General features: G+C 35.0%; 2 protein-coding genes and 1 long non-coding RNA gene across 3 annotated transcripts in view; all 3 read right to left on the minus strand.

Annotated features, from left to right (window-relative positions):
- The window catches only part of LOC132746292 (uncharacterized), a 6035-nt gene extending 4730 nt beyond the window's left edge, over positions 1 to 1305 (minus strand). Inside the window, exons 1-3 of the mRNA XM_060735396.1 lie at positions 1198 to 1305; positions 848 to 892; positions 552 to 637 (exon numbers count right to left, since the gene is read on the minus strand). Coding sequence (XP_060591379.1) covers positions 552 to 637; positions 848 to 892; positions 1198 to 1204 — 138 coding nt within the window. The 5' untranslated portion in view covers positions 1205 to 1305. The remainder of the gene's footprint in view (positions 1 to 551; positions 638 to 847; positions 893 to 1197) is intronic.
- A 24661-nt stretch (positions 1306 to 25966) lies between these two features.
- Positions 25967 to 27116, minus strand: LOC132746287 (uncharacterized). Its single transcript, XR_009627972.1, has 3 exons — positions 26897 to 27116; positions 26239 to 26615; positions 25967 to 26079 (listed from the first exon to the last, which is right to left on the minus strand). It is a non-coding gene; the product is annotated as an uncharacterized LOC132746287 (long non-coding RNA).
- A 6274-nt stretch (positions 27117 to 33390) lies between these two features.
- On the minus strand, positions 33391 to 56713 carry LOC132746289 (uncharacterized). The gene is made up of 7 exons (XM_060735392.1): positions 56606 to 56713; positions 42969 to 43196; positions 41987 to 42127; positions 41602 to 41646; positions 40979 to 41135; positions 34566 to 34688; positions 33391 to 33632 (listed from the first exon to the last, which is right to left on the minus strand). The coding sequence occupies exons 2-7, from the start codon at positions 43169 to 43171 to the stop codon at positions 33603 to 33605; spliced, it is 699 nt and encodes a 232-aa protein (XP_060591375.1). The 5' UTR covers positions 43172 to 43196; positions 56606 to 56713; the 3' UTR covers positions 33391 to 33602.
- Between the last annotated feature and the right edge of the window lie 5047 nt (positions 56714 to 61760).

Genomic DNA, 61760 nt, shown 5'->3' on the forward strand with positions numbered 1-61760 from the left:
TATTCCTACATGAACGGATTATTTTTAAATGTATCAGTAGACTTTGAATTCGATAGCGAGGAAATGAACTCCATGTGTCATTTAAAATTGGCTGTCAGTTCTCATAGAAATGAAAGATGGTCCGTTGATTTACAATCAACGACATGAGCATCGCACCGCCATTAGTTAAATGATTCTCACAAAATGTCTCACCGCTGAACCAGACATCATGTGGGAGAAGTGGTCAGTCATTTGAAGAAAAATTGTTAACTACTGGCTAGTTATGCAGCCGATCAAGACCGCCGAGATATGACCAAACGGCGTAAAACAACATATCGATTCGTATGATTGAAAACATTTTCAATACATGTGTCGTCGGTAACTCTTTTTACTTAAAATCATAACAATACAGCATCACTTATTTTCTCAGTCCTATAGTCACAAACAGTTTATAGGAACATTTAACGTGTCGATACGTGTGCATAATTAAAATGGCATAGATGGTCAGTGTTATTCAAAAAGATTGCAATGATTAAACGGCATGGCAGGCACAATGAAATAATGTCCAATACCTCTCCATCCGGACAAATAGTGGTGTTGAAACACTCCTCGTTGCTTTTTAAATCACTGCATGAATAGCACACCAAAGAATGGACGCCTGATAAAAAGGTGAACAATGAAATTATATGCAGCTTTTTATTTTGACCTCCGACTTACTGAGTTTTTATTATTAACATATATAAACTTGATTTGTTATACTATTTAATGAGCTGAGACAAATACATGTATTAATAAAATCAACATTTTCATAAAAGTGTTTGTCGTTGGAATAGATGTCACTTATTTCAAACGAAAACAAAATACTTACAGCTAAAAGAGCTGATTAATAGTATTGTATCCAGAAATGACGAAACTGAAAAAGTGCAATAAATAGTGCTATACTTCAATCTTACGGTTGGTATGTTTAAACATTTATATAGTTTATATAAATGTCTTTTGTAAATGATTTATTTTAATACGTGAACAGACCATTCAAGTGCTCGTTTTACTAAATGTATATCAATGTACTGATATAGCTATATAAGATTACTTTATGCAAAATTAGTAAATCACTTTTGATATATACATGTACGTTTAGTATAACTAGTGTAGTGTAATTAAATCATGTGCTCATACATGCTTGTTTATTATGTCATATTTCAAATATCTATACATTACCAAGCATCTTTCCAATAAAAGCAAAATATTAAAATATATATGAAAAGTAAATTTAAATGTAAACTTTATTGTAAAACTCAACGTTTACTTAACTATTCATGGTAAGATTTAACTAACTTAATGTAACGTTATCAAACATATACATGTACTAGATAATGTTTGGGTTTAAATGTACAAATAGTTTCCTTGATCCTTATCTCATTTCAACGAATGAAGACATAATTATATTTATCTAAATTATAACCTTGTTCATATATTATTCCAACTGAAATGCTAAAACGATGGGAAAACATTTGTAAATCATCAACACTTAAAATGTTCATTAGAGTATTAAACTTTCTTAATGGAAAGCGATCATTTTATGATATGATAAAAAATAATGAAAAGTTATAAGAAAAGTGTCTCGTATAGAAAAATAGAAAAAAACAGTGTTGTTATATCGTCATCATATAATATGTTCCAATTAATAATTCTGACAAACTGCCATTTTGTTTCTGCTATGATTTTGATACTCAATTGTTCGATGTAGATACAAAATTTTGAACCGGTGGAAGGAAATTAATTGAACTGCAGGGAAGAAATGTTGCCCATAATGAGGCGATGTGCAGAGCGCAGCTTTGAACTTTCTCAGGTCAAGGTCAGGGTCACGGACGAACGGACATGCCGGACTGTCATTTTGTGTCAATATCAAAATTTTGTGTTCGCTCTGTATCTTTTGAACCGATAGAAAGAAATTATTTTTTTAAGCAAAATAAAAGTAAAATTGTTTAGCAAAATATTACTTATATGGAGTCGGTGTGCAGAACACAAGTTCGGATTTCCTAATATCAAAATTGGATTAATTGATTTATATAGGCTTCCAGGAGTTTTCGTGTCCGGTCTATATCTTTCTAACCGGTGAAATGAAATTGAAACTACTTGCAGAAGTGTTAACCATAATGAGACGATGTGCCGAGCGCAGGTTTGATCCTTCTCAGGTCAAGGTCACACTTAGTCATTTTGTATCGATATTAAAACCTGCTAACAGACGGACGGACATGCCAACATTTGGGGTTTATGTGTTGTTTTTTCTTTGATATTTATGTGGCCCTTTTCCACATAAACCAGTCGGTTTATGGGATTTATTTCTTTTTAACTAAGGTTATGGACGAAATGAAGCTCACAGAACATTGGCTGTTGCCCGGACGGACGGACAACCAGGTGCATCGCATAACAATTTACACGGCGTATAAAAAAGAAAATAAAGTAATCTACAATTTTTGGTTGTTCATAATGTGGCAAAGAACAAATAATACTGGAACGCTACTTTCGTCCATTATGTTTTATAAAAATGTACTTGATTTGATGGGACAGATAAACAAAGAGGCCTATTTGTATCCGTATTTCTGAACATTTCACCAGTAAACATAAGCCTATTTTACAGGTCTTTCTTGATCAATATAACGGCATATTTCGTGTCTCTAGAACAAGAACAATATATTTTTTGTAAGCCTCAGGTGTCATAATTTTCTTTTTTCCTCATATAAATCTGCATTGAGGGTAGACAATATATAGTACAGTTATGTCGTTGAAGTTGTGGGAAATATGTTGGTTCACTTTGTGATTAGGCCACAAAATGGTAAGACCGTGTTTCAAGAATTATTTTATTCTTTTTCATACCAACCCTATTTGAAAAAGAATTATCCTCTATTTGTTTATACAAACCTTTATTTGAACTTTCCTATGAAGTGATGCGGCGTTTATCAAACTAATGGCAATCTACCTAAAATCCATTCAATGTACGATATTCAACAGAGAAACACGTGTATATATTTTAATACGTTTGATATATAATAAAACATGTTTATGATATTCTTTATTTAAATTTATTAGAACTAATTGGATAGTAAAGCTCTTTGAAGTTTTTTTTAATTATAACTCTGAGTTAGTATGTCTCCAACCGGTTTCTTCCAATGTGCATAATGATTTAGACAAACTGCCATAATGAACAGAATGTAGAAACATTTATCAAAATGAATATAAATTAATTTAATTATCTTGAAATCAACACACAGGTATCTCACGTTTGAAACAAAGAACCGTGACTTACCCCACTTAGAACTATGATTTACATGTATTAATGTATGTAATAAAACCAATAAAAGTTCTTTGTGATGTCTTTTGTCAATACATTTCGGTAAGCAAAATATTAAAATTTCATAAAAATGTGAAAATTGATACCTTGCTAAAACAGCATCTTACTTGGAAAATTTAGATTATTTTAGCAAGTTTGCTGGAAAAATTCATATTTTAGTACCAAGGTGTTATACATCGTGATTAATGATTCTGGAACAAATAAAGATGAAAACAATGGGAGGGCGAACAGGAATGACGAGTTGATTTGACTGTTTAATAATGTATACATCATGAATAAAGAAAAGAATGGAGACACCTCTCTTGTTTTAAAAGAAAATGTCACCGCAGGATATTTTTTATTAACCATCGTAATAGCATGTCTGCAGTTGGTGCGAAAATTATTTGAACACATTTATTATCCATTTATTGTCAAAATATTCAGGTGTTTGATTAAGTACTTACAGATAATATAGTACAGTGTATATGTGACATCTATCCTTAATGTGCCGGGATGGCAGAAGCGTTCCTACCGAGATGATGTGGTGTGGGCAGCACCGCTTGTGAGCCGGTGAGAGAGAGAATTGTAAGGGCGGGTTTGACTGAGGGGAATGGAGATAGTGATGTACGTGGGTTTGGAAATGAAGAGCTTATCATAGGAACACGAGAGCTGGCTTGTATAACTGGAACGAACAGTATAGATCAGAAGGGGTCGAGGAGTAGAATAGTTGTGAGGGGTAGGTAGGACTAAGGATGGCAAGGGTGACGCGCACCCTACAGTGGTGCGGTGGAGATGCGGGCGTGTGTGTCGGGTGTAGTGTGGCGAAGTGGAGGTACGCAATCAGGAGAGCAGGAGGAAGTGCGGTGTTGACGAATAGAAGGTCTTAGATGTCGAGTCAGGAAGGGAGGTTAACCGTGGGAGTGAATTTATTGTAGCTGTTATTTTCAGCCTAGGTAAAGCCGATATATGATCGGTAGGGTGTGAAAATCGCATGGGTGTCTTCAAATTTGTTTGCTTTCGCGCTGCAACTAATGAGTCTGTTGAATCTCGGTGGATGTCATTTGCTGAAGTATCGTCTCTTTAATTCTGGTGGCAGTAAATGAAATGCCGACTCGTCGTAGATTCAGCTGGTAGGCGCTGTGCGAGGAAACATTTGTACCTGCGGTAATAAAAATGGTGAAATGCTAGTATCAATAGGGTCTAGAGAGGTAGGGTTAAAAGCCTGTTAAGAGAGACAAGAAACTTCAAAAGAGCCAAATCTGTACTAGTTATTATGTGGGGCGCATCGCGGCAATGCGCCCCAATGGGGGATAACGACAATTCAGGCGGTTACATGTGGTGAACGACGAATTATGCAAGCGTGAGCGCCGACGCTACGCAAAATAGTTCAACTTGGGGGGGCGGCGGAGAACTCCAAATATTGAGTTCGGCGCGATCTAGGGGTGTTGAGGAAGGTTGGATGCGAAATTTGCGTACTGAGGAGAGTTTTGCAATCTCTTGAAAGTGGTGTGTGGGGTAGTGTTGGCGTGTGTAGGCGAGGTGTGGTGGGTGTGGTGAGCGTACGCCAGGCGGGGTCGAGCTTTAGCGCAAGTACTTGCATAAATATAGTACAAAATACTTGTAGTCACAAGTAATTAAGTGTATAGAACTCAAATTAGCAGAAATGGAAATACGGGAGTTCAGATGCAGCGTAAGCTGTGAAGGGCTGTATGAGGCCGTGAATGGCGTGTCAGTAGAGGGGTGGTAAATGTTAAGAAGAAAAAGCTTTGCAGTGCGTAGGAATGACGAACTATTTTCGGCGGCTTAGCGTCTTTTGCGCCGGGCAATCGCCCTTGTTTAAAAAGTTTATCCGTGAAGAGATTGCAGGAAGTTTTGCTTTGAATAGGTAGGAGTTCCAGCGGTGTTAAAACGGTGGGTAAGTGTTATATTACGAGAAGAGAACGCGGTGTGAGTCTGCGCGTTGTTACGTGAGAGCGGTTGAATAACTTGCTTGTTTTTGCAATTTATCCAGTGGCGAAATCGTCTGTCAAAAATCGTGTTGGTGTGCAGGAGACATATTACAGCGTTCTGGCTGGGCGTTACAGAGATGAAAGGTGACAACGGTGGTAGTTCAAGAGGAGTGCGTGGGATGGGTTCGGATGTGTGTTAGTTTTCATAACTGTTTATATTTAAGTTGCAATCAAAAGCTGTATTTTTTACAAATGTTTCTTCACAATCGGCCATTATCGGGTAAAGCTTTTTTGACTACTGAATTGACCTATATCAAATTTTAAGGGAATGGTGTGGCGAGTTCGCTTCCGCGTGCAGAGAGCGCGGAGGTGTTGGCTGCGGCCAGACAGTGTTGTCGAGCAGAGTGTGTGAGTAGTAGTAGTGTTTTGTGTGAGGGTTGAGTTGTGTGACGAGGTCTAGGGGTAGGGGTAGCATATTGTTGGGATGGCTTACCTGAGCGGCGGCTTTGTTGTAGAGTGAAGAGTGATGACAATCGAGTTAAATGAGTGGCTGAGTTAGGAGTTTGTCTGGCGAGAGAGATGAACTGGGTCCGTCGGTGGCGAGTGGATCGCAGGTATGCGGTAGCCGTCTTTGCGAAATCTGCTTGAAACGGACCCTATTTGCAACATGCAGAGGTCATTCACTGCTTAAAACAAAACCAGCGATGGGATAACACATGTAAAAATTCATTGTAATAAGAAAAAGAAGGTATGAACACTTAGAAACAGGTAAACCACGGAACACTAGATTGTTTTTATTATGCTGCGGATTCATCATGTGCCTGTGTTTTTCATGTACTGCAACTTCATAAATACAGCCGACAAAAAAATCGACATGTCTTGCCTGTCCCATCACCTCGACATACTTTTCGGCTGCAATGTGAAGCGCGGTGGGTGGCGTGATTAGTAGGTTGATGCGGAGTGGGTATAGATAGTGTGTGAGGTATGTTGCAGTTGTACATATCATCTGTCGGAGGCAGGGGAATGGCGGATGATTGTCGAAAGAAGTGAAAAGTGGGAAAAGGTTCGTGTTAAGAAACACGGGCCTACTTTCCGGGGGGTTTTACAGGGCACGTGGTGGGCTACCTGCTCTTTCAATGTTGAAGTTTGCATATTAAACAGACGGCCGTGGTATGAGTTGGTTTTGGTAAGGAGCAGCGAGTAGTTGGGCGGGTGAGTCGCACGGGGATTAGGTTAGGCTCACTTTTTACAATGTTAGCAGATGCGATATGCTGCGACATGCAACATGGTCGAGCTTACCATGGTAATTATGCCTTGTAAAGAAGGACTGTTCGCTTATAGGAATACTTGTCATTATTTAAAGAAATCTGCCCAATTTTCTTTACAGTTATGTGGTGAGTGAGGCTAATGCTTAGGAGAACTGGTGAAAGATGATGGCATGAAAAGTGGATAGGATTACATGAAGGGAAATAGCCGAGAGGATGAAATGCGTGAGCAGTGTAGCGTGTTAGTTCGAGTAGTGTTGCTTAATGGGTGTCAGGAGTTGAAGGTATGTAAGTGAGAGATGTAGAAGAGAGAATATTGTATTATTAGGAAAAGGTTTTATTTCAGGTGTGTAGATTAAAGCTGTTTGTTAGTTTCAACTTGTGGCACAGTTGGTTGTTTGGCTGAGAAGCTGTGAAAAATTAATTATACAGGCCATTAAGGTAAAACATGTTAGCTTGTTTCTGACAATGATGAGTAGGGAGGATATGATATATATATGGTAGTGTAGTGAGGTAAGTAGTATTGGGTGAGTATGAGGTGAGGTATATTATATATCCATCTTACCGTAGCCAGAACAAAAGAGAACCAAGAATCATTCCATAACAATAGGGAATATGGGGCCATGGCCTCTAATAAACAAAAGGAAAAACATAGTAATGGTCCTTTATCCCTTTTCGTCACACGGGCAACATTTGTGCGTGTCCAGAGGTGAGCGCGATGAGAGTGGTATCTATGGTGTGAAAGGTGAGAGAGAGAGAAATGTCGGGAGTTCTGGTGGTACAGTGTAGAATTTTGAGCCAAGCGTTTCGTGCAAAGAATTGTAGTGGTGACAGGTGAAGGCTGAGCGATTGAGATGTAGTGGCAGTTATGTTTGCGTGAGGTTAGTGGCGTTGGGTCCGAGGAGGTTGGGTGTCGGAGATGAGTGAATGTGGGTGTAAGGAGGAGCCCGGCGGAGTTTGAGAATGCTTTGGTGAGATGGATCGGAAGAGAGGGGTAAGTCGTGTAAGATGGTGGATACTGTCTCGAGTGGTGTGGGAGTGAAGCCTGTGGAAGGTAGGAAGCGATGAGGCAGGAGAGTGTGTGGTGTGTGCAAGGTAGTGGGCAGTATAGAGTGAGAGAGTGAGATGGATGAGTGTGTGTGAAGGGCGGTTTGTGGCGCGTAGAGTAGGAGGAGCTGTGCGTGAAAGTTGTGTGGACGATGTGTGAAGGGCGAGAGCAGCAGGACTCGAGGTTGAGTGTGGAGAAGATGCGGTGAAGTGTGGCACATAAGAGCCAAAGTGTGTAGTTAGGATGGTAGGTGGCGGAAGGTATCGATGTTCGATGTGAGTGCGGGAAGTCGTGGGGTGGGGTAATTGAGGAAGCAAGAGAAGTCGGATGGAGCGGAAAGAGCATGGTGTGCGCGTGTCATGACGAGAGGAGCGCGAGGAGCAAAGTGTGGTTGCGGGGAGCTGGAGGGCGGTGGGAGTGCGAGGAGGCGCGGCGTGGAGGCGAGGAGTCCGCGCAGTCTGATCAGGATCCACTGTGTCGCTATCAGATTTCTCTACTTGTATAGGGTTTGGAAGCGAACAGCATGGATCCTGATCAGACTGCGCGGACACGCAATGTTTGGTCTGGATCCATGCATGTCGCAAACCCTTATGTGGTTGGGGTTGGTCAGTGAGAGCAGCGGGGTGCTCAGTTAGCGGGACATGTAATCACTAATGGGATATTGTGTGAAAGTGTCAGTGGTGGCATGTGCGGCTGTTCACGGTGCAAGGAGCATGGTGACAGTTGAAGTTAGTGACGTTGAGTAGTAAGCATTCAGTAAATTCTATCATCTCATCTGACTTAGCTGTAATACATTTATAATTATCAGAATCACTCACATTACAATTTATTGACTTTTGAAAAGTTTGTTGTTTACTAAAGCAAATAAATTAGATTTAATTGGGGTGGACCTAGTCAAAGTAATGTACCTAAACCACTTATCCTTTTAAGATATACTATGCTCATCAGTAAAATATTTTAATCAATGAAAATATTGAATTCTATGCATTCTTTGTGAATATGTCTAAATGTGATGAATTAACTGATGCATTGGGAAAGCATGGTCCTTCTTACGAGACAAAAAATTTTTAATTGTTGGTCGGGCTTCGGTGTGAGAGGGAAAAGGGAGCTGTCGAGGTGTGCGGTGAGAGCAACGGTGTGGTGTGTGTGAGTGTGGGGCGCGAGGGCGTATGAGCGTGGTGGTTGGTTAAGCATTTACATAGCACGGTTTAGTAAACACAAAAAACGGATGCTGTGAGTTTGTATGGGTTGTACGAGAGAGGTGTGTGTAGCAATATCCCAATGTTCTATTTATATTAATTATGGATTTTTAATGTGAGAAAGCAATCCAGCTAGGCTTTAAAAAAAAGGCGGTAGGTTCTACTCAGACGCTCGTTATGTTGAAATCTGCACGAGAGGGGGTTTGGCTCTGGTTGTGGCGCAGTGTGTTGGGTTTGGGGGGTAGCGGCTTTATAGAATCAGATAGTTCTAACGCGAGAAAGAGAAGCTGAGAGGAGAAGTGAGTGGACAGTTATGGCATATCTCGGTCAGCAATAAACTTTCAAAAACTCATTTCAGAAAACAGAGATGTTGTTTGACAGTACAGTAATAGTAGGAGTTGATGAGGGAAGATAGATTGCAGTTAGATAACTACATGAGACGACGTTATCACCAGACATGAGATGAGTTTCAATGTGTGTTGGCAATGTGTGTTGAAACACCCATTTTAAATAAATACAGCTCAGAGTGAATTTTTCAAATAATTAATTCTGTTTCAAAAGTTTTTATTTAGATGTTAGTTGAGTTGTCAAGTACTTTATTTTTTTAGGATGGCCACCAAATACGTAAAATCCATACTGCGAGTTACTCGGTCGATTTCAGCGTCGAGTAGTGCGGTTCTCGGATGATTTCCGAATGATCGTTTAAAGTTGGTTGGTGCAACATATCAACACAGTGCTGCATGCACTTCGAGTTTTCTATGTTTAGATTCATTGAATGTTGTAGCTATAATAGGAGTGCAAGAAATAGTTTAATAAATTTAAAATAAGAAATGTCAATGACAGCATTTTTATATACCTATTTAAATTGTCTTCCCTAAAACACAGGATAATCTTGGAGCGCAGTGAGGGCCTTCACGGAGTAGAGAAAATTCTGTATATGTTAGAACAAAATACCAGTACCATATATGAAAGACTGACTATTTTTATGCTTCCCGAAAATTTCGGGGCATATAGGCGCCGCTTGTCGTCCTGTCCCTTTTCTTGTCCGGGACATAACTTTGAGGGAAGGAACGAGGAGGTGAGGGTGCGCGAGTGGAGAGGTGTGGTGTGAGGTGAGTGGGAGCTGGTCGGAGTGTGGGTGAGGGGTGCGAGCGGAGAGAGCGGGAGCGTGGGGCGCGTTGGCGCTAATGTGTGGAGTGGGATTCCTCTTTTTATTGTGACGAGCTGTGGGAACTGTGTGTCGCGACGATAAGAGCTGGCTGAAGAACTGAGGTGAGAGGAGTGATCAGACATGAAAGCTTGTGGAGGTAGATAGGATCCGCGTGAGAGGGGGTTGTGCAGGGCAACATGACGGAACCTCTGTTTTCTTTTTTTTTTTAAATTTTTTTTGGGGGGGGGGAAAATTTTTTTCCCCCCCCTTTGTTTTTACTGTTTACCTTTGAACTTTGTATGGGACATAACTCTAAAGCATAAAGGTATCAACATGAAACTTTGGTAGGTAATAGATTCTCATTCGAGTTAAGTGTGCAGTGCTTAAGAACCGTACTCTGCCTTTTTCCTTAATTTTTGAATTCACCCGTTGTTTATTATACACTTTGAAATTTGTTCCGGGACATACTCTAAACTGTAAGAGGTATCAACATGAAACTTTAGTAGGTTAGATAGATTCATTGAGTAGAGTGTGCAGTGCAAAGAACCGGTAACTCTGCCTTGCTAATTTTTTTGAATTATCCCCTTGTTTATTTTACATTTGAAACTTTGTCCAGACATAACTCAATAAACTATTAATAGGTTATCAACATGAAACTTTGTAGGTAATAGATCTCATTGAGTAGTGATGCAGGAACAAAATGAACCTTAACCTGCCTTGCCTACTTTGGGGTGGGGGTGGTGATCCCCCTGTGGTGGGTGGGGGGGGTGGTGGGGGTTTGGATTTTGTACGCTTTTAAAGGCGTGTTGCCGGGACGGTGAGCGTGCTGAGGAGAGGTGGTAAGAGAGGATGCGCGAGCATGAGGGCGTGTGTTAGTGGAGGTAGATCTCAGGGTGTTGAGTGAGGTGTGGCGAGTGAGCGAGGTGAGCGGTGAGACGATGGCTGCGCGTGATGTTGAGGAGTGTGCGCTGGGGTGTGTGGCGTGTGTGTGAGCAGAGCTGTTGGAACTGTTGGTCGGGGGCGGCGGGGGGAGCAAGTTTACTCGTGAGAGATATCAGGAGAGTGGTGCGCGAGCGAGTGGAGGAGCGTGGAGTAGAGTATAGTGGGGGTGCGTGGGTGTGAGTGCGAGTGGGTTGAAGAATCATGTAGCTGCGTGCGCGGTGCGGCGTGGATTTGAGGAGTGAAGTGCGCGCGTTGGAGTGTTTAGCTGTTGAGCGTGTGTGGGCGAGACAGGTAACGTTGGGTGAGAGAGCGTGAGTGTGAGGTGGTGCAACAGTGAGAGACTGTTGGAGGTGGGCGTAGAGTAGTAGAGTGGAAGTGAAGCGTGCGCGCGCGTGCTGGTACGGGAGGGTGGAACCTGGAAGAGCGAGAGGCGCTGTGTCTAGAGAGTGTTGTGAGTTATTTACCCCTAGTGCGGGTGTGGTGTAGCTTGAGTGTGTGGAGTCGCCGGAGAAAGGCTCGGGGATTTGATGCAGTGAAAAGGAGCTGAATGTGTAGAGTAGGAGTGCTAGAGTGAATAGGAGAGGTGGGCGGGAGGGTGCGAGGAGAAGAGAGAATGGAGCGTGGCGCGCTGTGGTGCGCTAATTTGAGTTTTGGCCCTTGTGTTCATTTTTGGTGAATGACGGTGGTTGCGTGTGTGCCAGAGAAGTTCTGCGGGGCGTCACGCGGGCGCGGTTCAACCGGGGGGGGTGTGCGTGTGGGTTGACGGGTTGGGTTTGTGATCGTGTAGCTGGTGGGGTAGGTGTGAGGGTGGAGGGTAGGTGATGGAGACGGCGAGGACGCAAAGATGAGATAAAAGTGTGGCTGGTTTTGCACAAATACGTCAGTCAGTCTGTCGAGTGAGATTTAGTTGGTCGTTGACAGCGTAGCAGATGCTCTGTGTTGCGTGAGAATTGTCGGTGAGGTGGAGTGAAGGTGTGGTAGTAGATGGAAGAATGGTTGGTAGTGGAAGCTGTGCAGAACGAAGAAAGTAGTGATGGTTAAGAGGAGGAGATGTTGTAGTAGTTTTGCGTGAGGTAGTGGCATTTGCTACTTGCAATGTTGGAAGGAATGATGAGTGCGTGGCGTCGCGGCTTTGGCGTGGCGAGAGGTATTGCAATTTGCAGCGCTGCTGTCGGCGTTGAGAAGAGATAGCGAAGGACCGCGAGAGCTAGGAGCAGACAGTAGATATTCTGGTAGGGGGTAGGTGATATTTGTTTATAGATTAACAAGTTTGGGCAGGTCCTTGAATTTGTTTGGTAGTGTTAGGATCGGAAGGTGTGAAGTTTGTGTGGTAAAGGGATGTTATATGAATGATGCAGCTGGTGGAGAATAGTGGGTTAGCTGGGATGGTATATTGCGGAGCAATTTCAAATGAGCTCTTCGAAAAAATCATTTGAGCAAAAATTATATAGGCAGAAGTGATACCCCGTTCTGTCATCATCAGTTTTTTTGTTTTCTGGATGGTTTTATTTAAGAAATATTTTGTTCCAGTTATTTACAGATGTTGTTATGATTATTGGAATAAATACAGTGGAAGGTTTACACTGAGTGCGGGTGGGGTGCAGCGTACAATCCATGGGTAACATCTTGGGGGAATGTTTCCATGATAGGTAGGTACGAGTATAGGATGTGAGTGATATGGGAATAACTATATGGTCGCAACCATGCTTGGGTGGGTTGTGCGTGCGAGCGTATTTGAAAAAGTATGAGAGGCTATGTGTAGTAACCCAGCGTCGCGCGTTCTGGCGGTTGGGTTGGAAGTTTATTGTAAGTGCAGAGGAGTGATCTCGATGATTGCGTGTGGAGTATTCGAATGGGTGAAAAGCTGTACAATGGTGGTATTGTATAGTAAACAATGTGCATGGGGCAGGAGTTGACCAGAGTTGGGGAGTAACGCTGCCTACAAGTTATTAGAAGACTTCGACATGCGGATTTAGGGTCGATAGAGGTGTAAGGTAGGGTACTGGACAGGATCCGATTTATCTAGCATTTAGGCTGAGTTTTCGTCCCTTTTTCAACTTAGATTAGTTGTAAGGAGTTTTGCTTGTAAGCATGGTTATCTCCATGACTAGCTGAAGGCGTGTGTGTGCGCTTTTTGGACATGTTAGCATCGGTAGTGAGAGTGAAGCAGTGATTTTAGGTTGAGTGAAAACGATCTTAAGCCAAGGCCTGTGTGTACGCTTGGTTCGGTCGAGGTGGTTGTTGTTTGGATGGTGTATTCGAGTAGGTTAAGCAGTTTTATACTCGATAAACATCGCTTGGTGACAACTGGGTTTGTCGAATTAGTCGAGCTTACTGTGCCCGCGTGAGCAGTGTGTTGTGGGTTAGTATAAGAATAAGGTGAAACAGGAGAAGTTTGAGGAGTGTGGAGGAGTGTGCGACGAAGTAGCAGAACAATGAGGCTGGGGAGGGGTTGGGGTAGGACAGCACAGCTAGGGCGGTAAGAGTGCTAGGTGCTGAACCAATGGCAAGACCTGTAGTGGAGAGGAGACGGATTTTAAGTTCACAAAAGGACCAACATATTCTTTAAACCCATCTAAGATATAGATTGGAGAGAGTCCTAGGCTTGTTGCTCGCAAAAAGAGTGGTTAAAATTTCGAATTTATTTGCAAAGCGCAGCGATGTCTATGAATACGGAAAATATCGGTGAAGCCATGGGGACAAGTCTGTGGTAGACGATATGGATGCCTGATCGGGATCGAAGCCTGGTGCAAGTTCCAATGCCATATGTCAATGGGACTTGGTAAAAATGAGGTGATAGACTCGCACGTTCAGATACTTAGGATATGTCTACTATTCTTATCGAATAAGTCGAGTAAGAAAGTGTGACTTCTGCTTGAAAGTAGGAAATGGCATCGTCATTCTGTAACAATAGACCACATACAATCAACTAATTGCGCCGCCCAGCAGTGGCGTTAGCGCTATTGATTTTTCAAGTAAGCTTGGAAGGTCGAGATGGTTCCGATATGTTTCTTAAGTTTTGCACTGGCAGATAACGAGGACAAAATGGATTTGTCTAAAATAGATTTGGATTCTGTTTGAAGCACGTTCTGTACAGAAATTCATCCCCTTAATAGTTATTTTTAGCACCATTAGCAGATTATGTTTGAACTAATACAAAATTACAAAATAACTTTGAGGTCGTTTCTACCATATGAAAACAACTAAAATATTTTATTAGGACAGCTGGGGTCGAAGTTTCCCTGAGGTAGGCCTCCTGTCACACGCTTTCCCGCCCGCCAAATCTGTTTTTATCCAAAAATTAATTTAATGTTTATGATTTAGCAGTTTAAATTCTGCTCTGGCACCCAGGGTTGGAGAAAAATACAATTTGAACAGGAATTTTCAAATTAATGTTGTTTTCCCCTTGAACAGGTTATATTTTAAAATGTTTTCTATGTTTTACAGTAGTTTGGGATTTTGTCCACTTTTCTTCCTTTTTTTTTTTTTTTTTTTTTCTGACTATTGACTATTTATTATATATATATAAATATATATATATATATTATATTTATATATATAATATTATATTATATATTATATACATATATTTATATATATTTATTCCATCTTACTGTAGCGAACAAAGTGGAAAAAAATTAGAGAAATTTCATTTCCATAACAATGCAATATGGGGCCACCCCCTCTAATAAAACAAAAGGAAAAAAACAAAGTAATAATGGATCCTTTATCCCTTTTTCCGATCACCACGGGCCAGCAAAACATTTTCTTTCAAGTAAGACCATACCCCATTATATTATAGTTTAGAAAGTTAAAAAGCGAAATGTTCCCAATTGTTATATATATATTATTTTGGTTTTGAAAATCTTTTGGGTTACATTTAATTTTTGACCAAATAGTTTCTCAAAAGTTATTTTTTTGGACATTAACTGAATAATTAGTGGCATATTTTTCTAACTTTTTTTTTTCCAGGGGGTTTTTTTTTCAGATTGATGATGTAAAATTAAGAGGCCCCATTTTGAGAAGGGCTTTTTTTAAAAGGAACAGAGAGATAAAGCCCAAAAATGGTTACTGCCCAATTTGTACAAACTTAAAGGGTTAAACAGATGACAAATTTTTTTTTTCCAATTGAGGGGCATTTTAATAAGGGGAATGTTTTTCAAAAAAAACTTTCTAAGGGTTTTAATGTTTAAAAAGGGCCAAACGGCCCTCAATGTTTTTTTTAAAATCAGAAACCCTTGGCCAAAAAGACCAAATGTAAAATTAAATTTTATTTCAATATCTTTTCATTATGAAATTCTGTTTTAATTTGGAACAAAAGTTCAATAGCAAAAACTTTTTAGCCTTTTCTTTGCCCAAAACCCAACATAAGGGGTTTTTGCGACCAGCTGGACCCAAACCCGGGGCCCCCCACTACGGGATCCATATGTTCGTTTATCATTTTTCTCTACTTGAAATTTTAGGGTTTGAGGCGAAAAGCGGGGTTTCCTGATCAATGCGCGGACCGAAAGTGGTTTTGGTTTCCTGTGGTCGAAAAAGGTTTTTTGTCATAAACCCCGGCCTGTTTTGGGGCATGAAATTTTCCCCTTAAAATTTTGTTTTTTGAAAATTCAAGTTTTCTTTCCCTTTTCCCTCAAGGCTTTTGAATTGAAATAGTGACTTTTTGAGTAAGCGTCGGGAAAAAATCAATTTATCTCATTTTTGATTTAGCTGTAATACATTTTAGTTTATCAAAATCCTCCTTTTAAAAATTTATATGACTTTAAAAAAGTTTGTTACAAAGGCAAATAATAGTTTTTAATTTGGGGGGTTGACCTAGTCAAAGTAATGTCCCAAAAACCCCTTCCCTTTTAAGATATACTATGTTTCATCAGAAAAATTTTTTTAACCCATAAAAATTTTTTAAATTCTATGAAATTTTTTTTAAATATGTCTAATTTAAGGGAATTAACTATGCATTGGGAAGCCATTTTTCCTTTTTCCCGGAAAAAAAAATTTTTTGGCCCCTTTTTAAAAAAAACTTTTCAGTTTCCCTAAAAAATTTTTTTTGGCCCACCTATAGCTGGGGGTTTTTTAAACTTTAAACATAGCTTTTTAAAAAAACATGCTTATTTTATGTTTACAAGGGGGACGGGTTGGCAATTATAAATGTTCTTATTATTTTTAATTATGGATTCTTTAATGTGGGGAAAGAAACCCGCTGCTTTAAAAAAAATTTTACTTCTCGCGCTCGTTTTTTAATCTCCCCAGGGGGGTTGGGCTCTGGCATTGGTCCGAAATTTTTTTGGTTTTTAATTTATAACCCAGAGTAATTCTAAAGAAAAAAGCTGAAAAAATTTAAACATACTTTTATGGAATATCTCGGCCCAGAAATTTAAAACTTTTTCAAAATCTATTTCGGGAAAACGAGGTGCTTTTTGGGAACAAGATACTTTAAATGTAGGAGTTATGGGGGAAGATAGATTGCAGTGAAAACTATTTTTGGAGGCCCACTTTCACCAGAACTTTGGGGATGTTTCAATGTTTTCAATGGGGTTTGAACCCCCTTTTTTTAAAAAATTTTACCCCTCAGGGGTTAAATTTTTCAAAAAAATTTAAATTCTGTTTTCAAAGTTTTTTTTTAAGGGTTAGTTGTTTCTTTTTTCAAAAACCTTTTTTTTTTTTAGGGTTTGGAAACAAATACTAAAATCAATATCGAGAAACTCGGTCTTTTTCCAGATCGAGAAATTCGGTTACTGGGATGATTCCAAATTTGATTTTTTAAATTTTTTTATCACACAATATCAACACATTCGGGCTGCTCCCTTTCTTTTTCTTTTTTTATTGGGAATTTGTGGGCTTTTAAATAGGTTTGGGCAAGAAACAAAATAAATATAAACATAAGAAATGTAAATGACAGCTTTATTATATCCCTTTAAAAATTTTTTTCCAAAAACCACGGGAAACTTGAAGCGCAAAAGGGTTTTCCGGGTAAAAAATTCTGTTTTTTATTTTAGGGGACAAATACGTACCCATAAAAAAAGGATTTGGGACTTTTTTTATGCCCCCCCAAAAAATTTGGGGGGGAGCATATTCGGGCCTTGTCCGCCCGCCCCCTTTTTGTCCGGGGAAAAAATTTAAAGAAAGAGGTATCAACTTAAAAACTTTTGAGGTAGATGTTTCCCCTTGGTAGGGTTTCCCAGGGGCCAAAAAACCGTAACTCGGGCCTTTCCCCAAATTTTTGAATTTTTCCCTCTTTGTTTTTTTTTACACTTGAACTTTTTTCCGGGGAATTTTAACTCTAAAATTAAGAAGTTAAAATAAAATTTTTGGGGGGTTTAGATAGTTTTTCTTTGAGAAGTTGGGCATTTGAAACTTTGACGGTAATCTGTTTTCCCTTTTTTTTTAAATTTACCCCCCTTTGTTTTTTTTTCCCATTTGAACTTTTGTGGGGAAATAACTCAAAAAGCAAGAGGTTAAACTTTAAAACTTTGTAGGTGATAGTCTCATTGAGTAGGGGGCAGTGCTTAAACCAAACTTCCCTTTTTCCAATTTTGGGAATTTTTCCCCGTTTTTATTTTAACTTTAAAATTTTGTCGGACAAAAACTCTAAATGAAAAGAGTTTTAAAAATGAAATTTGAAAGGTAGATAGTTCTCATTGAGAAAGGGTTTCGTGATAAAAACCCGTAACTTTTGGCCTTTCCCAAATTTTTTTAATTACCCCCCCTTTTGTTTCTATTTACACTTTGAAATTTTGGGCCCAAAATAACTCAAAAACAAAAAAGGTATAAACCCATAAAACTTTGTGGTAGATAGTTTCTAAATTGAGTAGGTTTGAAATTTTGGAACAAAAACCCTTAACTCGGGCCTTGCCAAATTTTTTTAAATTACCCCCCTTTGTTTTTTTTTAAACATTTTGGGAACTTTGTCCGGGACTAACTCAAATTTGTAAAAGAGATTAAAAATGAAATTTTGTAGGTAGATAGATCTCTTTGGGAAGTTTCCCAAGTGACAAGAACTGAAACCCCTGTCTTGCCTATTTTTTTGGGTTTTTCCCCCTTTTTGATCATTTTCCCCTTTAAAACTTTCCCCAACTTTTACTCAAAATTATCAGGAGATATCAAACATGAAACTTTGTAGATAGATACGGGCTTGGGGGTGGAAGGAAGTGCAGTGCCCTTAAAGGGGAATCATTTACTCTGCCTTGCCTTTTTATTTTGAGGTACTTGCCCCATTTTGTTTTTTTTTTACTTTTTTTGACTTTTGGTCCGAGCATAACTTTAAAAACTTTAGAGATATTCAACATGAAACTTTGTAGGTAGTAGATATAATGGATTAGAACTGCCAATGCTTTAAAAACCTTAAACAAAGCCTTTGGTCCTTAATTTTTGGAGTTATTACCCTAAGTTCATTTTTACCACTTTTGAATTTTACCGGGACTTAACTTGATATCATCAGGAAAACTTAATGATAGATAGATCTAAATTGAATAGAAAGGCGGTTGGGCAAAAAAAATAACTCCGGGCTTTGCCTTTAATTTTTTGGAGTTTTTGCCCTTTATTGTTCATTTTTTTTTACTTTCCTGTTCCAGAATCCTTCTCAGGGCAACCAATCTACCGGTTCAACCGGTTTTTGGGTTGAGTTGGTTCTGGATCTTAGCGTGTATAAACGGTAAGAAACGTTCAACCAAAAAATAAAAGTGGGCTGGTTTTTGCCAAACGTACTTTCATCTGTCAGTTCATAATTTATTTTCTTGACAGTACATTTTTTTTTCTGAAATTTCTTATATAAGTTGTAGATATAATGAAAATCATTTATACTTCAAACGAAAAGGTTTATATTATAAAGGGGGAAAATTTATGTTGTAGTAAGCTTCTGGGCTATGCATTTTTCTACTTGCAATGTTGGAAAATTGATATCTAGCTCGCCCTTTGGTTCTCGGCAAGATATCAAATTTCCCACCGCTGCTCTTAGCAAAATACAAAGCCTCGGAGACGCTTACTACAACATTTTTTAAATTAATTTTCCTGTACTATATATTTTTTTATAATTAACAAGTTTGGGTATCTTGATTTTTTTTTTATTTAATCAAGTTTTGAATTTTTTTTTAAATATATTTATTATGAATGCATGCCAGCTTTGAAATAGATTTTTACCTATGTATATTTGGCAGCAATTTCACATGTGCTGTCTTCGAAAAAAAAATCATTTGAACAAAAAAATTATATAGGCATAAAGTTGATACCGTTCTGTTCATCATCAGTTTTTTGGTTTTTTTTGGATGGTTTTTTATTTAAGAAATATTTTGTTCCAGTTAAATTTAACAAGATGTTTGTATGATTATTGGAAAATAAATACAGTTAAAAGTACACTGATTTTCGTGTTTACACTTTACCAATCCTAATTGTAAATCATTTAAATGTTTTCCATGATATAAAACATTATATATTTATATATGGAATAAACTATTAATGGTCTCAACCATGACTTGGTGGTTTTTAGCTCGACTATTTGAAAATATGAGAGCTATTGGTAGTAACCCAGCGTCGCTTCTGCGTTGGTGAAGTTTATTTTTAAAGTCAAATATTCTAAATTATTGCTTGAGATATTCGTTGAAACTTACAATGGTTATTTTATAGTAACAATGTACATCAGATTTGACAAGTTGGATAAACTCTGCCTACAATATCTAAAACTTCACATGCATTTTAGGGTCATAATTGTACATGTAGGTTACTGACCAAGATCCATTAATTTTATCTAGCATTTAGGCTTGATTTTTCTCCCCTTTTTAACTTCAGAAATTAATGGTAAAGTTTTGCTTGTAAGCATGTTATCTCCATAACTACTGAAGGGGTTTGTGCCTTTTTTTGGGACAATTTTATGCATTCATGATAATAAAGCAGTGATTTACTTGATAAAACATCTTAATCCAAAGGCCTTTGTACCTTTTTCGGTCAGTTTTATGTATTCATTCATAGGTAAAGTTTTTATAACTCGATAAACACCCTTTGTTGACAACTTTTTTGAATAGTCGAGCCTTTTACTGTCCCCTGGACAGTTTTTGTGGTTAGTATAATAATAACCCTGAAAAAAAGTTTAAGGGTTATATTTCACAAGGTATGCAAACAATAGCTGTTGGTAGGAAGCCAACTCAACTATATGCTTGTGTTGACAATAGAAGAACATTGGTTTTTTTAAACATTTAAAAAGTTCACAAAAGGCGACCAACCCAATTTTCTTTAAAAACCCATTCTAAAGATTAAGGGCATTGGAGAGAGTCCTGCTTGTATGCTCGCAAAAGAATGTATAAAAATTTCAATTTTTATTTCAAAGCCAGATGTCTTATGGAATACGAAATTATTTTGAAGCCATAGGCAATCTTTTACACTATGGGTTGGCCACTGATCGGGATTCAAGTGTGCAAAGTTTCAATGCCATATGTCAATGGACTTTGGGAAAATTTTGAGGGTGATAGACGCCGACGTTTCAGATGACTAGGATAATTCTACTTATTCTTATCGAATAATCGAGTGTAAAAATGTTGACTTTGCTTTGAAGTTAGGAATGACATCTGCTCTTGTAACAATAGACCACTATACAATCAACATAATGTTGCCCCAGCAGTGCTTTCAGTGCTTTGATTTTTTTCAAGTAACTTGAATCGAGAGTGGTTCCGATTATGTTTCTTAAAGTTTTCACTGCAATAACGAGACAAAATGGATTTGTTAAAATTAGATTGGATTCATGTTTTAACACTTCTGTCAGAGTTAATAATCATGAGATGTTTGATGAAAATTTCTTATTAGGGTACCACTTATAATGGTTTTAGTGTTAAAAAACTCGCGGAATTTATAGTAGTTATGAAACCTGTTCAGTAAAACTGAATATTTCACAAGAAATTCCAATATTCAAAACTTTTTTAAATATAGATTCCAGAATTATAAACCTTGTCATATATTGAATATGATGTGATTATAAAATAAATTATTCTTGATTTAGAAAAAAAGATGAAAAGTTATTAAGAAGTTTTATTATTAACATATCCATTTTTTATTATAGATTAGAATGCAGTTCTTCGAATCATTGTGAACTTCAAATTGTTATTGTGTTAATATTTGTTAGAGCTCATTTATATTTTCTCCAAAAATATGATTGGCTGAATATAGTATTTTATAAAAGGATTGATATAAATCATCAATATGATTATTGCTACGGTAGTAGCAAATGAAATTTTGCAATAACAACACTCCTCTGAATTCATTAATTTACAGTTCATAAGATGAAGCGTGCAAAGCAAATACGAAATGAAACAAAATATTGAATTTTATTTTGAGCTGTATTCAAACACCACGCCCTTGGTGATAAAAATCAATAACTTATTCAATGGAACACGTGATGTAATTTTGATAAAATATGTACTTGACTAACCTTTTGTTGACGAAAATAACTAGTCTGGAAAAATTTAATACGACCAAACCCTAAAGATATTAATGTTCGATACAGCATTTTATTCTTTTAGTAATTTATGCAAATGAGGAAGCTTAAATTGTGCAGATTTTAGAGTGTTGTAAGGGGTTAACATTTCTAGTGAATCCACAAACATTCATAAAAACTGTTTTAATTTTGGTTTTTCAAACCATTCCCCCCGTGTGAACATAAAACGACTATTCGACCAAATTATGAAACCAGTCACTCAAATTTAATTTATATGAATGAGTACTATTATTCTTGTGAGTAAATATCTACATATTATTATGTCTACATGTTACCACGCAGTCTTCACGTTTATGTCAAAATCCCATGTTTTTAATTATCCGGGGTATTAAACTTTTTTCAACACGACACTCAAAAAATGGCTATGGTAGGACTCCCGGTAGTCCTTTTTAAATTTAAGTTTACTCACGATTTAATGCCAGATGTATTATATACTGCATTTTTTGGTAATAAATGCATCAACACGAAATGTGTTAAACATAATTTTCAGACATTATTAAATTATTAACATACAGTACTTAAATCTTCTTCTCTCTTCCCCACGGTACATGCTGGTTCGTAGAGAAAGCAATGAAGGATAATTTTGGGTTTGCCGGTAATTTTTTTTCAGCAAGGACATGATAGCTTGTGAAGATCCGAGCGCTGTTTTTTATACAAATAGGAAAGATCCCAGGAGACTAATCTACTTCTTTGTCGCCGGGAAGTTAAGTTCTATCGCACTGTACGATTTAGCTATCGATGTCCTAACTAAAGCGCGCGGGAATGGGCCCTAAAATGTGACAGGGATGACAAGGAAGATACTACGGTGCGTGAGCTCCTAGAACGAAGAAACGATTTTGAACGGCGGCGCCCTTTTGCTGGCAACAAACAGCTCTACACGGCTAACCGTCTTCATTAGTGTCAGTGGGGTTTAAGTACATTTCGATGCTCATTGATCGCTGTACAGTGATCTCCCCGGATCAGAATTAGTTTCTTTTCGCTTCTTACCTTTGTAAATTGCACGGACCACTTTGGCCTTTCAGTTCATGAATGGTGACACGTCCGGGGTCTGTACTCGACAGTGAAGCTGCTGGTTGCCTTGACGGGCAGGATAGAACCCTCATTAAGCATTAGGACTACATACCATACGTGCGTACGTACGGTACGCACGTACGTAGCCGTACATACTTACATACATACATTATGTTCAATTGTGTTCAAACGAAAATGCATTATTTTTAAGTTTTGAACCATGAGCCAATTAAAATTTTTTGTTTTTAATCTTTACTTAGTTTTGGATGGCGTGCATTTCTGTTCGAAACATCAATATAGTTTATTATTTATACTCATTTTTACAATGCTCCTGTGCGTTATAAATTTTCGATTAATTATAAGGGTTAATGACGTTTTTTCCGCGTCATAACGTCTGCAGAGTCCCGAGGAACGGTTTGGTGCCCGAGCCCGGTAGGGCGAGGGCTCCAACAGTTCTGAGAGAACTTGCACACTTTTATAACACGAAATAAACGTGCGTTGACGCTATTATAGCATAAAATTTTAAAACAGATTCGTGATGTATAGTTAATACAAAAACACAATTACATTAAATTATTGTGCTTGGACGGTAATTATCCAATTCTACATGTTTTACGTATGCGTTTTATTTTTCGGGGGCTAACAACTTGGAAAATTCTCGCCAAGAAACCGAACGAAATTTTGAATTTTAATTGATTTAACAAAGCTTTTGACATTGGGAGATTTATTATCTCAAGAAAAAAAACAACGTTACATTACTCTATCCTCTACCCAAGACAAAATATGACCCTCAGAAATTCTTAGAATGATTTCAGATTGACGGAAAAAAAAAAAGATCAGTGACATCAGAATACGGTTACCTGAATTTTCTCATATTCATTTTGTGTTATCTAGTTTTGTAAGTTAATCGGGTGTTAAACTGAATGACAGGTACTGTATTTGTTTACATTGACAACTGTCCGTTTCTTAGAAAGGGCGACAACCAAGATTAGCAGCGATGTCTATACGCCGTATTTCCGGTATAGTTACTTGATTTTGCTGCATTGTCGTTATGCGATTTTTGGCCCTCGAATCAATATTTCAATAATATAACAAGAGCGCATGACTCTTTGGCAAACAGGCCAAATCGTCAATTTTTTTTGTTTGTTTACTGGGCCCTGTATGTATTGCGCATAGGTGAAACGGGGCTATAACAAAAGCGCGTGAATATGTTAACACATGGTTTTGGTCCCGTTATAAATGGGGGGCAAAAAGGGGAAAAAAGCCCATTTTATGCTATTTTAAAATTCTACTATTAAATTTTTCCCAAAAAAGTTTAAAAAAGGCCGGGCTAAAATTTTAAATAGTTTCTTTGGGTTTTTATGTTTTTGGGAATTGACTTCCAGTTTAGTTTTAATTTATGATATAAAAGATTTAAAATTTTTTTTTCATCCCTTTTTTTTAATAATAAACAATTTTAAAAGGTTTTTTAACGTAATAGTAATTGAGGAAAAAATTTTTTTTAATATAATATTAAGATAAAAATTCCCCAAAATTTTTTTCATTTGGACCCCAAGTTGGTAATTTTTCTTCAAAAATTAAAAAATAATAAAAAAGACAACCCCGAAGCAAAATACTAAACGGCAAAATACGATTTGCATTAATTTTTTACATTTGGTATTTAAAAAATACGTTCTTTCATTGGCTTTGTTTGATAAAAAAGGCAAAAACCTTTTTAAACCTTCTTCTTCCCAAGGGGCACTTTTTGTTTAAAAAAGTTTTTTTTAAATGTTTTTTTTTTCAAAATTTTTAACGTATTTTTTCTTTTTCAAAAAAAAAAATTAAAAGATGTAAGAACCCGATCTAAAAATTTCCCAAAAAACTTTTCAAAAAAGATCTTACTTTAATCTTTCTTTTTTTCATAATTTTACATCAAAGAAAAAACATTTTATACCCTCTCGTTTTTGCCTTTTCCCTTTTTTGAAACAAAGAAAAAACTGAAAAGATTTTTTCAATTTTTAAAAATCCTGGATGTTTTTTTTGAATTGGGTATTTTTACTGTGTGTTTTTTACTGACTGACTAAAATTAATTTGCTTTAAAGGGGGTTTTCCGCCCCTTAAAGGGGGCAAAAAAACAGTTTGCTGGGGGGATTTCGGACCGGAAATGTCACCAGTCATGCCTTAAAGAGTTAATTTTGAAGCACAAAGTGGTGATAATTTACCTCCATGCAATTTCCACGGAGTATTAGCCAAAGATATGAATTTTTGAGCTAAAAGAAGGTCACTGCACGGCTGTCAATGAGAACCTGAATGTACAGTAAGAAAGGGTGTATATCACACTTGCAAAAAAAAATTTTATGTTTATACTTATGCAAATAAAACAATTTTCAAACATCAAAGAATATGTAAAATGTGTACTGCAAATATTTTTGCACATTATATTTAATCAATGAATTATATGCATTCAATTCTTATTGGAAATTTTGACTGATAATTTATAGAAAATTAATTTCTAATTACCTCCCTTTATTAACATGAAATGTTTAATTCGGTAATATTTTTTTTATATATATTAATGCTTTTGGAAACTTCACACAATTATTGACAATCTTAATTTCGGGCTATCTAATTTTTAAAAAACCATGAAAAATTGTTACAGGATCTTTTAAAAAATATCATGATAACTTATCTGTTTGCAATTTATTTTTATGTTCCTTGTGTTCTTATGACTGGTTGATGTTTCGCATTTATATTTCGCTTAACAAGAAGGAACAATTCCCAAAGCAACGTTTTGTAAAGATTTCAACCGTAAGTAATACTGAGGCCCCCATATTACAAACCCCATAGCATCTCACCAATATCAGAATGATTAAAAACCCGAACCTGTGTTGTACAAAGGGTTTTCTATATTGTTTCATAATTTCAGGTCCTCGGGGAAGTAGCAATAGAATGTGAAAGCTAGGGAAGTTGGGCGGCAAGTTTCGTCGTAATTTCCCATCTTACGGCACTTTTTTTTTTTTCACATTTTTTAAATACTTCTTATAAAAATTGTTTCGTTTATTTTCGTGATCGGCAAATTTCTTCTTTAAATTGACACTTTTCAAGTATTCCTTGTGTAGGGCCAGTGCCTACTAGAAAATGTCGTTGAAAACGAATCTTCGTTACAACGTATTGGGCGAAGTCGCATTTGAGGTATTTCCGCCGTTTATGTCATTTCAATTATTTTTTTTTAACACAACTCTTGTCCTCGGTCATATTCACAAAACCGTAGTTGTTTCACTTCCAACTTATAGGGTAATGACGACAGCGAGCTTACAGTTGCACATCGACTGAAAATATTCAGGTCTCACAAATAGTGTAAACCAGATTTGAAAACTGTGTATTCTATTTTGTATTCATTTTGAACTCATGGACCATCTGTACAGTCGCCAAATTTTCCCACACCAAGTCGCACTACGCGTTTAAGGGCGTTTTAATCCAATTGTGTTTTTCAAATTGCGAGCTAAGAGTAAATCCTTAAACTTTTTGGAAGTGGAAAAGTTCCCTCGATCGGGGTTAAAGACCTGGGGGAAAATTCCTTATGAAAAGGATTTTTACCCAAATATTCACTTTTTCAATATTGAATACTATATACAAACTATTTTTATGACCGCTTCCTCTGGCAATTAATTTATCTTTGTCGAGTGTATAACAGTTACCATACACACGTGACTGCACTTTTTCAAAGATGGACAGTTTCATACGGTTACCTGAAAGAGTATTTACTATGTAATGAGATATTTTTAAAATGTGATATTTTGAAACAATTAAGAAACAATGTCGGCAAATGTTATTAACCTAAATGCAAAGTTTAATTGTTCATCTGCTAAATGAGAAAAAATAATTAAAAAATAATTTGTTGAATTTACCTGAAAATACCACACTATGAATAAAGTCTTCTTTCTGATGCCCTACATTTGATTTGTTTTCAGCCGAAAGTTTTCTATACTCGGTCTGAAATCTACTTTTCCATGCATGAAACTTGTCTCGGGCATAGGCATAATCCTGTATAAAGTTTTCGTTATCAATATTTTCTCTGATGTCTTCTAAAATCTTTCCAAAAATAACATTCTTTATATTGTCGTATCTAAACAATTGACTCCTTCTCATCGGATTCATGTTGCAAAAACGTTAGTGCTGGAAAAGCCAGTGGTTTGAAATCGAGTCGAACTGATGTCTTTCGTTGGAAAGGAGTAAAACTCCTCAAATAATCCATGGAGCTGAATAGCAAAGGCTGTCATTGTTCCTTTAAGAAATGTTTAAGCATAATAATATTCTTTTACACAAAAATTATTTTGTGCGATTCACTAAAAATAAAAACAATTTTCTTAGATATTTAAATGAAAAATAAGGTGAAAAGATATAATTACAAACATTTTTTCCTTTAAATAGGTTCTGTCATCACGATATGTAATGGTTGAAAAGTTGAAATATATTCTGTTGTATACCAATATTAACAAAATATATCAGACAAAATTTTCGGTGTCATACTATAGCTCATTTGCAAAGAAAATATACTTATCTTACCAAGGAGTAACAAGCACCATAATGCTTTAACAACGATTTGCTTCGAAGAAACAATTTTTGGGATACCATGAAGAGAACTCGTCTCTCCCAAGTCTTTGAAGAGCGCCTTCATATTAGTATCTTCTGACATTGCTTCTGATTTATAAAATCATAATTCACCAAAAATTGTATCCTGTTTCATTTACAAATAATTATATTAAATTACTTTACAAAAGCTACAATCATAATGAACGCCATAAAAATGAGAAATAAAATAAGACTAGTTTGGCTGACAAGTTTTAAAGTTTAGTTAGCTTTTCTAATCAATATGTTACACATGACTTGAAGATCACGCAACAGCTATGACAAAATACAGGTAATTCATCCATTGATCTGTTCAACCGATTAGAGTAGAATTGTGGCTGATACTATTTATAACACAAATAAACAAACAGCACTTTATTGACGAACGTGTACTCTACGTCTTTTAACTCTTTGTCATGTATTACCGACATGGTTCATGAGAAAAAGGACAATGCACCATTTTTAATATGAGATTTATTGAACTATATATTGTTTATTTTATATTTTTAGAGTTAGTTATTGTTTGTTTCAAAGTAACACATTATTCTTGAATGTTATCAATTACTAATGACTAATTTTTAATATGCTGTCTTAAAGAAATTTTATGCTCCTATGCTTGAGTAGAAAAAAATAAATTAATCATTGCAATATATTGAAATATATAAAACTCTTACTGAATATGTCTAACTTGAATAAAAGAATGAATATACTACGAGGGTTGTATGGAAAGTTCGTAGACACCTGCTTCAATACGAGTATTTCGCATCAGAATTTTTGAAACTTTCTCCAATCGCTCACAAATGTGCTTTGATTGATGCTACAAAAATGTCAAAACTATCCGTTCTTAAACAATGAAACTGCACGGGTTTATGTAAAGGGATGTACAGGTGTGCGGAGCACGCCATGACGTTACGTCGTGAATGTACTTACTAAAATGTGACGTCGAAATTGAAGCGCCGTTATTCTTTCTAAAATATTCACCGTTGCATCCCACACATTTCCTCTGTCTAACAACCCATTTGTCATACACCTTTGCATACTAGTCACTCTAAATGCCAGAAATAATGCGTAGTGCTGCTGTTTTTAGTTTTTAGTTCAGTGAAATTCCTTAATTTTATACCTCTGAGTTGCGACTTTATCAATGGGAACACGGCGAAATAAATCGGCGCTAAATCCAGACTGTATGGTGCATGCAGCAGAGTCTCAAACCCCAATAATTGAATTTCTTGCGAAGTAGTGGCAGCCGTATGCGCAGGGGCATTGTCCTGAGGAAGTATTACATTCTCCAAATTCTCTGAAAGTGTGGGTCTTTTCTTCCGTAGAGCATGAATAAGGTCTCCCCTTAGCACATGAAAATAGCATTTTAAACCTAATTGTGTCTTTAAATATTAAGTCATTACACACGTGGAGTTAATATCAAAATATTTAATTTATAATAATTATTATATGTATGCTCACGTTTAATTAAGGTAATAAAAACCACAATTACCTTTGAGTAGTAGTCTGCATTAACAGTGATCCCATGGGGTACAGCGTGGGTGAGGATCATACTGTGTCTATCCATAAATAGAATAAACATGGGCTTTCCCATTGACTTCATCACTTTGGCTTTCTTTGGTGGCGGGTAGTCTTTATGCTTCCATACGCTAGACTGCTGTTTGCTCTCGGGCTCAAAATAGTGAAACCATGATTCATCAGATGTGATAATTCTGTCCAGAAATGCATCACCGCCCCTTTTCCCTTTTTCGAAGAAATGATTTTTACTGCTATAACACGCGCCTCTTTTTTATCACTAGAAAGTAACCTGGGGACCCAACGTGCACAAACACGCTCCATTCCAAAGTTTTTTTTCAGTGAGAATTTTATGCACAGTTGTCTTTGAAATATCACATTGTTCAGAAATATCTCTTACAGTAAGTCGCCGTCATCATTAATGACGTTCCTAACTAACGTTCAAGATTTCTCATTAATAATGCTTGGTCTTCCTGAACGTAAATCGTCTGATGTTTCAACTCTTCCATCGTGAAATCGCTTGTACCATTTATATACAAGAGGGCGAGAAACACTTGGCCTGTTACTGTTTGAATTAATAAATTCCATCGTCTCTCCAGGCGTTTTTTTCCAAGCTCCATGCAGAATTTTATTAGCACACGCTGCTCCGCCCAAACGTCCGACGTCGTCATTTCTGGCGTGTTTTCTTCCATGGCTATATTGACAATATTTCTCCTCACTTTTTTATTTCTAACCGACGATAACGTTCAAATTTGCATAACAAATTTTTTTTTTTTTGTTACGTTTCAGCGTGTAACGTCACGTCATTAGGGTTTATATCATAACGTTACCCGCGATTTTACCAGATAAAATACCCAAAAAAAAAGGAGGCGCATGAGACCAGGTAAATATCTCTAGTTTTTGACGTGCTCCGGGTACCCCCGGAGCAAGGTTGCCACGGAACGATCACACTAGTGCCGGTTAACAATTTCATGTTTTTATCGTAATCAAGGGTATGCGAATTATAATCAAGGGTGCTCACAACATAAACAAAATGGTTTTGAAAAATAGAATTATTTATAAAATATCGGTTGTCTACGGATTTTTCTAACAGGGGCCTTCATGGGTAGCTTCAAATTCCCTTTACGGATTCAAGTGGGAAGTGAGGTTGAAGTCTTTTCCCCTTTAAAAAAAAACTTCTATCCTTTTTTTTTAATGACGCTTTAGTTTCCCATATATTTGACAGGAATTTTAAACATGACATCTACTTTATATAAAGTTAAATCGTGTTTAGTTCATATTTAACAACAGACTGTGTAGCATGTATCAATATTTCCAAATATCAAATTTGAGCATAGATACCATATCTTTAATCATTATCGAAAGGGATACTTTTTACTAATCCCTTATCTATTAGACTAAAATTGTTTTCGTCATATCGTAATATTCTTTATAAGACAAACAGAAAATGATTTGTCGTACTAATTTAAATCAATACATGTATATGTTTATTCGATGGGTTAATTCACTTCAAAAACCATGGACTCAATCGGAAATATTTATTTTAGTCAAGAAAACTGGCCTGCAATTGATCATCAATTTAAAATGAAAATACTTTCAGTTGCTTATTTCTCAATGCTTAATATTCTCCTATCAATTAATTAACGTTTGTTCTCGTTTGTTATAGACAATACACGTACAAATTTGCATGTAACCAATCTGCATAATACATAACATATAACGTAACATAACATAATACAAAAGTCGTCAATCGCCAAACAGCAGTAAACATCTATTGATAATAGGTGATCAATAAAGTATATTGTCTATGTTCATGAAATAATTATAAATATTATTATGTTACTCTTAACGGTTTTATGATTTTATCATTTGATCATACCATTGTATAATCTTTGTTTTCATGCTTGAAGACTTCAGAAAATAGTTTGTTAAAGCAAATACCTGTAGAGTAATGATCATTGAAAATATGATATAATGAATTTGTGATTTTACACACTTTTAAAGCGTATGATTTGAGCAGTATATCGTAGCCAAGTATAGGTTATATATCACAAGCAGCCATTAGAAATTTATAAACACGTAATGCTTTCCGAATATCTCAGAGTAATTATGCATTTCTAAATACATCTGCGTAATTATAATCTGCAGGTTGCATTAACGATCATCTGGCATCATCATAACCAGGATGTGCGGCCGCTGACTTAGTACATTCTTTTATAATCAAACATTTAAGCTTTGGTGTATTGCTCCAGCAATTTCTCAATTTATACAAAAGGTTCGTGTGATTGTGGTTGCCTATAGCCCACTGAAATGTGAATAAGGTCTTAGATCAATTGTGAACGTAAATATAATACCAAGTAGACTACGATTAAGCAAACTACAGACTTTCAATGTGTGTTGGTGAAGAGAATTTATATGAAAGACAGTCTAAAAACAGGCTTTGTTCATGCCTGTTGATGGCGACAGAACATGTATATAAAAGAACATCCAAATATACATGTTATCCCTAACCAGTGTTTTACACAGGTTTTTTTCTTCAATGTGTATATTGATAGAATCACGAGTTATGATAAAATTAAAATTGCATACAAAATTTGCAATTTTAATCGACATTAAGGATTCAGTCAGGTTTGGAAAAGAAAAGAAAATCTTAGATTAGGTTCTAGTTTAGATGCTCTCTCAAATATTTGTTTTATTTAGAAAACTGCATATTTTCCATTTCCTATTTGACCCCCTCATATTTCTGAATCAGGTGACACATAAACTGGTATACAGAAAGTCTGTACCTGTCACAAACCAAACTCAAATGGATGACCCTACATTGTGCTTTCTCGAAGTTTAAAACTGTTAAATGATATGAAAATGAAGAAGTCTACAAAATGTCTGTAAGTCTATAGTATCACTCCATCAGCATATCACGTGATCATTTTCAGAGGAGCACAATGTCCGGTTGCCGACTATATGAAATGTTGGCGGGAAAATGTTACGGTCACAGTTTCGCCAATATGTCAGTTTATACGAAACACTGGTTTTAATCTAGTTTGTTTGTTTGTTTGTTTGTTTTGTTTGTTTGTTTCATTTAACGCCTTTTCCCAACAGTATTTCAGTCATATAGGCGGGTAGTTTCCTTACCATCGTTCCTGGAGAGTTACACCAGTACTAGACTACCATCATACGCGCTAAACTATCGAGGATCGAACCCACGCCAAAGAGGTAACTGGATTAGAAATCATCGACTCTAACCCCTCGACCACGAAGGCGGTAGAACATTAATTAACCAACAATATTTCAGAAAGTTTCTGCACCAACATTCAATGTAAAGCAAAAGTTTCATCAAGTTATAAAATTATATTTTTTATCTATCAGATTTAGCAAGAAGATAAACACTGAAATATTACCATCTGTATACAGGTTTTAAATTAATATAAAATTGTGCAGAGTATCAATGAATTTTCATATTATATCTGATAACTAGTACTTAATACATTAATAATTATTATATTGGTGGTTCTTTCCTCCTACTAACTAATCTAACTAATACGCTAAATGATTGTCATACATGTACGCATCACTAGTGTAAATTTGACAATACTAAGCATGCATTTAAAGAAAAAGCAGCACAAAAAGAAAGTTAAGGTATTAACAACATTCGAGATGAGATAAAAGATTTTTTTTTTTTTTTTGCTTCTTTTTTTGGGGGGGGAGGAGGGGTGTTGTTGTTTTTTACACAAACATAGAAATATTTAGATATGACTGTGTAGAGAATCAGTTAAACAGGTTTGGAACATAAGATATACACGGCATGAAGAGTTAAATGACGACAATGACGTTGATATTTAAAAAGCAAATAGTTCTCAAAACGAGTATATCAAAGTCGAGATTCCTTTATTTTTGTAATAAGAAATATCAATAAAATGAAACATAGAATTAGTATATATATAAAAACGTGGTACATGTAATAAAAAGAGATGTCTATTTCTATAATCATTACAATAACAAATATATACAATACATGTATAATCTTATCACACAATATATCATGTAAGAATAAAGCTATTTAGTGTAAATGTCAATAAAAGGGACAATACTGAGGTTATTTGGCATGACGGAACAAAAACTCGTTTTTCGAGATTAATGTCCCATTTGATGTAGGTCTAGACAAATAACTTTTGGTGCGAAATCAGATCATTTTTCAAATCATTTCAGAAAAAAAATCTAATTGTGAAAAATGATAAGAATCGGGATAAGAATAGCACCAAAATACAACATTAAATGTATTTCTGAGTATATTTCTATTTACTATTTTTTGCATATCTTTCAGTGTCTCAGCTTATCTATGTAAAGAATTCAAAGTTCATATTTTCAGGCTTTGGGCCTCAGTGGAGTTCCTTTAATATGGTATCGTAAATGAGTTAATACTAAAATGTATCTTTTTAAAGCAAAGATAAGTACCATTTGTATTCAAAAATAGTGTAAATAAGAAAATTTGATACAATTGAAATGAAACCTTTAAGAACGCCAAAACCCGCAAAATTGAAAAGGATGTGCCTCGCTTGACATGGACGGCAGTAATAAATGCAATGTACCGTCCACTCCAAAGTGATAAGCGATAACTTTAAAGATATACCATGCTCAAATTTGATATTTGAAAATATTGATAAATGCTACACGGTCTCTTTGCAAATATAGAATAAACATGTTTTGACTTCACACGAAGTAGATATGTTATGTTTTAAATCTTCACACTTTTTAAATTAATGAATATATAGTCTCTTTAAAAAACACCTTGTAGTTGTTTTTTTTAAGAAATATTCAGTACGAATTTTATGGATTTCAATGAATTTCTGCAGTTAAACTATTTTACTCAAAGATGAGCGTAATATATACTTAATTATCTGCCAACATGATATGAAGTTCTGCAAAACTTCTACTTAAACATAACGATGACATATTGCAAAAAGACAGACTGTAAAATTTGTATAACGACAAAATATATGAATATATATAAAGTTGTATATATATACATTTGAATAGCAATCAATGATAGACTATATTGTCAGCAAAATAAATGGCATGACGGCTCAAACACTTGTGTCTTGACAGTACGTGGAATTGAGGTGACTTGCATCTTTCAGAGCATTTTGGTCATTTCTTTAACTTTCTGCAAAAAGAACAACAAAAAAACACTTAGGATGTAGTCCTCATGGTCCTGGTAAGAAACAATAATTACACAGGTAAAGTAGATATATATGGTACAAAACCTAAAATGATTTCGAATGTTTAGTGTAACATGTCCTCAAGCACTATTATGATACATAAATATTAAGGACATTGAAATAGAGAAATAAGCAACCCAAAGAACGTGCACAACAGTAAAATTTAAAATGTTGCAGGCTCAGTTTGATTAAGTCTGTTTATCGACGGTACTGGAAATTGCAAGCTATCCCCTATGCCCCCTAGCACCGGCTTAAGCAGAATTCAAGAATTCAACGTTAAACAGTGTGGATTATCTTGATTGTTTATCATCATTGGTAAATATCAATGTCATGTTTACGAAATGTATACTATGGGTTTCCGCCCGTGAGAAAAGCGATACACAACATAACGGAAATAAATGACCAAGTATTAGAGCAGTATTAAACAAACTACCGGTAGTAATTAAAATTCAATCATGACTTAAAAAAATGTTACTTGACAATGTACATATCAGTAAACGGTACTGCGTTTCAAGGGAACATTTATGACAAATAACTATACGTTGAAAGTCACTTATTCTACTTAAATTATGTTAATTAAGAAGATGTGACCCACTGGCTAAGGTAGTATTCTCTCAGTAAAGGGATCACTGGTTCGAGCCCACCTCCAGCACCCCCCCCCCCCCCCCCCCACACACAACACTGATACCGAATCAAATTTCCTGTCAAATTTCCCAAGACCGGTCAGCCTAGGGTTGCAGATAGAGAGTTATTTACAAATAATCAGCTAAAATAAATATGTTTTTATTCTATTTATATGTTATATCCTTAACCAGTACTGATTTGAAAGAAATCAAGTGGGCATCAGTTGAGTCATTGACAAAAGGAATATAACTTACCCCAGGTTGGCCTATTAAACATCCAAGACATCCGCACATACTCGTGCTGCTAGTTTCATGGTAACCTTGCCGTTCATATAGCGAGATTGCTCGATTTGTAGTTAAAACCCACAAATATATTGACTGAAATGTAAACAGTTATAACATTTGTTCGTAGTTTCTTACATATTATCAAAAAATACATTATAACGTTCACCGTACAACGGCCGGCTTTCTGTTATAAAGATGTTTTGTTTTTTTTTTTTTGTTTTTTTTTCTTCAGGTCCACAAATATGGAACCTCATTTATTAAAAAATCAACTAAACATACAATCATATAATCATACATAACATGCAAATACACATCATACAATTAAATCTTTAAACATTTTATAAGATCAAAAAGGAGACCCTAAGATTAAATAAAAGGAGACATAAGATTTTCGCATTACATTTATAGTATACATTTTGAAGTTGATGAGAGAAATATAAAAATAATAAAAAGAACGTTAGAGGAAAACAATGGTTTACAATAACATTATATAATAATTATGTACGGATGGTTTTTGAGATGATTTTACTTTCATTTTTATACAGTTTTTTTTATATTATTTAATTTTTTATCCCGTCGTCCAAAAGTTTTCCAGCAAGATAACCTAAACGAAAAGTGTATGCGAAAAAACAAATTAGGTCTTCCCGTGGATACTTATTGAATAAAGAGAGAAAAATATTATATAAAAATATTATGTTAACATATATGGAAGGTATATTTATTTATTTATAAACATCGCAGACAAGGATTATATCCATTAAAATAAACCACATTTCATGTCTTCTAACGAGATAGTTGATCAAAATACTACTCTCATCACAGGATCTTTATATTTAATAATTGAAGAAGCTTAAATGTGTGTATAAATACAAAAAAACAAGATCTTGTAAACGAAAGAAAGTGACAATAATTCCAAATACATTAGCATTGCTATGCTTCTAAAAAGTCATGTCACATAAAGAAAGATAACTACCATAAATTTCCTAAAATACGTTAACTTATTTATTTCCCTATATTATAATAGTTTTTCAGAGCTTCTATTTACATAAGACATAAGACTCAAATAATATTAAAATCAACCAGAACTGATAGTCTCTGTTCACTCTATCGTGGACCTGAACTCAACCAGAGCATGACATGGGGCCTAGAAGCTCCAAAATGGTCTTCCTGCGACAACGCGCGCCCCAGGCCATGCCAGTTGCACTCCCGACCCTCGACCTCCAAAGGTTGTCGGGAGTCAGGAGTACCCCCGACTTCACGATGAGCCAAATATACAGGTGGCACAGGCCATAGTTCCAGCAATCTTAATATAGATATGATTCTATATCATATAAACATTATATCATCTCTTATCAACATTTGAAGTGTAAAATATGTAATGCAGTATGTACAATATACTAGTTGCCTGAAGCTTTTATATGATGTGTCACCAAAAATATATTTATTACATTATTTTTAAGATAAGGCCAATAAAACACTCTATATGTATATGGCACATCTCCGACTTTGGATGGTAATATAATTCATTTTTGTTAAGACTGATTTTTTAACAGTTAATTTCCTTGTGTTTTAATATACAGTACGCTCACCGCGGGTTTTGCTTTTTCCGCGATACCACCGCGGACGATTTTTTTTTATCGCGGACAAACGCGGGGGTTCGTCCGCGATGAAAGCCTAATTTCCCCCGCGATCCCCGGTGTTCAGTTGTTTCCACCGCGGACAAAATTCTGACGACCGTTCTTCATTCGTCGATAAAATCAGTCACCCGTTTCCCGCGGGGGAACGCCAAGGTCAGTTGGTCAGTATAAATTAACCTCCAAAAATACTAGACGTTTTATTATTTTTTAACGTCATCTTTTTTACACAATGACTTGAAAATTGACCACAATCGTCTCCTTAAACGTTAAATTTTTTGAACGGAATTTGAAATAAAAATAATTACAGCTGTACCTGTTTTTGTTGTTGTTTTTAATATTTTTGTTATAAACGTCCACAAAACTATTCGTCCACATACCAATATTTTTACAACTGAAATCGTCTTTTATCACTGTCATCTTTACTTTTCATTCCTTGTGGTTCTCAAAGTATAATTGCTGTTAAACTATATGGGAGCCATAAATATGATACTTAGTATAAAAAAGGACATTTGTGCTGATTTCTCAATGATTTCTGTCGCTACAGTACATGTCCTGTAAGAGGTCGATGAGTGTGAATACAAGACAAGACATAAATAAATTACATGTACATATCTTAGAAATAAAAGAAAAAGATATTTAAACCATCTATAAGATTTTATTTGTATGCAATTATATTCTTTAAAAACGGGTATACTTGTTTGTTTGTGTTTTTTTACAGTAAAAACCCCGTCGAAAATGGACATGAGAAATATGCATGACACTTGCCAAAAAGTTTTTGTATACTGTACATACCGTATATTTGTTTGACACAAATTCACCCATTAAAAAAATAATAATTAGGCTGCCTTTTACAAATTATAAAATTACATTATTATCCTCGGAATTAATTTCAATGAAAACTTAATATAATAAATACAAGAAAGCAAAGACAATTACGTTCAATTGTATGTACTTAAAACTACATGTTGTCTACAAATACTATTATTCCCATGAACAATAGTATCTTAAGACAAAATAAAATGAAATATTTTTTAACTTGAAAATCGGTCGATGGAAGTTCTTAGAAAATAACTGCCATGTGCTTGTTTGCCTTATATACATGTATGTACATGCTGTTCATAATAAAATAACAAAAAGTATAACGTCAAGTTTAACAAAATTCTGCAAAAAAAATCTATAAAAAAATAAAAAAGACAAACAAACAAACTAATAAAACAAAAATGAAAATAAACTTCAACAGTTGATACAAACTTCAAAACATATACATTACGCTCACACCTGTAATTAGATAAATCAAAAATATCATTTAATGTATATTTTGGTGAAATAAACGCTTTCTTTTAATGTTCCAAATAAAATATAAGACTTTATGATCAACATGCAAATAAACAGAAACAGTAAAACGCATCTGACAATTGAAAGAGACGTCCTGGAATATTGCCTGAATAAATTGTTGAGGGTTACGTTTTCAAAGTTTTTAAATAAGAAACAAAAGCTGGCATATAAATTGTTGTAGTATCTTTTTCATAAATGTCATATGCCGAATTTTTCATTATTTGACTTCAAGTTTCTCACTACCATGAAGTTGCGACGACAATGATTTATCTTGATGTCGAATACATATTATACATTACCCAACACAATAACAAGAAGAAGAACAAGAAATACACTGCATTTGTACATGTACTTTTATTACAACAAAACAGAAAACAAACAAACAAATTTTACATATAGTTATATGTACAGTACATGTTACAGTACGTACGTATACTGATGTTTAAATACAGTAAGGCCGCTATTCCATTTGTACGTGATCAGTGGTCCGCGTCCGTCATCCGCGTCCGCTACCGATTCGCTCATCAAATAATACGTTGAATCTATTCCTTTTGTCCGTTTACCATCCGCTTCCGCGACGGCATCAGTGACGTTTCGCAGGATAAGCGATTTTTTACGGACGCGGACACTCACGGACTTGTCTCATCCCTACAAAATGCCTCGAACGAAATCAAATACTTTATCGATTTCGAAAGAAAATACTAAAGAGCTCACCATAATAGTGTGGGAGAACCTATAAGTTTATGATGCACCAATGACAGATTAAAAAACAACAACAACATCTGGTCTTCGGTTGCTAAAGAGATTTTTTCAAAAACCTAACTGGTATTCAATGTTTGTTACCTAATTCTTTGATGTTACAACTGTTTCTGATATTAGAATGAAAGTATATCATATTCTACAAATAAGTATCCTCTGTTCGCTACACTTCAATTAAAAGTATGTAGAAAAAACGTACCTGTGGAATAATACCCACGGACATGCCCCGGACACGGATCACAGACGCGGGTCACGGATCGCGTACCAATGGAATAGCGGCCTAATTAATTTTTAAAATTTAAGGTTTCCACCGCGTTGACCGGTGTTTGACCGCCGCGTTCCTCCGAAATTTACCGCTACGTTCCGCGGGGGAAACGGTTTCAGCCGCCGATTTATGTCCGCGGTGGTGAATATTTTCTGTCCGCGGGGTCACGCGGACAATATCTGAGCAAATTTTCGTCCGCGGTAAACCTCATCCGCGGGGTCACGCGGGTTTTGAAAAAGTCGCGCTGAGCGTACTGTAAGGTAAAAGTATGTTCAAAACCTTATCAGTTAGGAACGTCGACAAGAGTTTGATAGGTAGACCACCTACTATTGAATTAATCCCAATTACAAGAAGAATATTGGATATACTTTTCTACATTATAATGGAAAACTAACGTTTTATGAAAGGTTTGTATGTTGAAATTTTGGTTATTATACCTACACGTGTAAATATATCTTTTTGCAATTAGAAAAATAAAATTTAATGTTTCGTCCGTTTTCTTAGGATCAGTTTTACCAAAAAGAATTTTTTCTTTTGAGAGTTCTAGTTCTTTGATAACTTTGTTTGATGGATTAGGAAGAGAAATAAGCAAATGATTGATTTTCGACAGAGCCATAGTTTTAATAACAATTATTTTACCGTACGGGGTTAAAATTCTTTTAGACCATTGTTGCAGTAATGATTTTATGTCTTCTATTTTATCGTTATAGTTAATGCTAATTATATCTTTCAGATTAAGTGAGTATTTAATTCCGAGAACAGTAAAAGTTTCTTTTTCCCACGTCAGATTTTCTCCTATTTGAAATTCAATGTTACTTCCTTTCATGCTTCCAATCCAAATAACTTTTGTTTTTTCTATATTAATGTGAAGGCCGGAGGCGTTTGCATAGAATTTAAGCACCAAAAGTGTATTTTTTAGAGATTTTTCTGTACCATCCAAAGTAAGAGATGTGTCATCTGCGTACTGTGAAACAGATGTTTTCCTCAGCATTTGTCCAATGCGTGTCTTGTAAACAATAAATACTAAATGATTTTTGCTTTAAAAAGTTGAGCACATCTTTTCTTTTCTGTAACCCAGCTAGCCCCTGGCAGTTAAAAGTTAGAATTGATATATTGTCATTCATATTCATTTGTAAGATTTATAATGAAAGAGATGTTATTTTTGTTGGAAAATCAAACATTTGTGTGCAGAGATATATAGCCCGAAATAGTATCAAAATTCAATAGGAAAAAAGTGGTGACACATGTTAGCAAAAAAATATAAATGGAAATAATACAAGATGAACATATAAAACAATTAACATCAAACATAACCCTTACACACAACAAACAAACTAAGTACCAAATACAAGTTTTCCACTGAGAAATCACTTAAGTAAGTATATAAAGTCCTGTAACCTGCCACCAGGAAAAATCCTATTTACGCGTACATCTTCATACACAGTTTATAATATAGGCAAAACCGAAAATAAAGATGTTTTTGTTTGTCTGTTTGTCTCGTGAGCAGACAACTTTCTACTTTTATCGTACCGGTAATTCCATCTTTATGCGTACACATGTATATGTTTGTAACCAGTCACTTAAGCCTTTCAGCCAATAAGAAATATCTCTTGTAACTACTTAACTTTTGAAATATATTTTGGCACTGCGAAAAATTAAAGGGGTGAAATAAAAGTTAAAATTCATAGTTCTGCATTATTACTCGTTTTCCTTTAAGTTCTTACTCAGCTGTCATAATTATTATGTAATCGGACAATGCGAAACAGTAAGAAAAGATTTTGGACATTAAAAATGTAGCAATTTCATTGGCTCCTTACAGTTATGACAGGTATTATCGGACCAAGTTGTTCCTTTCTTAACATATAAATGTGTTTAAACTAAAAGAAGCAAGTTTCTTGGAAGGATGCTATCTAAAGCAGGGGCCGTTATTGGTTGCTTTCTCCCAGTTAACTTCTTTAATGTCATACAGTCTTCCCTTAAATTTCAGTTAATTCCTGTGCAAAAATACCATGTTATTTTCCCAACAATTTTCACGAGGACCCCTTCACCCTTCATCAACTTGTGAAAAAGCCCCTTTTAAAAACAATGTCATGGTAAAGAATCGAATAGTATCAAGTTAGGTAACATTCTTCCAATTATCACACTATGCATGACAAAAAAATCTAAAATTTGAAAATGATATAATCTCAGAAACATTTTTTATTTAAGATAATTTCTATGATTTATATATTTATGAAAATGAGAATATTGTCTAGTAATTTAATCATGGTATTTAATAAAAGCTTTAGTTTAGTCCTTGAGTAAGAAATTGCAGTAACAGACATTGACTTTATTTACACAGAGACCCTGACGCTGACAATATCAAATGTATGTGTTAATTAACTTACGGTACAATTTCTCAACCTCGCTTCGTATTCTGCCCTCTGCATCAAAACCTTACCGACACCTTTCCCTCGAGCCATTTCGTCTACACATATATGATCCAAATAACATTTGAGACGATCATTCACAGGTTCATCCATAATCGATCCAAAGCAACAATACCTTTACAACATTTTATAAAGAGCAAATAAAACATGAAACAACACATTGCCACCTACAGCATTTTAAATATATAAGCAAACACTAGTACACCAATTATTGTCGTTGTTTTATTTTGTGTGTTTTTGTGGTTTGTTTGTTGTTGTTCTACATTCTAATTTAAATACAAAGGAAAGGGTCAAAAATGGAAAGACGCGTGTAAGAAACGCTGTAAACAGGAACAGCAAAGTCGTGGTATGAGAAAGGCTACGAAAACGTTAACATTTCAACAACAAATAACAATAATATTTTTTTAAAAGCTTTAGAAGCAAAGAATGCTTCAAATTTTCATTTTTATTTATCAATTGCAAATAACATTTTGTAAACTATTATATCAGTTTTGTTGAACTTTTACATTTCGATATTGGTTCATGTGATATAGACACGTTGTTAAAAAAGAGAATTACCACGCCACTTCAAAAAGACATACCTACAACCATGCCAGCATCCAAGTTCCGAGATATGGTCATCTTTTCTGTGTGGAAATACAAAAGTAAAAGTATATTAAACGATTGTTTTTATACTTATTATATATTATATAGACGTTTATCTCTTGCCCCACTCCGCTGTGGGTTCGAAACCCGATAGGACTCTGGATTCTTTCATGTGAGGAAGCTATCCAGCTAGCTGTTGGAACGTCGGTATTTCTATTCAGTTGCCCGTTCGTGCCTGAAATAATGCAAGGAGTGGTACTTGAAGTCTTCCTTCACCACTTTAGATGGAACGTTGTCATATGACCTATACTGTCTCGATGTGACGTAAAACCAAATCAAACAGACAAACATATACGTATATACCGTGTTCAGAACACTCACTCTATTTCCTTGTCACCCTTGAATTTCAACTGCAGTAAACCGACAGGTGTTCCATAAAGTTCAGCTACGAAAGTCCGGTTGTAAAACGCCGGGTTTTGGCCCCTGTGTTGTGCTGTCATGTGTTTTACAGCTATTGGCAGTCTAGCAATTTGAATAATTATAGTATAGGTTTAAGTAAACAAGTATTAAAAAATACATTAATCTTGATGGTATATTTTAAATATTTTGTAAAACATTAGAAACTTAAGAATAAAATATAATGTCATCGATGTTGTCCGTGCAATACAAGGACTACTAGAGCTACATGCAGTACTTGCGGTCAAACCGTTACGTTTAGTTTTCTAGGGATGACGTATGGTAGAGCCTAATCGCAACTTTTCGGACTTTTCCGTCAGTCTTAATAGCCCAGACGTACCGATTGTGGTAGAGTCCCGACCTTTTAGTAGAGGCAAACAAACATTTATTATCGGAATCACTTATTGAAAATTGTACTTAGTTCGTAACAGTCTCAAAGCGACACTAAAGGCTAATACTAAGAACTCTAGTAATGTCGAAAAACCAAGAAACATACGATTTGAATTGTTAACATAGATAAACTGTGACAACAGAAAAAAAATATGCAAAAAGAAAAACATGTAATAGATCATCAGCATGTAATAGATCATCAGAATTGAATGTAAAATATTATTTTAATGCTATACTTAATCTGATTTGAGTTAAAAAGCAATTGACGCTTTTTATTTTTGGGTCATTTTGAACAATAAACAAACATTATTCTGGCAAAAACGGAGTAAATGAATGTTTTTAATTTTCGCATACAAGTCCAGACCAACATTTAATGATACACAAGTCTTTAAGTAATATTTTCAATCATGTAATGTCAAAAATCCTAAGTAGGGTCCCTTTAAATCTATGTATTGACTAAAGGATTTTCATATCAATCAATCTAAGGTAGAAAATAAACATTAGAAAATATACATACTTTCTTTCTGTTATATTATGCGCAAATTTACCGCGAAAACCTTCGACGTTTAATCTGCCGGCGAACTCCGCGTCAGCTGGCGTGTCTTGCAACAAACGAACTGAAACCCCATTTTCCGGAACGGAACCAGGAGCCGGACTAAGAGTGCTTCCGGGTTGCGCAATAACTGGTGCAGCCGGGTATAGTGCCGACTCCGACAACATTACGATGTATTATTTACCAAATACACTGAAAACAATTTAAAATAGTTATATATCACCATTACAAATATAAAATTTGATAAATAAATATGTTTCCTATTCAAAGTACATACATATGAGTAGTATAGGGGTCTCTTTAACGCCACGATTGCGCATGCGCGGCGCCATATTGGATTCTATTTTTAGAATGACATCATCGTTCTATATTTAGAAATTCATTTTTAATCTCCCGGAAGTATACGGAGCTGACTCGTATACACGATTTAGGGCTTGAATCGCGGACATTGAAGGTCAGGTCCTCGGCCCTAGACGGGGAGATAACATTTAAAATGAAAATTATACACATGTATCCATAAAAAATATGAATAAAATGACTTACCTTTTAATTAGGACATTTTGTATTAAAATAATAGTCTGTATTATTTATATAACATTATTAATAAAAATAGTCTTAAAAACTTAATTCAATATTAATATATTATTTCAAATGTGTTTTTCTATAAACATTCCAAATAAAGAAAATGCGTTAGTAATAAGATATAATTGAAAACTGACTGACTAATTGACTCTTTATAATACAATGAATAAGACAATTAATTAATTTAAATGTGTTCATCATAAAGTTTTTTAACATATAACAAAATATATGAAATTAATTTTCAATTTAATTCGATATTATGAGTCAGTCAAATAATGTTTCTATATAAGATAATAATAAGGACTTTTACTGTAAAATAATTTAATAAATATTTACGTAAAATACATACATACGATGTTGACTTTTCGGCGTTCCGCAACGAAATGACTCTTTCAAGTTTTTTTGCATTCCTTAATATGCATGACCGGTTTTAGTGACCTCATTAGCTAATTTAAAAACGGACAAAAGGCTATTCAGGTGTCAAAATTAATCCATTCAGAATGTCAACAATGTCTGGCGTATGTTGATTTAAGAGCAGATGTGCGGACAATGGTCCATTCAACTGTTAAAATTAATCCCTTTAAAGTTGCCACGCTGTTTGGCTTGTGTTTATTTAGGGACGAATATTTTAACAATGGTCTATTCAAGTGCCAAGCCTAACTTGTTTACATTATTTGGCTTGTGTTTGTTTAAGGACGGAAACTTTAACAAAGGTTCATTTAACTGTCAAAATTAATCCCTTTAAAGTCGCCGCGATGTTTGGCGTCTTGTTTATTTAGGGACGAATACTTTAACAATGGTCTATTCATATGTCAAAATTAATCCTTTTAAAGTTCCTGCGCTGTTTGGCGTTTGTTTATATAAACCCGAATGAGGTATAATGGACATTGATTTTATCAATAGTGTACTTTTTAAGGGTCCCGGTCAGCGAAATGTTTACTTAATGCAAACAGACTGCTGAAAAAAGGATTAAAATTTGTAGAAAATGTTGCAACTTATAGAATTATGACTTATACCTAATACTGTTTTGCTTTTTAGTCTACAAAATGCTGTTTATTACAATTAGAATGAAATTTCATTCCCTTGCGTATATTTTTGAGAAATTTCATTCAAAGAAATTAAGCTACAAACCGGTTTTTTCCTCTTTAGGGCAACCGTTTACGATATGATTTTTTAATTTTTCACTACCAATTGAAAGAACATTTTAATACCTTTCATTTACACCCTCCATTTTCGATTCGATTTTTAGCCGTTTTCGAGTTATGACCAATTAGCGATTTTTAAACCAATTTTAAAAGTCCATAAAACCGTAAGATTTATATGCCGTTTGAAAAGATCTCTGCGAGTAGATACAGAAAATGTATTATTATATGGATTTATCTCTTACCGTTTTTGAGATAGGAGAGTTTGAATATGGCAAACAAAATCACTCATGCGGAAAAACACGCATAACTTTTTCGTTTATGAACGAAACATAGTCGTGTTTGGTATCAAATTGAAGGTCTTGACGAGTACATTTTAGTCACGCGATCAAACCGAATGTCAAGTCACTCGTGCGTGAAATTCATTTTTTTCTCCCCAACCAACGGACCGATCTTATTAATACCTGTATCGAACGAAAGGTATTACTCACTAGATTCAGAAAATGTATAATTTTGTATCGCTGACTCGGATAGGACCCGATAAATGAAGTAAAATCACTCAAGCGTAAAATGTGGATTTACGCCTTTATTAGTCAATATAACCCGGTCATGTTTGGTATCGTACGAAATGTTTTAAGGCGCTCTTTATAAATACGGACTAAAATCGAAATAAAAATCACTATTAAATCTTTTAATCATTCTTCATTGAAAATACTGTACTCGAAATATAAACTCAACTTACTGCGTTAATGATGTTTACTCTATGACGTCCAATCACCAAATGACCGAAGTCACCAGTGCGATACATTATACGCATGCGCTGATCTAATTTAGAAATGACATTGTCCAATTTAACAGCAGTTTCTCTTTTCTTACGGACTAAATGTAACCAATCAGATAGAAGGATTACTTGACCAATGATTTTGATCACGTGACTATAAATAACATAAATAGATGAATAACGTCATGCCAAAAATAGCAGCCAATCAGATTTTAATACGTGTGTATATAAATGAAAACTTATTAGCGTATTGGCATAAGCAAGATGAACGCCACTAACTGTACATCCTTCAACCAAAACATGGAATATTACGAAAGTAGACTTAAGACGTTCGATACGTATCCAAAACAATTACTCCCGAATAAGTACGAACTGGCAAGCGCGGGATTATACTACAGTGGGAAATCAGACTTGTGCAAGTGTTTCAGATGTCACATAAAATTAAGCGCCTGGGATAGATCGGACATTGCATTGAGAGAACATCACAAGTGGTCACCCAATTGCGAATATATTAAAATAGTAGGCGCTCCTCAACAAAAACCGCCCCCAATAGGCGGATTTGGTGCGTTTGTATCAACAACTAGGTCAACACCTTGCGGTTTTGGAGGATTTGGTGGTTTAAGTTCAACGGTATCTACTGTATCAAATTAGACGAAAAAAAAAATGTTGACATTCATTTGTATAACCATAACATTGATAGTGTACTACTGTATCGTAACATATCTTTTGTGTTTGTTTGTAAGAATATGTTTATCTGCGTATATTTTATCAATAAACATGTATGACTAGAAACAGGATTTGTCATCTATTAATCTCCTGCTCCTTCACCACCACCATTAATCTCCTGCTCCTTTACCACCACCACCAACCACAACCACCACCGCCGCCGCCGCCGCCGCCGCCGCCGCCGCCGCCGCCACCACCACCACCACCACTAACAACAACAACACTTCACTTCAACGTAAGAAGGGCGACTAACCAGTATAAGAACGAATACTTCAGTGTACTTTTGTGTCTTTTTTTTATAATGAATCAATGTCCAATTTGTCAACAACTTTTCTCAAGACGCGACGTCATGTTGAGACATCATCGTAACCTGCACGAGACTGACGAAATTGTAAGAGATAAGCATTCATCATCACAAATAACCCCTGGGTCAGAAAAGATGACGTTTCAGCATCCGTTTTCGATGGTCGTCTCCGGGCCAAGCGGAAGCGGGAAAACCGAATGGACAAAAACATTGCTTTTATCCGATATAGTTAGTCCACCACTGGAGCGCATCATTTGGTGTTACGGTCAATGGCAAATTCTATACGACGAACTTCAGCGTAGAATACCCGGGATAGAATTTGTACATGGCATTCCCGACTACTTGAATAGTCCAAAGTATATTGACGGGCGTAAAAGGAACTTGATCGTTTTTGACGATTTGATGACAGAGGCAAAATGTGACCAGAGAATCGCCGATCTTTTTACCAAAGGCAGTCACCACAGGAACATATCTATCGTGTATCTAACTCAAAATTTATTTCCTCAAGGAAAAGCCTGCAGAGATATCGCGTTGAATACGCAGTACCTAGTATTGTTCAATAACCCCATTGACAGACAGCAGGTGGCTACGTTAGCGAGAAGAATATATCCTTCCTCCTATAACATCTTTATGAAACGCTTCGAACGAGCAACATCAAGACCTCACGGTTATCTAGTGGTAGACTTGAAATCCTCTACTCAAGAACATGACCGTTTACGCGAAAACATTTTTGAAAGTCAAGCTAGGAAAAGACAGCATGCGTATGATTCCGAAAATGAGTTTAGTGGAGAATCAAACTTGTCTGACAATACTTTAAATGATGATGTTGATAATGATTATGAGGAAGAAGAGGAGGAAAATGAGTCAGAAAACGAAAAAATTGGAATGAAAAGAAAGTCTTTCATTACGGGACCTCCTGGTAAGCGCATAAAAGAGGAAATAGAAGAAGAACGTGCACGTCATGACATATGGGATCGAAGATTTCAAAAGCCCCTCAGACAGGCTCATTCGGAACAATTTAAGGAACGACTAAACAGTTACATAGATCAAGAGTACTCTTTCGATGATGCTCTTTCTCGAACTGCAAATGATGTGTTGCCGCATTTAAGAAAAATGTTGAGACAAAATTATGCACAATTTCTTATTGACTTTTATGTATTGCAAAAGGACCCTACTCAAAAGCAAATTTTCCAGTCCGCGAGGAAACTTAGACATCAACACGGCATGAATTTTAAGGAATCTATTCGACAAGCCATTAAACTAAGAAAAGATTTGTTTGAGGTTCTATGGCCCAGTCACGACATTAACATTTCTAATCATGAGAACGATAAAAACGATGAGGTTGAAAATGCGTAAGAAGGATCGCCAGTCTTAAGTTTACAACGTTACAATGGGTTCCATAGAAGTATACGATTATGAACAAATGAAATGGGTCCCTTATAAAGATGATCCAGATAAATGGTATCAACATTTCAAGGACTTGGGGGACGGGTACGTTAAAGCCGATCATAAAGGCCGTTACATTGTAGGTAGCGGCCATTTGCGTAAAAGAGTCGAAACACTAGAAGCGAAACTCAAAGCCACCGAGGAAAAGCTAAAATTAGCGGAAGAGGAGCTAAAAAATACACAGCGTCCCTCAGTTAATTTGGTTAGCCCAGTGGCCCAAGCGATTGAAATTGCAAAATCGGAAGTTAAATGGAACAAAGATTCCAGTATACCGGAGCGTAAGAAGCGCCGAACGGACAATGACTGGAGTCACTTGACTTACTAAAATGAACAATTATCAGTTAGAAAATATATTGCGAGGATATCCAATGACAGTGTGTGCGGCTGATAAAATTCGCAAACAAAAAGGAAGATTCGTAATTTCCAATACGGATACGAGCAATGGCCCGGGAAAACATTGGGTGGCTTTTTATTTTCCCACGAAAGGCCCTTACGAATTTTTCGACTCGATGGGAAATTGCCCGCAAAGCTATCAGGTTGGATTTGAGAAGATACTAAACAAGAAATACCTTATGTATAATGGGCAGCTACAACAGTCTTCGTCTAACGTGTGTGGACTTTATTGCGCGTACTACGTCATCAAACGATATGGAGGAAAATCAATGAAAAACATTGCCAAAAAATTTAATCCACAACGAAAAAAGCTCAATGATTACCTTATAGTGTCTAAAATGATGAAATTGGAAGAAATCCAATAACTAAAGCTACTAGACAAAATGCATCATTACTCATAACACCATAATTATTGTTTCAGAATGTTGTATGTTCATAAAATAAAAATTGACATGTTTTGTTTTTTATTTTTCGCATGAGAATACATGTATATCAAAATAAAAGATATGAATACATATATTGCCTTGTTATTTATGATGTATGGTCAGTGTAATTGACCACCTTCAATGCCTATCTTTGTGGTGTCCATGTACATATCCCGTTCTGATAAGTACTTCCAATCTTTATCTATAGAGTGTGTTGGTTCATTGAGAAAAGTTGTTGACAAATTGGACATTGATTCATTATAAAAAAAAGACACAAAAGTACACTGAAGTATTCGTTCTTATACTGGTTAGTCGCCCTTCTTACGTTGAAGTGAAGTGTTGTTGTTGTTAGTGGTGGTGGTGGTGGTGGTGGTGGCGGCGGCGGCGGCGGCGGCGGCGGCGGCGGCGGCGGCGGTGGTGGTTGTGGTTGGTGGTGGTGGTAAAGGAGCAGGAGATTAATTGGTGGTGGTGAAGGAGCAGGAGATTAATAGATGACAAATCCTGTTTCTAGTCATACATGTTTATTGATAAAATATACGCAGATAAACATATTCTTACAAACAAACACAAAAGATATGTTACGATACAGTAGTACACTATCAATGTTATGGTTATACAAATGAATGTCAACATTTTTTTTTTTCGTCTAATTTGATACAGTAGATACCGTTGAACTTAAACCACCAAATCCTCCAAAACCGCAAGGTGTTGACCTAGTTGTTGATACAAACGCACCAAATCCGCCTATTGGGGGCGGTTTTTGTTGAGGAGCGCCTACTATTTTAATATATTCGCAATTGGGTGACCACTTGTGATGTTCTCTCAATGCAATGTCCGATCTATCCCAGGCGCTTAATTTTATGTGACATCTGAAACACTCGCACAAGTCTGATTTCCCACTGTAGTATAATCCCGCGCTTGCCAGTTCGTACTTATTCGGGAGTAATTGTTTTGGATACGTATCGACGTCTTAAGTCTACTTTCGTAATATTCCATGTTTGGTTGAAGGATGTACAGTCAGTGGCGTTCATCTTGCTTATGCCAATACGCTAATAAGTATTCATTTATATACACACGTATTAAAATCTGATTGGCTGCTATTTTTTGGCATGACGTTATTCATCTATTTATGTCATTTATAGTCACGTGATCAAAATCATTGGTCAAGTAATCCTTCTATCTGATTGGTTACATTTAGTCCGTAAGAAAAGAGAAACTGCTGTTAAATTGGACAATGTCATTTCTAAATTTAGAACAGCGCATGCGTATAATGTATCGCACTGGTGACTTCGGTCATTTGGTGATTGGATGTCATAGAGTAAACATCATTAACGCAGTAAGTTGAGTTTATATTTCGAGTACAGTATTTTCAATGAAAAATAATAAAAGATTTAATAGTGATTTTTATTTCGATTTTAGTCCGTATTCATAAAGAGCGCCTTAAAACATTTCGTACGATACCAAACATGACCGGGTTATATTGACTAATAAAGGCGTAAATCCACATTTTACGCTTGAGTGATTTTACTTCATTTATCGGGTCCTATCCGAGTCAGCGATACAAAATTATACATTTTCTGAATCTAGTGAGTAATACCTTTCGTTCGATACAGGTATTAATAAGATCGGTCCGTTGGTTGGGGAGAAAAAAATGAATTTCACGCACGAGTGACTTGACATTCGGTTTGATCGCGTGACTAAAATGTACTCGTCAAGACCTTCAATTTGATACCAAACACGACTATGTTTCGTTCATAAACGAAAAAGTTATGCGTGTTTTTCCGCATGAGTGATTTTGTTTGCCATATTCAAACTCTCCTATCTCAAAAACGGAAAGAGATAGATTCATATAATAATACATTTTCTGTATCTACTCGCAGAGATCTTTCAAAACGGCATATAACTCTAACGGTTTTATGGACTTTTAAAAATTGGTTTAAAAATCGCTAAAGGGCCATAACTCGAGAACGGCTAAAAATCGAATCGAAAATGGGGGTTGTAAATGAAAGGTATTAAAATGTTCTTTCAATTGGTAGTGAAAAATTGAAAAATCATATCGTAAACGGTTGCCCTAAAGAGGAAAAAACCGGTTTTGTAGCTTAATTTCTTTGAATGAAATTTCTCAAAAAAATATACGCAAGGGAATGAAATTTCATTCTAATTGTAAAAAACAGCATTTTGTAGACTAAAAAAAAAAAACAGTATTAGGTATATGTCATAATTCTATAAGTTGCAACATTTTCTACAAATTTTAATCCTTATTTCAGCAGTCTGTTTGCATTAAGTAAACATTTCGCTGACCGGGACCCTTAAAAAGTACACTATTGATAAAATCAATGTCCATTATACCGCATTCGGGTTTATATAAACAAACGCCAAACAGCGCGAAGACTGTAAAGGGATTAATTTTGACATATGAATAGACCATTGTTAAAGTATTCGTCCCTAAATAAACAAGACGCCAAACATCGCGGCGACTTTAAAGGGATTAATTTTGACAGTTAAATGAACCTTTGTTAAAGTTTCCGTCCTTAAACAAACACAAGCCAAATAATGTAAACAAGTTAGGCTTGGCACTTGAATAGACCATTGTTAAAATATTCGTCCCTAAATAAACACAAGCCAAACAGCGTGGCAACTTTAAAGGGATTAATTTTAACAGTTGAATGGACCATTGTCCGCACATCTGCTCTTAAATCAACATACGCCAGACATTGTTGACATTCTGAATGGATTAATTTTGACACCTGAATAGCCTTTTGTCCGTTTTTAAATTAGCTAATGAGGTCACTAAAACCGGTCATGCATATTAAGGAATGCAAAAAAAACGTGAAAGAGTCATTTCGTTGCGGAACGCCGAAAAGTCAACATCGTATGTATGTATTTTACGTAAATATTTATTAAATTATTTTACAGTAAAAGTCCTTATTATTATCTTATATAGAAACATTATTTGACTGACTCATAATATCGAATTAAATTGAAAATTAATTTCATATATTTTGTTATATGTTAAAAAACTTTATGATGAACACATTTAAATTAATTAATTGTCTTATTCATTGTATTATAAAGAGTCAATTAGTCAGTCAGTTTTCAATTATATCTTATTACTAACGCATTTTCTTTTATTTGGAATGTTTATAGAAAAACACATTTGAAATAATATATTAATATTGAATTAAGTTTTTAAGACTATTTTTATTAATAATGTTATATAAATAATACAGACTATTATTTTAATACAAAATGTCCTAATTAAAAGGTAAGTCATTTTATTCATATTTTTTATGGATACATGTGTATAATTTTCATTTTAAATGTTATCTCCCCGTCTAGGGCCGAGGACCTGACCTTCAATGTCCGCGATTCAAGCCCTAAATCGTGTATACGAGTCAGCTCCGTATACTTCCGGGAGATTAAAAATGAATTTCTAAATATAGAACGATGATGTCATTCTAAAAATAGAATCCAATATGGCGCCGCGCATGCGCAATCGTGGCGTTAAAGAGACCCCTATACTACTCATATGAGCACAGCCAATAGGAGCATTGCAGTTATTTGTTCACTTTGAAATTATATGACATGACTTCTGCATTAGACTGGCATATTGTATGGTCAATAGAAACTATTAAAACTGTGATATAAAAAAAATCAGAAGATTTCAAATAATGGCAACAGTAGGGATCGAACCACAGATCTATCATAGCAACCACTCTACCGACTGTGCTATTGCAGATGTGACGACGAATTAGATCTTTTTCTTTTTTATCAAACGGTGCTAAACATTTATTTATTTTTGTTTAACGAAAACTAAAAACTATATTTTCTCAGCTTACAAACATAAATCAATATTGTTGTCCTCTATGTTATATACCTATTTTTTTGTTTTGTGAAGGAATCACAGTGACCTATTTCTTTTATATGTTTACATATTTGATTTGCTCATGTTATGTATATTATACAAACTGAGTGTTATTGAAAATAAATTGAAATTGAAATTTAAATTTATAACTATAAACATTTAACCAGTGTGACACATTAGTTATAGTCTCCATTTTAATTCTCGTAGCTACACGGACAGAAGCGAAGTATGATCGAATATTAAAATGAGTGCTATAATGTATTCATAATTGGTCAATAAAATCAGACTATATAAGTTTGCAATATATGATTGCGTAATCGGAAGTAAAAGGTATTTGCATATTGTATAATTGAGCCGCGTCATGACAAAACCAACATAGTGGGTTTGCGACCAGCATGGATCCAGACCAGCCTGCGCATCTGCGCAGTCTGATCAGGATCCATGCTGTTCGCTACAAGTAGAGAAACTGAAAGCGAACAGCATGGATCCTGATCAGACTGCGCGGATGCGTAGGCTGGTCTGGATCCATGCTGGTCGCAAACGCACTGTGTTGGTTTTATCATGACGCGGCTCATATGTCTCGATAGATTTTGAAATTTGATGAAAGGGTATTTAAAAAATTAAAATGCATTAAAAACTGAAAGTGGAACAAATATCATGATGTAATTTATCCCAATATCAAATTTATTTACTTAATTGTTCGCAATGAATGGTTTCAAAAGTCAATTAAACAAACAAAATAGCAGTTATCGATGATATACGGTGGGTTAAAATCCGGCACAGCGATAGTATATAATAATATAACATGTTGATTTAGTGCTTGACCTAGCTATTGTCCTAGGATGATAATTTGGACTTAACGGTGCATGGGAAAGTCCACAAACGGGGTAATCTGGATTATTATCCGATATTGTAAAAGTAAACACTTACATATACTATAAAGCATTATTCTGACAGTATCGTTGGTGTATTACCGTTATAGCTCAGCCGGTTGATCGAAGTTATCGTAACTTTAAGTATTTTGTACTTTTAGTATTTTGTACTCATAGGTTCGAACCCCACGTAGTGCCATTTCATAACCACAATTTTTCTTCTTGCACTGTTTTTTTATCATTATTATTTTTTTATTTCGTTTTCCTTTTTGTTTATTCTTATAATATATATTTTATAGTATATACTCATTTTTTTATTTATATTTTTCTTTTTTTATATTTTGATCGCAGTGTGAAAAAATATTCGATCATATTCATGCATGTATATGAAAAGTGAAACAAAAACCGGTCAAACTTGTTTTCTGAACAATTGACTGTTCTGAGGTATAAAAAAAATGTGTCTTTCCTATAGTCGAACTTCTGCTCGTAGGGGTAACATTCCTGACACGTTTGCTCTACCTACTGCGCTAACAAGATATGTGGTAACAGGCAGTTTTATTTTCATCTTTATAGGTTATGGGATTGATCTGCCTTACCTATTTTTCGCATAGTTATTGGTCTTTGTTATGTAAACAAAGGCTCAAGTTATCATTGGAGAGGTCATCAGACCTCTCCATAGTGTTCAGACTGATTGCTGGCGGCATCCATTTTTGCGTATCTGATTGCAGTGAATGAATCTCATTTTAAGCGTAAAATCATTAGGAGCAGTCTACAAAAATTGTTTTGCGCATGCCCCGTTTCAAAACACGGCTTTACTTAAACGAAAAATTAACATCGAAGTGAACAAATCGGTACATAGAAAAATCGGAAAATATCATTTACGTTATTTAACACTACGTGCATGGATGCTTCATTCCGTAACTGTATAAATCGATTACCGTATTGTTTTCTGAATAACGTTTTACTATTTCATGTTCTGATAAATAGTTACAGTGAACATTATAGCTATGTACAATATCACCATGCACAATATATACCGCCTCCGTGGTCGAGGGGTTAGAGTCGATAACTTGTAATCCAGTAAACTCTCTGGCGTGGGTTCGATCCCCGGGAGATGCTTTTTTTTAGTTTAGCGCGAAGAAAGGTTGTCTAGTACTGGTGTAACTCTCCAGGAACGATGGTTAGGAAACTACCCGCCTATATGACTAAAATACTGTTGGGAAAAGGCGTACAATGAAACAAACAAACATATTATATGACCGAGTGAACCGTGTATTTAACCGTTATATCTAAATAACGCAAAAGGAGATTTTTTGGCGCAAATGGCACACATTTTATCTCAAGTTTGATTTTCTTTTAATATTGTGGTTGGAGGCATGCAGCTTTATATACTGTTTATTCCAATAAACAGTATATAACAGTATAACAGTATATAACAGTATTTACTGTTTATTGCAATCAAATGATATCAACATTTTTTATGTAAACTTGTTTGATTAACATACTTTATACTCGTTTTGGAAAATGTAGAGGAAATGCTTCCTTATATTTTACAAAACAGTGACCGAAAATTTGCTTATTGAACTTTACAAGAAACATTTATTTTGAAAATACTTTTAATATATATATAATTTTTCTACAAAGGTAACTGAATTTAAAATACATATGTAAATGGTATATATCATTTAATTTACATTAAGTAATTTTACAAAAAAAATTTGTAGAAAAAGTATCCCTAATGCGCCAAGAAAAAAGTACATTTCTCCGGCATATAATCTTTTAAAACAATAAAAAAGATGAAATGTGAAACAAACTTTCATTGCAATATATATAATAAATTATATTTTGTTTAATAATTCTAATTTATAAACATTCATTGTGTCTGTTATGCAAAATATCCCCAAATATTTTCGAATTAAACACATTTTCCACAGCAGCAAAAGGACCTCTCGCATGCTTCTTTTTAAAGAAGCATACTTGTCCTAGGACAGTATATAACAATATAAATGCGACTGATATTGATTCTAATGAAGAGATCATGGTAAAATATCATATAGAATATTTAGAAACAAAAATGGCAAAATTAATGTGAAATTAGTTTATGTCACACATTGGATATGTAATTGGTATATAAAAAAAAAATCAGAATCTTGAAATAACGAAACGTATAAACCTGTGTTTATACATGAAATACATCTCAAACAAACAAAATCTCGCCATATTCTTCTATAATAATATAAACTTATTGACCTGTCAATTTTGCATAGCGCGAATTTGAAAATCCGATTCTATTTTATTTACGAATTGTGATTTACTGTTAATAGTCCAGCAAATTGCATAATCCGTGACTAAATCATATCATAATGGGTAGCTCAGTGGATAAGGCCATGTATTTTAGAGGCATAGGTATTAGCTGTTGGATATAATAGTTTCTTAAATAAACTTAAAAATGGTAAATTTAAAGTCACCTGACCATACAACACTCAATTCATTTTAAAACTGAACCATAAAATCAACGCCACAGCTGTTCGTTACAGGAAATATAAATTAAGTAATGGAAGGGTTTATTTTGAAAAAGGCAAAACTAAAGAAGTACACGTATACCCTAAAAGTAACCCGTACATTAACTTCAATTTTGAAAATGCTTTAAAGTGTGTCAAGAGTACAGGTGCTTATATAACATACTTGATTTACATAAAAAATGCACGTATAATAGTACCTCAACACAAAAATACTGCCGAGTTATAGAATGATGTACGTGTATATCAATGTAGAAAACACTTCTGCTAACACCTGAATGTTTATTATTATACATGTTTTTTGTTCATTGACCGTATACTTTGTATACAATCTATAGATTACGAAAATCAAATTATAGATTCGGCCAGCAATGTCTGATATAGCGTACTGTACTGTACCTGTACTGTAAATGCATAATGTATAAAATATATCGTACAAATCAGAATTATGGCATACTTCAATCAAGTTTCATCAGTTTGTATTCTTTAGTATATATTTGTATTTACATTTTTAAAAACTTATATAATAGTTGAAAATTATATTACCTTGGTATTCAAAAAATTCCAAATCGTTCGTTAAATGTCCTTAAACATTACATGCCATACAGTGTGCTAGATCTTAACACTAGGCGTAAATCGATTTTTCTATTTTTAGCAACATTTATACATGACCAATAAAGAAAACTGCTGGAGCGAGAAGGTATGCACTATTCCTTGTTCATGTACATTTTAAAGCTACATGCCTCCAGATGAGTCAAAATATTTCAATAATATCAAACTTAAGAAAAATGCACTAAGATGTAAGGCAAAGTAAAACGTTTCACGATTCGAGTTATATTTTACAAATTATGAGCGATTAATGGCATATTTTTCAGTATTTACATCTATATTTCTACTGCGTTACTATAACCATTGTGGAAGACAAACTATTTTTACTGTTTACTGTTAGACCAGTAAGATGCTGTTATTTTTGTTCTTAAAAGAGTTTTAATAACTGGTTTCCTGTTTCAGATTCCAAACAATGATAATCATTTGCCATATCCATTCAGCGATTATAAAAGATTTGAGCCGCGTCACGACAAAACCAACATAGTGCGTTTGCGACCAGCATTGATCCAGACCAGCCTGCGCATCCGCGCAGTCTGATCAGGATCCATGTTGTTCGCTATCAGTTTCTCTACTTGTTATAGGGTTTGTAAGCGAACAGCATGGATCCTGATCAGACTGCGCGGATGGTCGCAAACCCATCATGTTGGTTTTGTCGTGACGCGGCTCATTTCATATTTGTTTCCAAACATATACATGAGAAAATACAAGATGTTATGTACTCAAAGTTAAGGACGAAATGAAACACCATTGTGGCCATTTAATACATAAACCTAATCAAATTCAGCAAATCGAAAACACACGTTTCTGTATTTTAAAAGATGTTGGAGATATATTTATTGGATAAGTACTTTCGCGGTTTGTTGCGTGCGTCCTTGTGTTTGTGAGTGTTTGTTATTGTTGTTGTTTTGTTTGTTTTATACGGCGCATACATATAAAGTTCCTGGAAGCACGTGTGCTCTGACCCGTCTTTGTGTTACACACTACTTAAAGCAGCATGCCTCCAGATTCATGCTTTTGCTCATGAAAACTTTGAAAATGTATTTCAAGTAAAATATTGTGAAGTGAACAATAATGATATTGCAAGCGGCTCTTTTTTACAATCCAGGTAAATTAACAAAAAGAGACCCTAAATGCGTTAGTCGCGCAGTAGAATTATGGTAGTAAATACTACAAAATCAGTCATAAGTGGCATATAACTTGAATCTTTTTATTTTTCTTAAAATCGAATTATATTATTATAAAGTTTTATTTTTTGGAAATATTTTTGCCCATGCTGCTTTAAGTTTGAAAGAACCCCAATTGAGTACCGTAGTCGGAATGACACAACTAAACAGATATTGCTGAAACGCTTAAGATTCTTTGGCGGCAATTTAAATGATTTAATATTTTACCAATAATAAAAAAATACCACTTTATTACCTTTTTGCTTCCATTAAGACAAGTTATTTTATATCTTGAGAAATTATAACAAATGAAAGTTCAAAGGCATAGGCTACAGTTACATAGACATAAGGACAGATTAAAAACTGTATAATAGAATTTGTTTAAACTTCGGATAAACTTAGATCAAAAGCATTTACGTAAATATAACCTCTGGCCTTTACATTGCTTGAACCGAAAAGATTTTGTACTTTTGCTGACTAACCCAGATTGATAGACAGGTCTTGTGCGATTTACATATTCAGCAGGTAGGATGAAACTTGCAAATATGTACAATCTTACAAGTGTCAGAATTGTCGGCTGCTCAAGTTTAATATTTTTTCTTGCAGCCACTCACATTACACATAAGTAGAATAAGTCGAATATATAGAAATTAAATACTACTTTGGCAAAAATGCCCCAGGGTTAATTTTTGAAAACGATGTGTGAAATATATCTACAATATTTAATGTATATAAAATGTATATAAAACGTTTTTGAAACGTACTTGTTTTGGAAAATTCAAATTATTTTGTTATATAGATAGAATGAAAGTAGAAAGAAAACTAAACTCAAAATTTTCCATGAAATTATAAATGATCTTTTTGAAATTTTACAGCTGACTTAAAAGGGCGTAAACTGAAACTCCGCTTTGTCTGCATTACAATCGTTATATATAAACAAATTCAAGACGTATCTGTGAAAATTAGCCTACTTATTTCTAAAATAAGGGAATGGCATATTTTTAAAGTCTGTCCTTTAAAACAAGGGCGGACAGCTCTTTGTCCCTTTCTTTTATGAGAAGGGGAATTCTGTGATGCGTGTATGTGGTCGCACGGTCACTTTCCTAACAACATGTCCTCGATGCATGTATATGGTCGCATGGTCGAAACTCTCTAATAAAATGACATTTTCATAGGTGTTTTGTTACGGAATTGACTGGTGCATAATCTTTATGTTCTTTAAAAACTGTTCAACTCGTAATAAGGAGCCAAAAAACCTTATTAAACTTTGTTATTAAGTTTATCAGCCTAATAAGGACTTTTCAGTTTTTATTAAGAGTTACAAAAGCCTAATTAAGACTTTGATCCTCCTAAATAGGAGAGATTAATTGTTTCTACCAATTACAAGTAAATAGGAATTAAAACTCATAATTCGGAGAAATAAACCTTATAACAACTTTGTAAATCTTAATAAGAAGCTTAAAAAGCCTAATAAGGAGAGATAAAATATTATTATGAGATGAGAAATAAAATCCCAATCAGGAGAAGCTTCAAAAGACTAAATATAAAATAGAAACTTAGTTTGAATTTTATATCTAATACGGTTTTTATGCAAAGAACAAATAATCATTTTATTTTTCCTATGCTTCTAATTGGGACATACAAAGTCCTAATTAGTTTTTATTCATTAAAACATCACATCAAAACAGTAAGGTTCTTTGCTGGTGAGAAAGACCTCTAGTGCACCATCCATGCACAAACGGGAACATGAGTTAATACACCGACGTTCCGTAAGATAGCACGTGAAATAATCTTAAGGCCCTGGCGGGAATCTTACCAACAGTGGCAAGGGTATCAAATCAGCCACCATAGTCTACTGTATGTTTTTGTTTTCTTTCTTTCTTATTAATATTTTCAATTTTATTGAAAGTATTATTGGTATTATAAGTTCTTCTTTTTTTTTAATATGTTTTGCAATTATTATTGTAGTAAGCAAGTCTACAAGATATAATAAGCCACGCCTTTAATATCAAATATCGTTATTGTTACTGTGTGTATGTTTACTTGATGTTTGAGAGTTTATGAGTGTATACTTGGATGCAACACATATAATAAAATATATAAACCATCCTTCGGGTCTTGTTTAGTTTGTGTGCTAGTAAGCCATCCAAATAGAAAATATAAATGTTACAATTATTGGCAAATAACACGCACTTTTTAAATAGCATGGTTAAATTAACATTAAAATCAATAAATGTCATTTCAATGCCATAAAATTAAATACGAAACAGACATATCAGAGATTCTAAGTTGTTCCATATCCGTGTAGACTATTTTGCAAGCGCTATTCATTAAAACATACTTCAAAATAAAGAAGGAATGGGTCTAAAAACAATGACGAAACTAAGGATCGAACCATAGACCTTTAATATATTAGGTAACAATAGGTCACTCAATCGACTATACTTTTGCGGATATGACCAGAACTTAAACATTTAGATAGTGTGACTGTTCAAAACATTAGTCATTTACTCGATATAAATTCTCGTTATCTATATGGATAGTACCGAAATGGAATCGAACATTCAACTGAGTGCTATAATGTATTCATAATTAACAGGTTAATAAAATCAGACTATAAATACCATTCAAATTAATACAAAATATCATATCATTGATAAATATACATGTATTTGAACATTGTCATAAATATTAAAACTTACCTCGTTATTTTACATAATTTTGTATATGCTGGACCTGCAAGACCGACTGGTCCCTTTAGCAACTTATGATCATTTTATGCAGGAAATTTTTCCAGCTAGCATAAAGAAGGTAAATGGTTTAACACAGATTACAGTTCGGACGAATGAGCACATAAGGTATTGTCCCCATTTAAAGCTTTTAAAGTCGCCTTATAGCTTACAACAAAAGTATTCATTTCATTTGATTGTTGTAGCTGTTTAATATTATTATATACATTTAATAAGACTGCATCAGGCGATTTAAGAGTAATATAAATAGTTTTATTGCTTTTTTTATTTACCTATTCCATAAAAACTCTCAAATAAACTTGGATATTGGTTTGTAAATAACGCAAAAACAATTGACCAAGTATCGTATGGCATTATTTAACAGGGGGTGATCCATTATTTACTCATCAAGTTACCGATGTAATTTCTTTATTATCAACAAAGTCGAACACCACTATATATGTTTCATATATGTTTTTTTTTAAGAAACAAACTTCTAGAACCTGTGCGAATATATCGAGTGACACTTGCTTAAAGGGAACTAAAGATTAACTTAATGACAGCATAGAAATTTATAAAAGAACTGAAACAAAATACGCATACTGCATAGACAATTGATTTGTACATATACACGTCTTATAAACATTAAGTAAGTAAATAAAACAGACGGAGGAGAAGCTAGCGATTACCATATTTACCCATGGCACATTATGGTTTTGTATCCGTCTGAAGTAATCCGATGTCTGAAGAAATCAGCTACAGTTATTTAATTTATATAGGGGCGTCCGTGGCCGAGTGGTTAAGATCGTTGACTTCAAACCACTTGCCCCTTACCACTATGGGTTCGAATCCCGACAGGGACTTTTGATTCTTTCACGGAACGTCGGTGGTTCTACTCAGGTGCCCGTTCGTGCCTGAAATAATGCATGGAGGGGCACCTGAGGTCTTCCTCCACCAGTAAAGATGGAACGTCGCCAAATGACATATAAAACCCAATCAAAACAAAACAAACAATTTACATGTATATTCTTAAACATACATGTATATAGTTAAGCGAATGTGATAGCATTAAGACGGTATACTGTACATGTTAACCCATTTTGTTTCATGATTTTTCTTATTTTTTATTGGGAAATTTGAAAAATTTTATTTAGAAATCATTTGTTACGAAAATTTATTTAAAAATGCTTTTAGTACCCT

The sequence above is a fragment of the Ruditapes philippinarum genome, unplaced genomic scaffold, assembly GCF_026571515.1.
Source record: "Ruditapes philippinarum isolate M1 unplaced genomic scaffold, ASM2657151v2 ctg12620_1_1_1_1, whole genome shotgun sequence".
Classification (NCBI taxonomy): Eukaryota; Metazoa; Mollusca; class Bivalvia; order Venerida; family Veneridae; genus Ruditapes; species Ruditapes philippinarum.

Excerpts from the sequence above, each read along its gene's own strand:
- LOC132746289 (XM_060735392.1), bottom strand. The coding sequence starts at position 43,171 with ATGTTGTCGGAGTCGGCACTATACCCGGCTGCACCAGTTATTGCGCAA. Across the intron at positions 42,128-42,968 it reads CATAATATAACAGAAAGAAA|ACTGCCAATAGCTGTAAAAC; the intron begins GTATGTATATTT and ends TCAAATTGCTAG. Across the intron at positions 33,633-34,565 it reads GTTTAATAGGCCAACCTGGG|AAAGTTAAAGAAATGACCAA; the intron begins GTAAGTTATATT and ends TTCTTTTTGCAG.